Below are 69,724 nucleotides of genomic sequence, written 5' to 3' on the forward strand. Positions count from 1 at the left end.
CAAGGAGTTCTTGGCTTGGCTCAGCATGCAGCCCGCCTCCAGCGCTCCCTACGAGAGACAACTTCACCTATACACACTAGCTATGAGCACAGAAAGGGAGGTCAGATCCCAGCCTCGCCTTTATGGCTCACTTGGCAGCAACAGTAACGAGTGTTTCACAACTTCCCTCTCTGCCACTAGCTCCATTGTAGGCGGACAAAAGGCTTTCTCTTGGCATGTGATGCTGGGAGACAGACGGCACCTCTTTTGCCAGAGTCTGTGAAACGGTGGTCTCAGCAGCAGGGAAAAAATAGCTTTTCGGGCGGCTGAGTTTGCTGCCATCAGCAAATGTCGCCTTACAGAACGACAGCTCCAGAACGCTGCGGGCTGATGGCAGCTATTTCTGCATCACTAAATCGGGTGCAGGGGTCCCACCTGGTACACAGAACATTTCACTCCCGTGTTGTGTCCAGAGTGAATATTTTCCTTCCTAATTTTAAAACTGCTGCTTAAGCATGTATGTGACTTGAGTGCCTTTCCTTCTAAATAATTTTGCATAGGAACCCCCACCAAGCCATGGGACGGTGGAAATTTTTTGAGCTCTGCTGAGTTCATTTATTTGACTCACGGCAACTGCAATTCTGTCCTTCCATGCACACCTGGCTCCATGGTCACTCCACAGGCAAATAAGTCAAGGCTGAGCAGACAACAGGTCTTGAACTAGGATCAAGATATCTGGTACTTCGCAACATTTAGGGAACACAATTTAATCCATTTATTGAAATGCTGTGGCAATGAAATACAAATGTGTGTATTTTGTACATAGTTTTACACCTCACTGCAAAATGCTATGGTAGTTTTGGATAGGAAATGCAGAATTTCACATTGTCCTGCATGACATCCTTGTCTCTAAACTGGAGAAATGTGGATTTGACAGATGGACCAGTTGGTGGATAAGGAATTGTCTGTATGGCCACACACAAAGAGTTGTAGTCAGTGGCTCAACGTCCAAGTGGGACCGATGACGAGTGGTGTTCCTCAGGGGTCGGTATTGGGACCAACCCTGTTCAACATCTTTGTCGGCGACATGGACAGTGGGATAGAGTGCACCCTCAGCAAGTTCGCCGACGACATCAAGTTGTGTGGTGCCGTCGACACGCTGAAAGGGAGGGATACCATCCAGAGGGACCTTGACAGGCTGGAGAGGTGGGCCCGTGCAAACCTCATGAAGTTCAACCAGGCCAAGTGCAAGGTCCTGCACATGGGTCGAGGCAATCCTAGGCACAAATACAGGCTGGGTGGAGAATGGACGGAGCCCAGCCCTGAGGAGAAGGACTTGGGGGTACTGGTGGAAGAGAAGCTCAACATGAGCCAGCAGTGTGCATTTGCAGCCCAGAAAGCCAACCGCATCCTGGGCTGCATCAAAAGAAGTGTGGCCAGCAGGTTGAGGGAGGTGATTCTCCCTCTCTGCTCTGGTGAGATCATGTCTGCAGTACTGTGTCCAGTTCTGGGGCCCCCAGCATAAGAAGATCATGAACCTGTTGGAGTGAACCCAGAGGAGGCCACGAAGATGATCAGAGGGTTGGAGCAGCTCTCCTCTGAGGACAGGCTGAGAGAGTTGGAGTTGTTTAGCCTGGAGAAGAGAAGGTTCTGGAGAGACCTGATAGAGGCTTTCCAGTACCTAAAGGGGGCTTATAAGAAAGATGGGGAGAGACTCTTTAGCAGGGCCTGTTGTGATAGGATGAGGGGTAATGGTTTTAAAACAGGAGGTAGATTCAGATTAGATATAAGGAAAAAATTTTTTACAATGGGGGTGGTAGAACACTGGAATAGGTTGCCCAGAGCGGTGGTGGATGCCCCATCCCTGGAAACATTCAAGGCCAGGTTGGACGGGGCTCTGAGCAACCTGACCTGGTTGGAGATGTCCCTGCTTCTTGCAGGGAAGTTGGACTAGATGACCTTTAAAGGTCCCTTCCAATCCAAACAGTTCTATGATTCTAATATCTTACCCAGATGTACCTGGGAGGAAAATGGAGGTAGACAGGAAGGTTTCAAGTAAGGCGTTTGGCCACATCCCCAGAGTTTACACTCTGCTCTTTTATAAAGTGCTGGAAAATCTTAACGAGGTGGAAGGGATGAGGAACATGGACTTAACTTCTGCAACAGAACACATCAGAAAAACAAGTAACATTAACACTAAAACAGGACTTTGGTTCATTACTGATGCAGAAGGAACAATTCCTCTCCCAAGTTGTCTTTACCAGCATGAAGACTGAATTACAGGGTTTGGATGACAATGAATTTCTACCCCACCCCCTCCAAAACATGGCTATTAGAAGTATTGCCATGGGGTTATGCTGCCATTTTCACGGAGGAGGTGAGCAGCAGAGTGGTCATGTAGTAATTGGCTGAGCACCATCTCAGGGCATTCTTTGGCACACCTCCTCCAGAGCTGCCCTGGCCACCAGTATATGGCCTGCTCTGAAACTGACATCTCAGCTCTGAGCCCCAGGCACTGCATCTGAAGGTGGAGGAAGATCTCGTCAGGAAGATGGCTGAATCAATAACTGATAATCAGTGAATAAAGAGAAGAAACCTGGTGCCTATTGGTGGTTCTAGCTAGTTATGTTGAAACTACCTAGAAATGAAAGTTTTGTGTTACATGAAAGATTGCTTACATAATTCCTTTCTCAGAGAGGAGAAAACTGCATTTTTAAGTTATTTTCAGTTCAATACCATTGCGATCTTTTTTAGGCCCAGGTTAGCTTGGGAGATCTGAACAGACTAGAAGACAGCAGAAGACCCCTAACTGAAAGAACTGAACTTAAAACTTAAAGTTTTAAGGAGACTTCAATTGCTAGGCTACAAGTGAATTCAATGGAACCAACAGACAGATGTGTTGCTGCTGAAGTCAACAGCATTACATCAACAGAGACTATAATTTCTGGAGTGTGGATTTTCTGATGACCTGTGATAATATAACTTGTGACATCCATGAACTTCCTCTCCCATCTGCCAGACCAGAGTGTTGTCCCTAAGAATGCAACACTTTTTTCCCTTATACAAGAACTGCACTGGTGGGCAGATGGATTCAACATGTCCGATGAGCACAGGATAAACTAACAGGTTTGTAGTAAAAATATAGTGCATTAGTGTAAAATCTATTGAGAGTCTTTACCTGGTCATCAGAGCATTTCAACCACATTTGACAGACTAATTTTCACATAGTTCTCCACTTCCTTTTTTAAAGCAGATGTACTCAAATAACTTACAAATATATATATAGTTATCCATCTGCCTATAGTTACCCTGTCTACCTTTGTTTGTGACAGGAAGTACTGAGAATTCACTGCAAAACCAAACAAGACAGGCTCCATTCAGTGACCTCAACACAGGTACCCAGAGCCATTTCAAACTCTCTTGGCTGAGACACCCAGCGTGGGCAGATATGACACAGGACCTCCAGGAGATGCACATCCTTCCAGCCCAGCTGGAAGTCACACAGGGCATCCTAGGCCATCCCAAATGGCACTAGAGGTGTATCCTCAGTCAAGTGATTCAAGTCCAGGTTTTCCAGACAAGACAAAGCTGCCAAGGTTCAGATGTGAACTTTTAGGCATTTGACTTGTAACATATTAGAAGTTTGCTTTTTTACTGTTTTTACCATTGCATTTAACCAACTCTGATCCCAGTCCTTTTTCTACTGGTGTTTGATGTGGTGCAGAAATAACAGCACATTTCAGGGGCTTCCAATGCATGAACTAGCTTCTTTCCCAAGTACTGCATCTTGGTTTATTTTGCTCCTCCAGCTACTACAAAGCTGGATCTCACTTTTTCTAGGATGGGTCAAGTTACCAGAGGAAGGTTTCTTCCTACCATTAGGGGATCTGCTGCCACCAGGGCTGAAACTGTTCACTCAGAACTCCGTATGTTCTAACTTGTCCTGCTGCCACTCACATCTTTCACAGTATGAGGGTGCCTGGGCAGCGCAACACAGGATGGGAGGTGGCACGTTCCTTTCTGGTGGGATTGGAAGGAATTCTGCTTACTCCCACAGGGAGACAGGGGCTTTTTGAGGTAGAAACACAATGAACAAGCCTTCTTCTTTCCTTTAATGAGTTGTACCATGGCCTTCTGCTGATCTTCCTGTGCCTTCATTTTCTGTACTTAAAATTAAGCTCAGAGGCTCTACCTGTGTATATGTCAAATAATTCCTTTAAACAAGCAGAATGTCCTGGAGGAGTGGGATTTTCTGGTTGTGTTGCCATGTATTATATAAATCCCTGATTGCAAGGGATTTGAAGAAGGTCAAAAGAAGAATAAGACAGTTGAGAGCTCAAATTATATTGAAATCCTCTGAAAACTTCAGTTTGGCAGAGTAAAATGAGGTGGCAAAGCCCTTGGATATCTATAGATTCTTTTCAAGGTAAAATACACCAAGGTGGGAAGAGATGTATTTAGAGTCGGTCTAAAGAGCTTAAGTTTTTATTTATAATAGCTTCAAGTGCACGAGACTGTGTATTCATGGCAAAATGCTACAAAAAGACAAACAAAAGAAAATGTAGGCTTATTCAAGAATTATTCCCAAACAGCAAAGATCTATGGATTATGGAAAAATCCCCACAAGGGAACATGTATGTACATTTACGCCATACTGACTCTCCCATCCATTATAAGATCACAGGGGCAAGGTGAAACACTTCAATTTTGTCCTTTGTGCCCTACTTTCAGATTTTTGAAAAATACTCTCTCAGAATGTTTTTTCCAGGACTCTGCCTTATTCAGTAGCGTGTAACGGACAGGGTTATCCACAGGAACGCTGCCTCCTTCCTTCACTGCTAAGATGAAAGGCAAGAATCCTCCAGGAAAGCCAAGATGGATTTGTGGCCAGGGAGCTGCCTATAGAAGTTGCAGCTGGTGCCAAATACCTCTGTAGGAGATTATAAGGTGATGTGATTTCTGACTGCTGTGGATAAGTATCAGCAGCTGGTGCTTAGGCTATGACTTCTGCTGCTCAGTGCTCTCCTTGTCCTGCCTGGACCAAGATTATGGCACTCCCGTACTGCTGATGGCACTGCAGGCAGAGCCCCGCCCTGATCCTGATAGCATAATGACATGCTTTAAATAAACTCACCTGAAAACACATCAAAATAAAGAAAAAAAAACCCCATGATTTTTGCTAAACTTCCATTTTCTGATAGAACCGCATTGGAAAGAAGTCACATATCATGTTTTGTCAGGAGACCTCATGTGTCAGCCACCATCACCAGACTGGGAATGCATCATTGGAAAATCCCTCCAAATCCCAGCCTAAATCTTAGCACCGCTCGGATGCAGCTCATGCACCATGGCCAGAGAGATTTAAAGCTGCCTCACATCAATATATCTTGTGCTTGTAAATTACAAACTCTACTGGTGTCAGGCACGATTAAAATCAATGGGGAACCTGATCTCCGCTCCAGTTGGGTATTGATTTAAGTACATTGACTTCAATTCAAATACAGTAAATGAATAGAGCTCCCTAGCATTGACGTAAAAACGCAGGTTAAAGGTACTTCTATGAGTGCAGCTTGTCCTAAGAAAAATAATTTTAGCAGGATTCATATTTTTTTTTTGCCCAAGTTTCCCTCTGGATATGGTTGGACAGTCACGAGCAGGCAGGTTAGTTCCTTAAGACACATGAGGGGCAACGGCGTTGCTGAAAGCAAGAAACCTCCGGGAGGGGCTGGAAAACCGGAAGGCAGTACACGCTGCTGTGTCCTGCAAAGCCCAGCTGGCCCTGTTTGCATATGCCCATGCGCATAAATGTGAATTCTGCCAGTTTTCTGCCAGACTAGAATGAAGTAACCGAAGGCATTTGCACCCATAGTCTAAGGTTAAATTAAACTGTCATGGGACCTGGAGAGGACTGGATTCCATGCTTGTAGTGGAAATTCCTTACTGGGTCTGAGGCAAAGAATATTAACAAGAAAATCAGAAGAGTGGATGCATACAAATGGCAGTAATGCATAGTAAGAGGCAGATTGTTTCCTAGCAACACAGGCTTTCACTGGTTAGTTTTGGTTAGCGTTTTCTGACTAATAGCTGCAATTTTTATCTGCACTGCTGCTCATTTGCCTACCTGTGATGAAAGACAGTGAAAAAGCAACAGAGAACATCAGATAGGATCCATCTGTGCTAGATGACATGTCTGAAAGTGAGATCTCTGTGTGCGAGGGACTTGCCAATGCCCTGAAAAACGATGGGCTGAAAGCGCCTCTAGGGATGCCCATTTCTGGCATGTGTGAACTAGCTCAGACCTGGACCTTCTGCTTCAGGTAGCTAAGCCAGAGCACATGAGTTTCACCTCCAGTGTGTTTTGGCACTTCCCACATTCCCTGTCTCCGTCCCACAGCACAGCTCCAGGAATACCCCATGGCTAATGCTGCTCTCAGTATCATCTGCAAGAGACCCTTGATTTCATTGCTAACTTACATTTTATTTATTTATGGATTTCTTCTGTGGCTTTGTTTATACCATGTCCTTTGAGAATAATACAGGAAACCAGCTTCTCTGTGTGTGTGTGTGTCCGTCCACGTGTACGTACAGGTCTTGGCATATTGGGACTCTGCTCACCTATGGGAAGGTAAATAATTAATAATTGCATGTCTGCTAGAATCCTTTACTGAAGGTGTTTGAAAAATGCCTTGCACTGCTAAAGTGCTACAAAAGCAATTCCTGATAAAGCCCCCAACCATCCCTTTGGACAGCATCTGTGACCAATATGGGCTTGATACTGGTGTCACCTAAAGGTCTGGTCTGGGTTTTGCGCATGTACACTTCAGGACCAGCTCCTTGATCAGGCTCACAAGTTCTGCTTCCTCCATACAGACCCTGCTCACTTCTCCCCAGCCTGTCAGTACTCCCAGAGCTCAGCCTCTCTCATCCTCCTGGAGAGCTCCACGGATTTTAAGTCCAGTTTCCTTTCTGCAAGAGGAAAGAATGTGAGAGATGCTTTAGAGAGCACGTAAGTTTTCATGTTGTCCTTAACTCCTCTGTTCTGCCAGAGAGGAAAAAATCACTCAGTTCATGCAAATGCTGCAGAGCCACTGCTGTAATGCAGGGGGTGGCAGAGTCGGGGAGAGCAGCTGCTGCACCCCAGATGACACAGGCTTGCAGTCCCGTGCCCTCCAATGATCTAAGTATTTAAAGCCAAGGATCAGAGCTTTGCCAGGCCATGACATTTCTAGAAGTGGTGGCAGCAAGTCCTCTACCTCGCTTCTTTCCCCATAGTTCAGGATCCCCACAGCCTTCCCTTCCCCAAGAGAAACACAAGACTGCAGAATAAATCTTACTAGTGCCTAGCTGTGAGAAAAGCTTATGCCAACCCTTCTGCTTTACTAGGATAAAAGCAGCAGATCCATAAGACACAAAGCCACTAGAAACTGAGGCTTCATTCAGTCCATGGGACTGGCTGTTTATGTCCTACATTCAGTTTTTATCTGTCATGAAAAACTGTCTGGCTAAGAGGAGAGCAAGCAGGTTTTTGACATACAAAGAAAGTAAGGCCTGATTAACCGAAGAGGGAGAAGAGATTTCATTTATTCGAGTTATTTAAAACTCTGCAGCCTTTGTTAACAGCTGCTCAACTTGAACAAGCAACCTCTCTGAAGGAGTCGGCACTGCTCCTCCTTCACAGCAGAGCTGGGAAAGTGCCCATCCGCATGCGTGAGTCATCTGGACAGGCCTCCAACTAAGACTGCTCCAGCTAGGATGAAAGCATAAGCCCCAAACTCTTTACTTTTCCTAGTCTAAGCTGTAAGTAGATGAGAAGAGGGAGGGAGAGAGTACAGAATTTTTTATTTCCCTTTCTGCTTATGTTTAGAAAGGCTAAAGAATGGAAAGAGTCTGCAGGCAGGGAGCGAGAGGGACAAATGAATGCGACTCGACAATGAGACCCCAAAGCCCAGCAATTTGCTCTAAAACCTCAGCCTACCTTATCTGAGCTCACCAAGATGAATATCTGCCATCATAAACTCCACAGATTTTTGGCAGGGGAACCACTGTGCAACTGACTTCAGTAATGATTTTTGTGGGTGTGTTACTGGTGGCTCCACAGTAACAGCACTGAAAAACAGAGGACAAGGAGTTAATGCCAAGACAAAACAGAGAGAGGATGCTGCAAAGTGGGGAATGCTTTTGCACCCCTGGAAGCCTGTGGCACCAGAAGGCACCCAAAAAGTCAGGGGTGTTGACTGTCACAAGCCACTTGCTAAGATCATGGGACTCCCTCTTCCATGGGGTGAAACACATGGCAAAGCGGAGGGCGCAGCAGTGCCAGACCTGCTCGTAAAGGGTGCTGATAACGCGCAAGTAATGGATTTTCAAGGTGATATTGAATGATGTTATTACTTTGGCAACATTTTGTTTAATTTTGTACCTATAATAAATCCTGAAGGTAAGCCTTGGATTGTGTCCTTCTGTCACATGAGTAAACATAATGACCGTGCAATTAAATGAATTAATGAGCAAGGTAATACACCAATGAAGCACTCCTCTCTCATGGTCGAATGCATCCCATTAAAGCAGCGGGGTTTTCCTGCCAGCTTTTACAGCCAGTAAGAGATGGCAAACAGACCACCTGGGGTTTTAAATCAGGGAGGAGAGTCTTCTGCCTCTAACCGTGTTGGATAAGCACTCTTCAGCACAAGAGGAGGATCACGGATCTGCTGAAAACTCTGTACATCTTCTGGTCAGACTGATTCACTGCTTCTCCTCGCCCCAGCGAAGTCCTGTCGGTTTGACTCATTTCTTCACTTTTCACTTTTATTATGGCTGTGAGTTCTTTGAGCAGATCTTGTCTTTTTGCTCTGTGGTTGAACAGCAGTCAGAGGAATAACCTCTGGGCATGAGAACAGGCCAGGAAAATCCCCAAATGATAACCTGGGAAAATCCAGAGCTGAAAAGGCAGCATATGCCTTTCTTCAAAGGGTAGGCCCACAGAAGAGAGTGGTGCTGCAGATGTGTCTGCTGAAGTTGGCCTAAAACTGCTTCTCGGTGGAGCAGGACTTGTCCCTTGCGAGCTATCAGAAAGCAGTGTATCTTCTGCAGCAGCTCTTCTGTGAAGACCTCAGGGATTCCCCTCCCACTTCCAAAGTGAGGAGTCCACGCAGCACGACTGTCTAACATCAGAGCGTGGAGAGACTTCAGAGCAAAAACCACCTGATTGCACAAACGTCCCGTGGTAGCATCAGTCGATATAACGTGTGCCAACTGCCTGGACTCCAGGCCTGCCCTGAAAAAGAAATCTTTCAGTCTCTATAAACACGTGTAGTTTTCCACAGAAGTAATAGCTATTCTTTCAGAGGCACCTACCTGGACCGAGGTCATTAAAACCAGAACACCACACAGTAAAAAATGTCAGGTGCCTGAAATACTTCTGAAGCCCTGAAGTTGTCACTAATGAAGAACAGTGCAGTCATTTGTTCATCAGGAGCGCAGCCTCCCCCCTCTGCACCCCTGGCCTTTCCCAGTGTCTGTTCTGGAAAGGTGGAAGGTGATTTCAGTGTATCTATTCAGTCATCAGCTGACGAGCTGCCAACAACGATGCTAATTTTCCCCAGTTGTAATAGGCCGTTTAGGGGCCCAGCCAATGACCAGGGAAGCTGCTGGAAAGAGTCCCACTGATTTCAATGGCTGTCCAACCACATGCAGTCATATACGCCGAAAATTAAACACAGATCCTGCAAATTCGCTTCTCACAGGCCGCAGGACTGTCCGTTGTTACTCGTAATTATCATTATTATTGTCATTACCGGATTTGAATTATTGCCTGTGAGCGCAGATGGACAGAGATTTTTATCAAACAGAAATTCTGTCATTTAACTAGGACTTTCTGAGAACTTAAAATAAAGGAGAATGGTTCCAGACACTGCTCTTTTCCTTTTGCATCCTCACAGCTGCTGACCAGCTATGGTGTCCACAGCAAAATCTGAATTTCTTTTAAGTGAATTGTAAGATCCGTCCAAAAATTCTTTACAGACTGCAACAAGAAAATAAAAACCTTAAGCTGAACAGCAGAAACTGGTAAAAGCTGCCAAAGGAATGTTAAGAAGTTAGCTAAAGACAGGGATCATTAACACTTAAAAAAAAAAAAAAAAAGATGACTGCTCTGTAGTTTACAAAAAAAGAACTCTAATTTCATCTTTTAGCTTTATAGATAACAGTGGGTTTGTGGGAAAGGAAATCAGCTCTGCATGGATCCCATTAACACTTTTTTAATAAAAGGAGACCAGAATCTATCACCACTTTGATCTCAGATCAATAAAGCTAATCTTAGTGTTGGTTTTAACACAGACATTTAATTGTGTTTAATCACCTTCTGCAAAAATCAATTTAGCTGACATGATACTGCCCAGGAGTGGCCAGCAGAGATAAGGAAGAGCTATGTTCTAGCTACTCCACCCTATCACACTCACCTCTAAGCAGGCAACTAATTAATGTGGCTATCCTCGTAACACCCTCGTGAGGAAGGGAAAATGCTACTCTTGGTTGGTGGGGGGTTTTTTTAAGATTAAGAACTCAAGAAACAGAAAAATTATGTTACTTCCTCAGGGTCACATAGTAAATCTCTGACAGTCATAGAATGAACTTCTTGTTTCAAGCTGGCACCCTCACTCCTAAATCAGTTCTTTGCTTAAAATTATGGTATCTGCCAGTAACTGACCCGATGCTCATCACGACCTATTTTGGTAGTCAGCTCTTCTTAAACTGCTGGTTTAAACACCGCTTGGTTTTGTATTGAACTTGTCTTACGGAGTATAAACTTCATGGCAACGCTCAACGAACACAAGGTTTCCACTCAGAGCACAAAAGTTAATTTCAGGCATATTTTACCACGCAGCTTGCTTGGAAAGCTCTGGGATTGCCTTATGGCACTCTTTGTAATTCATGTCATAACTTAGATCTGCATTATTAACCATAACATTTTATATTTACAGAGCATCCTCCAGCCAAGGATCTCAGTACACTTCCTATCTATTATTGAAACCTTTCAACATTCCTGGAAAGTGAATTTGACATCGTTTAGGAGATGGAAAAACTGGGACATGGAGAGGAAAAAGGCCAAAAATTTTAAAAGAAGTTATTTGAAGATTTTTCTATTATTTTCCTTGGGGAAAAAAAAATAATTTGTATATATGTTTAAAACTTCTCAGACTTGACAAAAGTAATAAAGTTGTTTAGCCAACCATGACCATCACAGATGTGCCTAGAAATGATAATGCCGGATACAGTCTACAGCAATTCTCAAAACAGCAATGAGAATGTTACATATTTCTTCTTTTATTAACATAGCCTGTACATGAAAATATCTGTGGCACATGCTTATTCTTACTATAAAGAAAATCATACGTGTTTGATTTTCATAATAGCCAACAAAGCCTTGTCAAAGGTGACTTGTGCTAGTTCTCAGCTCTAGTGATGAAGTATGTTTGCTGTGTTTAACGAGCCTTTAGTGCCCCTTACCCCTGTCAAGAATAATCCACAACTGGCTGAATGGCAGCAGAGAAGAAGTGTACCAGAGGAACCTGGAAGAGGTTTGCATCTTCAGGACAATGTTGGTTTCAGACAAACTGTGTCAGCTGGCCAATTCCCTCAGGATACTTCAGTGTGGGTCAGCAGCTCACCCAGTGAACGCCAATCAGTGTCCCAGGTACAGGTTGCTGGTTTGGTTGTTTCAGGTTGTAAGAAAATTGGATTTTTCCTACTTTGTGACTCAAGATTGTGATGTGGACTGCAATAAAGGATGGTTTACTTTGCAGGCACTCAAAGATTTTGTAAGAAAAAGAAAGATAACTAACACTTCTTGACTGACAAGCAAAACCAAATAGACGTGAAATATGCTTTATGTCGTCTAAAACATAAAAAAAAAATCTTGGGATACTCTCTAATGAGTACTCTGGTGTAAGTTTAAAAAAAAATCTGGCTTCAACTTTACTGCAAACCTACTGAGCTGCCAAACAGACCAAAGGTTGCAGCTGAGCTGTAGCATTGCAATTACATGCTGCATTTATGCCACCTACAGGCATTATCACCAGCCTTTCAACAGGTTTGCCTGCCAAGTCTTCTTTGTACTTTTTTGGGCTGTTGTGGGAAGACTCCATAGCAGTCAGCCCTGACCTTCGACCCACAAAAACATTCTGTTCAGCTTATTAAAAATTAACACAGGTATTTAATCAATCTGATCCACTAACTTAACTTGCCTCTTCCCTACCACTTAAGTGCTGTGGCTAGCATACTGAAATCAACTTTATCAAGTGTCTTTTGTAATGGGTAGCAAGTGTTACAGCAAACCAGAAACAGCCTACAGCCTCCACTGAAACCCAGCAACTTTGGGACTTACATGCCCCCCAAAGCATGTATTCCTGTGCCCAAAATAAACAATGCAATTACTTAGGAGGATTTAGGTAATGAGTTTGAGGAGCCCCTTTTTATGCAAAAAAAAAAAAAAAAACCAAACCAACTCATCTCATGGACGCTTTTATGAAGAAAAGCGACGGGGATGGAAGTTTTCCATCAGTAGATCATCGACATCTCCTGTAGGACTGTACAGTCTCACCCTGTCTTGGGGAAGAGGCTGTTCTCAAAGCCAGGGGGGAAGTTTCACCTGAAGGACCGCTGTCCAGATCCCCCCGCAGCTGGGCTGTCCCACAGCTCTCCTGAGAACCCACTCCACTGGCCCTGTTCATATCCCCAGTCTGGAGACGATCACAGGCCATGGTCTTGCAGTTGCCATCTCTTGGAGCTTAATTTCCTGAGAATTAAATCAGAACACGCACAAGATAATTAAAAGTTCTCTCATCCTTCTTCCTTTACATCCCAAGGAACATTTTAGAGTATATACTATTTACCAGCCGCAAAACAGTCTGTTGTTCAATAGAGACACTTGCTTCCACTTTAAATAACTCAACAGATGTTCCTGCCTTTTTGCTGTATTCTCTGTGATTTTCCTGCAGTCCGTCTGCTACGGACAGTGCCAGGGGGATCCATTTCTGCATTCAAGTCTCTCAGGCTGCCTGCGAGCTCTCGGTACAGAAAGAGATTGGGCAAGGTCATGTCATACTGTGCTAACAGCTGGTTTGATGGTGGTAGGTCTGGTTTTCGGATGGCCAAGAGAAGTGCCACAGACTGGGAGAGAAGGGGTAGCTCTGACACTGTGAAAGAGTGGGCTACTGGTTTGTCAGCTGGGAAATAATACTAAGAGGTTTCAGCAGAGTACGTGGCTAAATCAGAGGTGTTTATTGCAGGGGGAGCACGGTGGGCTTGTTTGTTTGATGTAGGTACCTGGAGATGTGCAGGACTCCAGTCAGACTGGGGCTGGATTTCTCTCCTCCTTCTGACTAAGAGGGATACCTCATATCTCCCAGAGGCATGAAAGATTAAATTCTCTTGCATCCTGAATCCATGTTGCTGCTTGGATCTGTGTTCACCTCCCCAACCCCACCTTTAATGAACAACAACCATATTAAGGCTTTCACTTATTTACAGAACTGCCATAGCAAGCAGGGCAGCCTCTTCCACTCTAAATAAAAGTGGGTTGTTCAGTCCATCTCTCAGCTCAGTCAAGCTCCGTGCAACCTCAGAGCTTCCCATTAGCTAAGGACGCCACCCAAAAAGATAGGAAGGGCACAGAGAGGTCTTTTCACTCCTCAACAAACACTACCGGCCACCACGAACCCCTGCCAAGGCATTTCTTGCCTGCTTCCACACAGATTTGCTTACCTGGAAGGAACATGAATTGCTCTAGTTAAGATAAGCAGAACTTCTGTGTGTCCATCCTGACACGTCCATGGCATAACAGCAACTGGAAAATAACCGTGGATGTGCTTTGTTGCACAGGAGATGTTCACAGTGTGGCCAGAAGCACTTTTTGAGTCACACATTACACGTACTGGTCTACTGTTGTAAGTTGTGTACCCAGTATTAGGTTGGGGGAAAGGACAGGAAAATAATTCTTGGATGGTTTTTGTACTACGGGCTTCTGTTCTCCTTTACCCTCCTATCTTCAGTGTCTCTTCTCAGACTCCCTACATTTTTACCTTTGACAAAGCACCTTTCTCCAGTCCCCACAGGTCTCTCCTGCTCACCTCTACCCTTCTTCTCTTTTAATTCCTCCATTTGCAAGAGGAGGCAGAAAGGAACTACAATTTGGACACACTTCAACAGTATTGTTTTCAGTTGTAAGAGTTTTGCGTTTATCAACACTGCCATCATCTCCCGAGCACGGGTTGCTGGCAATCTGAGCTCCAGCCTTTGGTCAGACTTCAGCAAGCGCGGTTACTGAAAGGAAGATAGTCCAGTGCCTTAGGAAGCCCAGGATTAGTTTTGGGACACAAAATCCCTTTGACTCCAGGTAACTCCTTTCAGCTCTATGTGACCTCCATTCATTCCTTTAACCCTTCAGCGTATCATATGTAAAGCAAGGATAAGGACAATCGTTACTTCAGAATGGTGCAGCGAGATGGTACTGCACGGCATTTCGACTCCCTACAGAAATGAGAGGCAAATGAGCACCCAAACGTACAGAAGCGCTGTCGTCTTGAAGGCGAGAGGACTCAAAGCCGTGTCCGTGAGCGGGCCTGCTCCCCGCCAAGGCACGCAGGAACTTTGCTGGGCTGGTGACAGGGCCACAGGAGATCTGAGGAGCTTTCAGCATGGCGATGGCTGTGCCCGGGGAGAACTCAGTTGTGTGTGAACGATGTTAAATTCCCCCAGGATTGATTAGAAATAATTTACTTTTTTTTTTTTCCCCTGTAGTAATGCCAAGATGGATTTCTCCAACAGAAGTGCAACATAACGAGACACTGAGCTTCGCGTTCAGACATCGCTCATGTCTGGTTAGATTATGCAAAATCAGGGCTTCAGCTTGGCTGCTTCGCTAATTACTGCGCTCGGATAAAAAAAATATTTACGCCGTCTCCGCGTGGTTCATTGCCTGCAATTAAGCCATGAGAGACGCCACTGGCGTAACCCAGCGCATGCCCGGAACAGCTTCGTTCGCCTTTCTCCATTTTAATCTCTATTTTCTCAGCGGCTGGGCCCTACGGGGTTAAACAAACCAGTGCCCGCCCAGGCCCAGGCCCAGGCCCAGGCCCAGGCCCCGGCCCCGGCCCCGGCCCCGCCTGACGCGCTCCCCGCAGCGGCCGCTTGCCGCCAAACCGCCCGGGCCGCGCGCGCACACCCTGCCCCGTTGCCATGCGCGGTGACGTCCCCCCCGCAATTTTTTTTTTTTTTTTTTTTTTTTTCATTGGCTGCTCCACCGATGACGGCGCGTCCAAGTGAGCCTCTCCACGATTGGTTCGCGAAAGAAAGAGTGAGCGGCGCGGGCTTTGATTGGCGGCGGGGGAGAAGAGAGGAGCGGGATTGGTTGGGAGCGGGAGGAGGGGGTGCGGTGCGGTGCATTGTGGGGCGGCGGGCGCGCGTGGAGCGGCAGGGGATGATGGCGGCCATCGGTGTTCACCTGGGGGCGAGCTCTGCCTGCGCCGCCGTCTACAAGGTGAGGGGCGGCGGCCCGGAGGCGCCGTGGCCGCTCGGGGGTCCTTGCCGGGAAGGGAGGGGGGGGGGGGGGGGTGTGGGTGTGGGTGTGCCGCGGTCATTTCTGTTCCCTCGCGGCGCTGCGGGGTCGCGGAGCCGGTGGAGCCCGGACGGGGCTCGGCTCACGGGTGGTGCCTCTGCCCGCAGGATGGCCGAGCCGACGTGGTGGCCAACGACGCTGGGGACAGGGTCACTCCTGCGGTCGTTGCTTTCTCGGAGAGCGAGGAGGTGAGGCTTACCTGGTGTGGTGGGGGGCTGGAGCGGAGGGGAGCTCTGCCACTCGCTCAGTTCTTTTTTTTTTTTTTTTTTTTCCCCTGCGTTTTTCATTCAGGTTGTTGGCTTAGCTGCAAAGCAAAGTAGAGTAAGAAATATTTCAAGCACTGTGGTGAAAGTAAAGCAGATCCTTGGGCGAAGGTAAGAGAACAGGTGTGAAAGGGAAGTTTAGCTTTCCACGTTAAAGCTGCTCCGTGAAACAAAGTCTCAGCGCTGATCTTAAAGGTATTTTAATCTTGTGTGATAGTGGTGCGGTTAACCTGACATTGACAGGAGGATCTATCAGGTCTTAAAAACTTGTTGTATTATGAACTTCTTATTCTACGTTTCATTCCAGGAGTAACGAGATGTGTCGTGTTTTATGTCTGAATTTGTGAGATCAAATTGTGAAATTCTTTAGCAAGTTGCATGTGTGCTTTTGCTATATACTTAAATTTCTTAAGTACAATTTCTTGTTGTTACCTGAATATTTTGCTGTGGCTAAAATGCAGTGTGGTTTTAGTTGCATGAAACTTTGTGTTGTCTTTTATTACAGTTCTAAAAATACATTGGTATAATGCTTGCTGTCATTCTTCACTTAGTGGAGCTGAGACAGATGGCGCTGGCAGTTACAGTCATACCAGAACTAAACTTGTTGGCTTAGGTCTAACGTCAGAGATGCGACAAAGGTTTTTACTGATAACCTGGCTGTGTGTTGCAGCCCTTTCATTGAAGGGAGGTGGTGAGCTGATGTCTGTTCTGATGTATTTTCAGATGCATAACTTTTCACGGTTAGTAAAGGATTAAGGATAGCTTATTGGTGTGACATTACTTCAGTCAATGCAGGGGAGTTGAACTAGATTACTTTTAAAGGTCCCCTACAACCCAAACTATTCTATGATGCTATGAATGCACCAGAAGTGCCACTGAAATCTTTTATGGTGATTATTGGAGATAGCAGGTTAAACCAATCTGTTGGCTTTTGTTTTCTCTTTTCACTAACTTAGGTGTTTTTCCAATCTTTAGTTTGGGGAAAGTCAGAACTGTTGGGTTTTCTTCTGCTGTATAAATGTATCCACAGACTGGAAACAGGAATTCCGGTTGAAGTGTAGCTTCATATGCTGTAGGCATAAAGAATATCAGCAAGAAGAATTTGTGCAGTTACTCTTGAAGATGTGATTTAATTGGTGTTTTGAATTTGTCTGAACAGCTCTGGTGACCCACAGGCAGAGAAATACATTGCCGAAAGCAAATGTTCGGTGAGTGTGATCTAGGATTTTTGTTGTTCCCAAAGTAACCTGTATCAGTTTGTACTGTTCTTCTTGGCATTGTCTGTACCACACCATGTTTGTGTTCTCTAGTGATCAGCTCTCATCCATTTGCTGCTGTATAAAATGTTTCTCTTTTTATGAAGTAGACAACTTAACTTTGTTCTGAGATCTACCATCAAAATGTAGTCCAACAGAAAAAAATCATATTTATCTCTCGACCATTCTCAAAAGGGATGATTCTTAATATATTTGAGCAATAGCCTGGTGGTTTTTCTTCGCACTGGTAGAAGATGCTCAGGTTACAGCATCTTCTGATAAAAATGCTTAACCACTTCATTTAATCCCAGTATTTAATTTGGAGAATACTGTGCTTGTTACTAGAAACCTTTTTGCAAATCAAGAGAAAAATTATCCTGGAAAATACATTCCTGAAGAAGGAAGAGTTTTTCTCTGGTTTCTGTGTTCATATTGACATGCTTATATAAATAGTTGTTATTTTTTCTTATGGAATATAAGCAGTCAAGTACTTTTGTTCTAAATGTTGCTTTTGTACTAAGGAAAGCTTCTTAATAGAAAAAGTCTGGAGTCGAAGTCCATATGAATGTCACTGTCGTGTCTGTTGGATAATACAGGGTTTTTTTGTGGTCTTTGATAAGCATCTTGGAAGCATTTATTCTCTTGTAGTGGAGAACTAACACAGAAGGTATTTACGCAGTCCAGTGCTTTTTACTGTGGGTGGAAACTAAACGAAACATTATTTTTTTGTTGATAACCAAACTACGTAGCTAACAAAGGTATGTTGTTTTTGCTTACAGATGATTGAGAAGAATGGGAAGCTTCAATATGAAATAGATAATAAACTTATTAGCCCAGAAGATGTGGCAAAACTAATCTTCAGTAAAATGAAAGGTATATAATAAGTAAAATCATAACATGTTTTTGTTTTCTTAAGCTGTCCTCATATTTTTAAGATGTAGTATTTTTTTTTTTTTTTTTGCTTTTAATCAACATGTTCTGCCTATGTTTGTAAACAGAAACTGCTCAGTCTGCATTGGGTTCAGATGTAAATGACGTTGTTATCACTGTACCATTTGATTTTGGAGAGAATCAGAAAAATGCCCTTGGGTAAGAGGATTAAGATTTTTCTGTTATTTAACGTACCTAAAGCAGACTAGCTGGCAGATCAGCAATGGGAATTCTCCTGGACTTCAGCTTGTGACTACCAGTCAAGACCTTGGGATGTTATTTGTATTGGGAAGATATGAAAGTAGGAGATTAAATCCTGACTTTAGAAACTTTTCATGGAATGTCATTTCGGGTGTGGATCTTTAGTGTCCCCATTGAAGTGTGAATAATTTCTCAGCCCTCCTCCATAATTTCCCATCCCTTCATACAACAATACTCACCAAACCAAGTGATGTTACGTGCCTTTCTTGAGGACTTTTGTCAGAGAGCAGATATTGAATACACAACAGTATTCCACTTGGAAGTTCTGTTTGCAAAAAGTTCTACTGAAAAAGTTTCTCCATATGAAAACATCTGGACTTAAAGCTGTGCATAATTGGCAGCATCTGTTTCTGCTTTCTGATATGCAGAAGCCCTGATGTTTAACTGTCCTGGAATACTTAAAGCACACTTCAAGTTGGTCGTAAGACTTTAGTGAGCTGGAAGTATGTATAGTGAAACACTCTATTGCTTTGGCGTGCAAGTTTCAAAATGGCTTCAAAGCTGAGGAAACAACTTGCAGGGCAGTCCCAGGGTTACTGAAGTTTAAAGAAAATATGTAAAGAAAATGTTAGAAGTGAGGTGCGGTAACTTGATTTGGAAGTAAAAGCAATTTTGTTAGCATGGTATCTGTTGAAATAACATACCAAGGACTTTTAATACCATGCATTAAGATAAGTTATGAAGTTTAATTGAGGGTGGAGTTTTTCATTTTGTATCTGAAGGGAGTTTTACTGTTTTTTATGGGGCGTGTAGACTGATACATCAGTGTTTTCTTTGATAATAATCACACAGCAGACCCAACTACCTGAAGAGCACAGTAGCAAGTGAACTGCTTGATACCTTTGTTTTCCAGTCACTTTGGTTTGTTAATATAATGCTGTAACCAAGTTCTGAGTTGGTGGCATACATAGTTCAGATGAAACCTTAATAGTGTGCATGACTATAATGAAATCGTTGTAATAAAATGAAATGCTGTTATGCCTTATCACAGGGAAGCAGCTGCAGCTGCTGGATTTAATGTTATGAGATTAATTCATGAACCATCTGCAGCTCTCCTAGCTTATGGAATTGGCCAAGATTCACCCACTGGGAAAAGGTAAAATCCTAATGTTTTACTTCTTAAATGTAAGCTGCTGTACTTAAACCCTGAGAAATCTTAAATGAGGGAGTGCTGTGTTGCCTTAGCAGTCAATACAAAATTAATTATTTGAGGCTTGTTCTTTTTTCTTTTAATAAAGCCAACAACAATTTAGAAGTTGTAAATCCATAGTGGTTTAAACCCCTTTGTTCTGGGATTGTTTGTTTGGGTTTTTTTTTTTTTTTTAAATTGTCTTTAAAGATTTGTCCCCAGATTCTGTCTTGTTCTTTAATGAGTTGATTGGCTTGAAGAATACATCCCTTAAACAGATTCTGGCGTAGCTCTTTTTCAGTTGTGGGAGATGAGGTCATTTTACATACAGTAGAAGAGCTAAAGCCAAGTTCCTGGGTTCAGTAGGTGCCTTGAGTTTCCCTTACAAATATGGAAATGCTTCACAAGATCTTCAAAATAGCGAAGACTGCTGTCAGTGCAAACAGATGTCTTGTTTTTTTTTTCCTTCTTGGTTGATATTTTTTACCTTTCTCATATAATTCTTACCTGTAATCTTGAATGTAATATTCAATTCTCATTTATGTTGTAGGAGAAACGTTCGCTGTTCTCACTGAATGAAATAGGCTGCTTTTGTTCTTTAGATAACATTGGCAAGTAGTCAGTGGTACCAAGATGCATTAAATACAAACACCCCAAATCAAATTCACTTCACAAAACTGATTAAAACCTGCAATACATCATGTGGTGGTCATCTTTTTAGAAAGTGTGTCAAAATACACATCATTTTAGATGGCTTATTAATATTACTTTCTTTTTTTAACCATGGCAGCAATGTGTTGGTTTATAAACTTGGTGGAATATCGCTTTCTATCACAGTCATAGAAGTAAACAGTGGAATATATCGTGTGCTTGCTACAAACACAGATGATAGCATTGGTGGAGTTTGCTTCACAGAAGCTCTAGCACAGCACTTGGCTTCTGAATTTCAGAGGTGGGTTTTGAATTCCATGCATGTTGTTGTTAGGACAAGAACTTTGTTCTCTGATGCTTGCTTGCACCGGGGAGTGGGGAAACATTCATATTAGGTTGTCAGATCTAGCTGACCCTCTGCGAGTGAAATGGCTCAAATAAAGATATGAAAGTTATTAAAGATAATAAAGATATATCAAGTCAGTTGTTTGGGGGGAGGAGGAAGACTGGGAAATGCTTGGTTTTGGGTAAATGTTGCCTGAAGTTGGTGTTGAACTGTTTTGTGTTTTCAGTGATGTATGTGAGTACAGGTTGCTGACACCCCTTCAGTCAGAAGCTTTTGGAGTGGCAGGGAATTCACCTGTGTGGGTCTTGTTATTTTTCTTGTTGGGGTGAAGGACTGTGGAGGGGCTTGGGTGATCAAAAGGAAGTCTGTCTGGTGTGTCATCCTATAGTGAGCAAGAATTAACAAATGCATTAATTACCATTAGCTTGAGATGGTCAGTTGGGTACTGTCACAGGAGGAGCATTTTTGGATGAAACAGACTGTTTTGTTGACGTGTCTAATGTTTGGTGTTCAATTCCTCCTTAATCTGCAGTTAAAATTGGTTAACTTGCAGGCCTTTTCTTGCTGTTCTTGCAGTCTCTTACAGGATTTGTTCAGCTGAGAAACTGTTCAGAAAGACTTATATCTGTATGATAAGCACTAGTGCCTGAGTTCAGGGTGCCTCTACACAGTGTTCTTTACTTGAAATTGAAACACTTTTGTTCTTTGTGTGCTTTCATTAGTGGCGTTGTAGATAATGCTAAAACATCTACAGAAAAAAAAAAGTTTAATGACTTCACCCTGTTTTTTCTGTCAGAAAGTTAGTGTTATCACTCAAATGCCTGCCTTTCTAAACTGATATCTCTTCTTTTTTTTTAAAATGTAGGTCTTGTAAACATGATATTAGAGGAAATCCCAGAGCTATGATGAAGTTAATGAACAGCGCTGATGTTGCAAAGCACTCGTTATCAACCCTGGGAAGTGCAAATTGTTTTGTAGATTCATTGTATGATGGATTAGACTTTGATTGTAATGTGTCCAGGTAAAGCAAATCTTGAAGCTACAGCTTCTATATAAAACTATGCTTGAAATTTTTCCAGTTGGTGCTTAGGATGTTCAAAAAGCTTTAATTTTTGGTGGTGTTAATTTTAGAAATGGAAGTAAGATGGAAGACCAGCTGGCTTTGTTTCATGTTGACAGTTCTGTTACGATGCAGTCTCTGGTAGATGGAGTAGCAGCACTAACAATGTTGCCCTGATGGTTAGAAAATAAAGCGCACAAAGGCACATGTAGACCAGATCTTTGGAACCTAGTTGTTGATGAAAGGAAAATAGATACTGTAATCAGCGAGGTGGAGTTTTGCTCCCCTCCTTATTGTTTCTTGTTGTTCATTTTGCCTTAAAGAAAGTAAGACTTTTGGACTCTTTCATCTAAATACGCTCCAGGCTGATAGGAGTCATGGAAATCTTGATGTTGCCTCTTTTTGACAGCTGGAGTAGAAAGATGTTTTCTGTCTTTTTGTTCATGCTGCTGTGTTCTGCTCTAAGTCTTTTCCCTTGGGATGATCTCCTACTGAGATGTTTTTGATTGCTTTTCCAGTCAGCAGCAGCTTTAGCAAAATGAAATAGACTTTTCGATTCCAGAACTGTGCATCTACTCCTGCAGCAATTTGATGTGATAAAATAAGAGGCAATATGTTTGCAAGTGTGAGAAGCAACACTGTGTAACTTGTTTTGGCTCAATTTTGGATAAGGTTGCTAGTCCTGTGGACTAGTGTTGCAGAATTTGACTTGTATTCATACAGAGTAAAATTTGCTCTTCAGGCTTGAAAGAGCCCAAAGCAAGCATAAGTTTGGTTTTCAGTTTGCTTAAGTGCCTACTCCCTGCATGCAAATCAGGACAGGGCTTGATTTGCCGCTGAAAATTCAGGAGGCACGTTTGAGTCTTTGTGCCTCCAGTTCAAAGATGATGAAGCAGTTCAAGGATTTTTCCTTCTTCTTTTCACATACGAGTCAAGACAATACTCACACTGAAGAAGAATTAATGTTCACTTTATGTAAGTGTTAATGATGGAATCAATGGCACAGATATTTTCACAAAAAAAAAAACCCAACTGTTTATTTGGGATTAATAATTGTTAAATAAGATTAAAAAAAAAAAAATCCCTAGTACCAGATATAGCTAGACAACCACAGAATATTCTAGAAATTATTGTTCTTCCATTTCAGGAACTTGTCTCTAATGGGTAAGATTACACTTCTTGAAGTTTTTTGTGTTTTTTTTTTTTTTTCTTTTTCTCTTCTAGGGCCAGATTTGAACTTATCTGTTCCTCACTCTTTAGTAAATGTGTAGAAGCAATTAAAAAGCTTTTGCAGCAAGTTGGATTTACAGCAGATGATATTAATAAGGTAATAATAGAAGTCACTTGTCTGTAGTATGCTTTAGAACTCCACAAGAACAATATTTATGGGGGCTATTTTCCTTGCAGCCTGAGATTATTTCGTGATGTGTTTAAGCATTTTTTGGCTCACATATGACAAAGTATGTAGGCTCAAGATCTTTAGAACTCCTACCTTTGCTTTGATTTTTGGTTACTTGAAGTTAAGTATCATGTAGAGTCAGAGTTAACGATGTATTTTTACTGCTGTGTATTGAGTTAATGGTAGAGGATTTGTCTCCATTTGGTGTGTTGGTGTAACTCTTGGTAGAGCTGAGGAATACCGTCTTCAAGTTTAGTATATAAACTTTCTTCAGCCCTCACTGAGCTTTGGATGAGGTTTGCTGACATTTCTGAAGAAAGCCTCAGTTTTAACTTTTCTTTGTCTTATGAGATGCATAGATCACTTAGTGTCTACTTGGTGCCTATGCTCCTCCTTGTTAGTTTAAAAAACTTAGGAACACATCAGATGCCAGACCATGGAGTGCTTTAATACCAAAGGTGGTGACTACAGTAGCAAACATTACTAATTTTATTCAAATGCCTTTTTTACTTTGGTACAAGAGAGTAACTTCATCTTGACTCCTGTGCACGAGTGTGTGGCAAATAGTGCTGCATTTATTGCTGGTGGAATCGGCACATAAATTCTGCAGCAGAAGTTAGCTGGTGCTTTTAATGATAGTTAATGCTATTTTCAGACTCAACACAAGTTGCAACGTATGCAAATTTAAGATACCAAGAAAAGAATTTGTAGTGTGAGAGTAATCAGACTCAAGGCCAGGCTGGATGAGGCTCTGAGCAACCTGCTCTAGTTGGGGATGTCCCTGTTCCTTGCAGGGGGGTTGGACAAGATGACCTTTGAAGGTCCCTTCCAACCCTAACCATTCTATGATTCTATGAAACACTGAAAGGGCCTGTGCAATGTATATCTGTGGAGATACGGATAGGGGGACTCTGGAGGTCCCTTCTAACTTGACATTATTTTGTGATGAATTCCTCTGTTTTGAAAATGTTACTTCATCTAGCTGATGCTTAGTCTAAGAAACACTTTTCAAGATACCATTTCAGACTTGTAAGCTATTTCCTTTAATTTTGAATACAAAACAGAAGTCAAGCAAAGATGGCATTAATTTTTCTTTTAACAACTGCAGATGATAAAATATCCCAGAGCAGTTTGCATTTCTGTATTGCGAGTTGTGACCTGTCTGTTTTATCTGTCAGAAGAAAGATTTGAAATCATTAAGGCATGTTTTCCAGGTAGTTCTCTGTGGTGGGTCTGCTCGAATCCCGAAGCTACAGCAGCTGATCAAAGACATTTTCCCAACTGTGGAATTACTGAATTCAATTCCTCCAGACGAAGTTATTCCCATTGGTGCAGCCATAGAGGCAGGAATTCTGCTAGGGAAAGAGAATCCTTTGTTAGAAGAAGAGGCACTCTTCATTGAGTGTTCTGCCAAAGATATTCTTCTTAAGGTAAGGCTAAAATTACTTAACTTTGAAAATTTTACTGCTGCAACAAATATACAGCACGACTTATGCGTGATTGATGTTAGAGAAACAATATTGTTTTATTATTCTGCAGGTTGGCTATAGATCAGCACTAAGTGGTAACTTAGATTTATTGACAAATAATTGACAGGAGAAACTGCTTGATTTTTAAGGGGAGATAGGTTGTGTCTTTGCTGTGTTGTAGTAGCTGTACTTCTTTTACTTTTTCATTTATTTATAGGAATGGATTTTTGGTTTGTGGGTTTGTTTTGGGTTTTTTTGGGGGGGTGGTTTTTTTGTTGTTTGGTTTTTTTTTTTACTTGTGATGATAAGTATAGCAGAGATAATGAATCTTGGATTTCTTTTCTCGTGGAGCACCATCTTAACACTTCCAGCTCACTAAAGTACTTGGAGAAAGGCGTGAACTTTTTCTTTCTTTTCAAAGGGAGTAGACGAGTCAGGGGCTGACAAATTCACAGTGCTATTTCCATCAGGGACACCATTACCAGCTCGAAGGCAGCACACCCTGCATGCTCCTGGAAACACTTCTTCTGTATGCCTTGAACTCTACGAGTCATTGGGGAAAAGTCCCATGAGTGAAGAAGGTAAATTTGCACAGGTGAGTGTACACACATTCATATGCACTTTTAATATCAACCGCTTGGAAATGAAGTGGATCTGGGGGCAGGGGAAGAACTGACACCACCCCTGCCAAAACTTCTTGTTACAAATTTAAAATGACATGTGTCTCTGGAAATAGTCTTTAAGCATTCTTCTGTAAATGTGTTGTGGAGTATTGAAGCACTTTTTAAAGAAATTGAAGTTTTCCATTTGAACTTCTAAATGGCTGGCAAGGTTTGACATTTGGCACTACTGTGGTAAGCTCACCTGGGATGAGAGATCATAACCAGTCATTCCAGTAGAATCATAGAATGGTTTGGGTTGGAAGGGACCTTTAAAGGCCACCCAGTCCAACCCCCCTGCAAGGAGCCGGGACATCTCCAGCCAGATCAGGTTGCTCACAGCCCCATCCTACCTGGCCTTGGATATTTCCGTCTTGGCATTAAATACTAGATTTTATTTTTCACAGTGGTAAGATGATATGATCAATCCTCACCCGATAAAAAGATATAACCAGGAGGCAACCTATTGAGAGAACGTAGCTTGTTTGAAACACTGATGATGTGCTTACCTTGGCTTCTGTGCACTTAAAGCACCAGGGAGGGGGCAGATGTGGCTGAAATGGATGGAATACTTCAGAAAATTGTTGTTCCACCTTAGTCCTGCCCAAAGGTCTTTAAGGGGACAGGGAAGGGAAGAGACCTAATAATTACAGAACTGATCTGAAGGAAGGGAACATGGTACTTTTACTGTAGTCTATGGGAGTTGTAGGTACTCCAACTATCTTGGTGATAGACCCTGAAACAAAATCACTGCAACAGTAGTGCAAATAGATAAAATTACATAGATTTGCACTACGGATGAATGAACTCCACTAGAGAATGCTTTGATGTTGAATTATTAGTATGAGATGCTAAACAGAATTAATTGCATACTTTAGGTATTGTGTCACTTCATTAAACTGCTGTGCAAGGATGTAGATAACTTTGATTATAATGTAACTTTTTTTTAATAGATTATACTCCAGGATTTAGATAAAAAGGAGGATGGCCTACATGATATACTAACTGTACTCACTATGAAAAGGTACCCGAAATATTTATTGTTCTGCTGTTAACTTGCTATGTCCTGCTTCTGACAAGCTGTCTTTTCGCCTCTTACAGAATGTTTAATTCTCTGTTGGGAAATTTCAGCATTTCATTGCTTGCAGGGCTGCGTCCTAGCAGGGGTAAATTCTGTAGGAGTGTGGTTTTTATGCAGTACTTTCTGTGCTTTCATTGTTTGATTCCTAAAGAAATAAAACTTAACACAGTTATACAGATGATTTTTAGCAACTTTTGAACTGTTAATCAGTTTAACTATGCTTGGGAGTGGCCAGAATCTCAAATTTCCTGTGGAAGGGGTCGGAGAGTTCTGCTGAATGCCCATACTCTTAGATTCTACCTGACTTTTTTCTATCTTTATTAGTTGCTAAGGAATCCATGAAGGGCTTCTCATACGCAGCATTTGTGATTAAAACCTGTGGCTCTGTGCTTTCAGAGACAGAGTTGTTAAGCATGAGAAACAATGCCACAGGAAATTAGGTTTCATAAATCTACTTATTACTTATCTTACGGCAGGGTGGGGAATGGGGATGACATGATATTAAAGAAATTTCTCTAACTTAAACCTTAATAGGAGTGCTTTGGCTCATTTGAAATACTCTAAATAGTTTATAAAGATATCAGAAAGTGGAATTCTAAGTAGTCAAAGTATGTTTGTCTTCTGAGGACTGTCCCGAAGTTCATGCTGCTTTTCTAAATAATATAAAAGTTGTCTAGATGTTGCTGAAAAACTAAATCCCTACTTGCTATTTGATTTCAAAATACTTCATTTTCTTATGTTAACTATCAGATGTATTAATGCTCTGTTAACAGACTTCACCTAAAATACCTTGTTAGTTGTACAGAGACTTGCACTGAGCATTGATAAGAAAAATATCTTGGGGATTATATATGCAACTGTGTAGTGCAGAAAACCTGCATTATTTTAAAGACGTTTTCAGTAATATTTAGGTGAAAAATATTATAGAAAGTTCACTAGAGCACATCTGTTTCTTTCTAAATATTACATGTGACTGTTGTATGTCTAGATGAAGTAGGATTCAATTCTTGGATTTTGAAAAGTAAGGTTTTCCTCCTTGAAAGAGAGCCATAGTATTTAAAGATTACTTCTGCTTTTTGAAAGTCACATTCTCATGCTTTGAGAAGACGTGCTTATCTGTTGGTTGCTGTTACTCAGAGTTTTCAAGATGAATAATATTACTGGTTACTCTATTTATAGACCTGTACTAAATAAACTTAGTTACAGTGTTCAAACATGTTCCTGAATCTGTTCCACCATATGTAGAGAAGGTGCATGCTTTAATGGAGAGAAAGAAGCGCATATCAAAATACTCAATAAACTAAACTTAACTTCATAAATCAATTTAATCTGTGCTGCATCGTGTTCTCCCCTGGATATTTTGATGCTACTCTTTCTTCCTTTCGACTGCGTGAAGACTATTATTTATCCTTTCTGGAACATGTGGTAACATACTAAGGGTTGTGTTGAGATAGTCCTAAGCATACCTTTCTCTTTTATCTAGGGATGGGTCCTTGCATGTTACCTGCACGGATCAAGATACTGGAAAGTGTGAAATCATCACTGTTGAAGTGGCGTCATAGTCTCTTGAAAGCAACATTTTTCTAAGTTGATTTTCGTCTCTTATTGGCTTTTCTGCCAAAGTGGTGACTCTCTGAGATATCTTTAATGATTCTTAGAGGACTGTAATTGAAGTAAAACTTTATGCCACCAAGTCTGTTTGAAGAGGAAAGCGTGGTACAAAATGTTAATCAAGAGATGCAGACAGCAGAGCATTGAATTATCAGCGCCTGTTTCAAAAATGAAGAGGGCAAATCATCACGCCTGTGGTTCAGCAACAAGCATATCGCACAGTCTAAGGATTTTTCCTTGGACTTATCAGGTCCTGTACCTGCTCACCCAGTGTATCAGTGGCTTCAACAGCACAGCATTGAACCAGCAAGAGCTAGACTGGTGAAAATCCGCTCCAAATTGTGCTGAAATCCTGTGTGGTCTTGATGTTGCCTGAAACCATGGAGGTGATGCCCATGTGCACTGGCCTCTTCAGCAGGATTTTTTTTTTTTTTTTTCCATGGACTTAGCGTAAGATGGTTTTGTGGTGTTACCTGAAAAATATGTGTAAGGGTTGTATGTGCTTATTTATGTGTTATTAATAAAGTAAGTTTTTTATGCAGCTCCTGTCATCCTCCATTCTCTGTGGCACTGTTCTAATCTATATGTTATATATTTGTTTGGATATAAGCTGGCACCTCTTTTCCCTCTAGGTAGGGGACTAACAAGGAGGGGGGAGATTGTTAAGGGTCAGATGTTGCCTTGTAAAACACTCTAAGTGACACAGTAGAGCCTCAAGATCAGAGACAGAAACTACAGCAAGGAATGCCTGTCTGGATTGGAAGAGTCCTTTGTTCAATTATCTGGTTTTTTTACAGGCTTCCCAAATTGTCTTGTGTTTGCAGAACATGTGTTTCAATATTCTTCCTACTTCACAACAGCAGTAGTGCAATAGCATAGATATAAATGGTACTGCCTTCCAAACAACTGTCTGTTTTCTACCTCACTTATGCCTGGGCCTTTGATCTCTGGAAAATAAGTAAATAGGACCTCGTGAACTATGTGAAAAGCCTCTATGAGGGGTCTTGGAAAATCCAAAATCTGGAGTGGAGCCCTACATCTTCTGTAAATAGATGTAAGAGACAGTTGAGGGAGCTGCCAGACATTTTTAAGGGGAGTTCTGTTGCGTGTGATAGTACCAGCCAGTGGGGTTTAAGGTTTTATCAATAGGAAAGTGTCCTGTGACGAGAGGTAACTTGTTTCTAGGAAGTGACCTTGCTCTGGGGTTCTTTCTCGGGCTGGCAGCGCTGTAAGAGAACAAAGAGAGACCGCTTTCCGTTTTTCCTCCGCTTTAACCTCTCTCACGGCTGCTACCGCCGCAGCTCCCTTCCCGCCGCAGCTCCCTTCCCGCCGCAGCTCCCTTCCCGCCGCAGCTCCCTTCCCGCCGCAGCTCCCTTCCCGCCGCAGCTCCCTTCCCGCCGCAGCTCCCTTCCCGCCGCAGCTCCCTTCCCGCCGCAGCTCCCTTCCCGCCGGCCCCTCCCGGAGGAGCGCAGCCCCCCCGCCCCTTCCCGCAGCGGCCCGGCCATTGCCGCCACAGCCCTGCGCGTGCCGGTACCGCCCCCTCCTCTCCGCCCCCTTCCGGAGCGGGGCGGAGCTGCGCGGGCGTCGGACGAGGGGCTGGTGCTTCCTGCCCCGAGGGCGGCCCAGACCCCACTGCCCCCGCCCCAAGATGGAGGGCTGGCGAGGAGGTGAGGTATCGGCGGCGGATCCGGACGGGACAGGGGCTGGGGCCGTCCGGAGCGCCTTGCGCGGGCTTTTCCTCCCCTTCTCCTTGCGCTGGGTGGGCCGAGACGGAGGGCGCGGGGAAGCCTCCCGTCCGCGGTGAGCGGGGAGCAGCTGCCGGTCCCCCCTCGCCCAGCTCCGCTCGGGCTGCCGCTGCACCCCGCTCTCGACCTCGGCGGGGCGGGGAGGGCTGGGGACTCTGCCTGCTGCCCGGGGCGGGAGGAGGGCGGGGAGGCGTCTGAGGGAAATAAGGGGGGGGGGGGGGTTAGAGAGAGGCGGTGGCGGGGCCCGGGGTGGCGGTGGGAAAGCCGTCAGCCGCCCCCTCCCCGCCTTCCCGCGGTGCGGCCCGGCAGTGAGCTCCGCCGGGGGCGGCCCCTTCCCGTTAGGAACTGGGGGGGGCTGGGGCAGGAGAGCCCCGGCCGAGGGGAGCGGGGCACGGCCCTCGCCGTATGCCAACCCGCGGCTCCTGCGCCGGGCTCCGTCCCGCGCCCCCCTCGCCACCCCGGCGGCGCTTCCCGGGCTCCGGCTTCCCTTTAAACCCGGCCGGCCGGCCCGGCACCCGCGATCCTTCTGGAAGAGCGCGGTGGATCTTTCTTTTTTTCGGCCGGTCACCATGGTTGCATCGCAAGTGCTCGATTCCACTTGACTAACTACAAATATTTGGCGGTCACATTAGAGAATGGAGGTTTCCTTGTCGCCGTTGTTCAGTTATGGGATGCTTTAATTGTAGGAAAATTATTTGGTTCTTAGTGCAGCATTCACCTGTGGAAGTCTCTGCCCTCCAAAATATTTTGTTATAAACGTACCTGCTGTACAGAATGAAGGTACAGGAAGGGAATCATCGATGTGCTTCACTTTACCCCTTAGAGGAGGGTTGAGTCTGACTCTGTGAGACTCTGTAGTTGTTCGAGAGACTCCTGGACTGCTGTAACAAATGATAATGTGGGGACTCTGGGATAAGGCATAATAATTTCATTTAGCTGAGACATTAAATAGGATTCTTTACCAATTTTCTTATTGTAGCTTGGTATGTGCCATGTCTAGCTTCACTTGAGACCCTCCAAGAATTATGTAGGAAGGAAAATCTCAGATGTAAATCCATTGGAATCACCAACAGGAATCTAAAGAGTTATGAGGTGGAATATTTGTGTGACTACAAGGTAGAAGAGGTAAGAGAAACACAGACCAATTTGATCGCTCTTTCAGCTGAAATTTGGAAGTGAGCTGAAGGTAGTTTTGCTCGTAATATAAAGTAGCAGGCTGTGAGGACTTCGTTGCTGACGTCGAATGAAGTGTCTTTTAAACTTTGAACTGTAAACAGAAAGCGGTATAACCACGGCTTTCAGTATGTTGAAGGAAGGTCTTTTTCTGAAATTATGGAGATGTTAGAATGTGAAATATTTCGCCTTTGCCTATCTACAAGTAAAGCAAAATGCTGATGCTTTTAGGTTGTAGCGTGGTATGTATTACGATGCTTCTTTATTTGCAGGTAACAGTCTGTATTTCTCTCTTGACTGTTGTAGTGTGTTTGATGAAGAGTTAGGGCCATGTGCTGCAACTGGATTCCTACGGCTTGATCGTGCCAGTGAAATTCAGTCTCAGGATTTGGCCTTGTTACAGTTATTTGGCCTTTTTAAAATAAGTGCAAAGTGTGTGCTTCTTAATTATAAATTCAATATTAGATGTTTTGAATGGATTACTCTTTTGGGAGGATGGTTGATGTAACAAATAGTGGGTTTTGGAGGTTTTTTTTTTTCAGTAAATTTAGAATTATTTTTTGTTCTGTGTGTGATACAGCTGTATTCTGCTTGTGCATACAAGTCATACAACTAGTTAGGATAACAGCCTTAACAAACTAGCCTCCTCCAGGTATAACATTAGAGATCAGAATTCATCCCAGCTGTTTATTTCTTTGCCCCTAAAGATTATATGTAAAGTATCCCAAGTTGTCCTGTAAGCTAATTTGCAAACAGAAAAGTTGATTTTTCTCTTTCTCCTCGATTCTGATTGTTAAGGGGACATCGAGGCCTTCTGCTCTGTATGCCGTTTCCTAACTCCAGAGCTCCGTTGTGTTTGTCTGTGTACTCTGATGCTGGATTTCACCAAAATGAAATGTGGCTAAATCTATATCTGTTTCTGTATTTCAAGGGCACAGAATACTATCTTGTGAAATGGAAAGGATGGCCAGAATCTTCAAATACTTGGGAACCTCAGGAAAATCTGAAATGCCCATTGCTGCTTCAAAACTTTCTTCATGACAAGGATGAGTACTTGTCTCGAGCAAGAGACGGCAAAGCTCTGGAAGTGAAAAACCACGTTAAAGCTTTGAAACCTGCGGTTTCAGATTACATTGTAAAGAAGGCTAAGCAAAGAATAGCTCTGCAGAGATGGAAGGAAGAACTCAACAGGAAAAAGAATCATAAAGCAATGATTCTGGTAGAAAACACTGTGGATCTTGAAGGCCCTCCTTTAGACTTTTACTACATTAATGAGTATAAACCTGCTCCGGGAATAAACGTAATAAATGGCATAACGACTGGCTGTGAATGCACTGACTGCCCTGCTGAGAAGTGCTGTCCAAAGGAGGCTGGATTTATTTTGGCTTACAATAAAAAAAAAAAGTTGAAAATCCAGCCCGGCTTGCCCATCTATGAATGCAATTCGTTTTGTAGGTGTGGGCCTGACTGCCCTAATAGGATAGTACAGAAAGGTACACCGTATTCTCTTTGCATCTTCAGAACTAACAATGGCCGTGGTTGGGGAGTAAAAACCCTCCAGAAAATTAAAACCAACAGTTTTGTGATGGAGTACGTTGGAGAGGTATGTATTTATCTCATATAGATGAATTACTTACAATTAAGGAAATGTTGCAGAAAATCTCGATGGGCTTTTCCTCGGTTTTAACACTTCCTGACTTCTCTATATAATACGTAAGTCTACTTTTGAGTAGAGGAATACGATAAATAGGCATTCTAGATGACAGAAAAAGTATATTGTCTAGAACATCCTCTATTCCAGACCAATTGTAAAAAGTTGAATGTAAAGAGACTACTTAACCTATGTGTTGCTAAAGAATTATTCTAGATACGTGCCCTAATAATATTTCTGAGGGTGACTCCTGCTTATTTTTCATGGCAGTTGTATTCTTCATTCTTCCCTGGTCATCTTTATTACTGTAGTTTTTTGCTATTCCCCAGGCACAGTTGTTAGCAAACTCCCCACCCAGTCTGTCAGTCCCTTTTCGGTTTTGTCTGAACTTTTAAGGCAATATTTCCAAACGTATTTGTTACTTTTGGTTAACATCAAGACTAATCAAGTTATCTGTTTCCTCGATCTCATACTATTTCAAACAGAATTTTTGTGTTATAAAATACACCTGGAGTGACTCTGGAGATTTTTGTATTGCGCTGTGTTTATCTGGTGTTTATCTGGGGCAAGCTCTGCTGTGCTTCAGGGCTCTTTAAGGCAGTAGCTCCTGACAGCCGCTCTGATCCATTCTGTTGTATTTCTGCCCAGGTCTGCCTCGCTGCTAAGTTGACCTGGAATAATTCCTTCTGTCCCTTCGTACAAATGTTTGTGGTCTTTATTGTACTTCCTCCATCCTTCCTGCCCCAAATCTTCTAACTTCTCGTGTTCACACCTTTCCTATAAACATAAAAGAGATCAGTCTTTCAAAATAGCTCTCTTGAGTGGCTAATGCAGAAAGATGATTATGTGATTTTGTTGCTTAAAGGAGAGCGTGCGTTTACCTTTTCAGCTGAATCTACCTGTTCCCTGCTGCTGAATAAGTTCTCAGATCTGATGTCAGAAAGTTTTTTAGAAGGTTTTTTTGTTCAATTTCACCACATTTTGTATCTGTCTTGCAGTCAAATTGAGATTGCTGAGTCAGCACAGCAGAATGCGTTCAATGTAATGGGCTGCAGATGAAGTTGTTTAAGCTGTTGCTTCTGTCAAAAGTTACTGTAGTACTTCTCTTCCTTTGGGGAGTTTCTGGATTTCCTCCTTGTGCTGGTCCACACTAGCCTAATTGCATTGACTCAGCTTTGTGCAGTGGTGTATCTAAGTCATCGTGAGTAGGATCTCTCATTGCAGTCAAAAGTAGCAGGAAGAGATGCTTGTAGGGAGGGAGGAGATGAATACTGGACTGTAAATGTGAGTGAGTTGTAAAGACTGATCCTTGCTGATCTTCGTCTGCGCAAAGGGAGAAAGTTAAAACTTTATTTTATGTGAAGTAAACAAAGCTTTCTGGGTCTGATGAAAAAAACTATGTGCAGAGAAACTTCAAGTAAATTGTATCTGTCATCATCAAAACTTCTAACAGAAGGTGTTGATATTTTTTTTCCTGAGACAAGGTAGTGCTGTGCATCAGCTGTAGACAAATTACATCCAGAGAAGCTTCAGTCGCTAACTAATTAGTTTAGCTGTATGTGTGTTTTCTTTATTCATTAGAGATGCTGTCTCAACTTCAAAAAGTGAATGTGGTGTATTTTTTACTAAGTAAAGATTTTTTTCTAACTTGATTGTGATTTTTGTTTTAATTTAGTAATAGTTAATAATATGATGCAGGTTTCTCTTTTCTCTTTTTTTAGGTGATTACAAGTGAGGAAGCAGAGAGACGAGGCCAGCTCTATGACAATCAGGGAAACACGTACTTGTTTGATTTGGACTATGACTCAGATGAATTTACAGTAGATGCAGCTCGATATGGAAATGTGTCCCACTTTGTGAATCACAGCGTAAGACCTTGTTTTGTTTACTAAGAATTTGGAGAGTCTCCTGGTGTAAATATTTCCTTACCGTATTTACAGTTTTTCTGGAGTAGTGTTGTGGTTTAACCTGGCAGGTGGCTGTTTGCTCACTCCCCTCCTCAGTGGGATGGAGGAGGGAATCAGAAAAAAAGGTAAAACTTGTAGGTTTGAGATAAGAACAGTTTAATAGGACAGAAAAGAAAGGGAAATTAATTATAGTAATAATGATAAAAATATCCAAAACACGTGATGCACAATGCAATTCCTCACCACCTGCTGACTGATGCCCAGCCAGTCCTTGAGCAGTGGCCACCAGCCCCTGGCTGACTCCTTTAGATACCTTTTTCCCTCCTCATATCAAGTTTAAACTTGCCAGAGAACTCAGAAGTAAATTTTAAACAGGAAATTTTTGTAGTGTTTTATTTCCTGTTCAACTGAAGTACCTACAGCGAGAAGGCTGAACTGGGTGCGTGGAGGAATGATACATCATTCCTGAACTAAAAATTATTATTTCTTACTAATGTAATCTGCAGTCAGTGTTCTACAAATGCAGTAAGTTCATATCTTCAGAGCTGTGAGCTGATGACGTTTGTATTTCGTGCAGGCTTGCCAGGGAGGAGGATGAAGAGTTTTAGATACAGCCAATTGCTCTTCACTTTTGGAAATGGAAGTGAAGTATTCTCGCTCTTCAGTGTCTAACTTCACTTCTGCTTCTTTAACATGGGATGTATTTTACTGTTGAAGAGAAAAAAAAAAAAAAACCGTGCAGAGTTTAACAGACTGTCTCAGTGACTGCTGACTTCTGACACTTAATCCAGAAAAACCAACAAAATGGTTTCTAGTTCCTGCTTAGTGTCCTTGACCCTCCCCCTGCCACCCAGCCCATAGCAGATAATTCAGAGGCCAAGCAGGTTAGCAGTTGAAAATAGAAATTTATTTCGTAGTATGAAAACATTATTTCTGGCTTGGAATCAATGCTTTAACCTTAGAACAGAATAGCGAGTGTGCGTGGCTTGAAACGCTAGGTTGTTTTTTCTTTTATTTCAACTTTAATTCTTTTTGTGCATTTTGTAGGGAAATACTAACTTCCGAATGTAGCTTTAATTGCTTGCTTTGTAATTTTTTTTTGTTGTCATTTTTTGAAGGTACCTTATTTTTAATAGGCTGTTGCGTATTAGTGTAGTCTGTGTACTGTGTAAAGGTTGCCTTCTTGAAAGGACTCAACTCTAAGCTATGAATGTTCTCCTTTAATGCTGTTTCAAGAGTGTAATTTGTGATCTTCTGAAATTGATTTCAGATTTCTGTCACTGAGAGAATAACCAGTTCTTCCTTTCCTGTGACCTTGGTTTACTTAAAGACTTCAGTGAAACCTACCGTGCAGTTTTCTTAATAGAAACTATGTTAATTTTTGCCTTACAGTGTGATCCAAATCTTCAAGTCTTCAATGTGTTTATTGATAACCTCGACTTGCGTCTTCCTCGAATAGCGCTGTTTTCTACGCGAACCATCAAGGCTGGAGAAGAGCTAACCTTTGACTATCAGATGAAAGGTCTGCAGATTTTAACACTGTTCTTGCAGGAGATTTGGGGTGCTGGCAGATCTGTTGCAGCCTGAGTGATGTTAGCGTTTCAGGTCAGGCACCGCATCTCCCTAATGCGGCTCTGTGGATTCTAGAACAGATGTCGCTCATCGAGGTGTAGCGCAGGCAGAGTGCACCCAGAAGCTTTTCCGTGCACCTCTAGTTCGTTACTTCCTTCAGCGCTCCCAGCTGACAGCAAGGGGTTGTGGTTGGAACATCTGGCCAGGCAAATTATTTTGAAGAGTTTTGTAACAAGAATGGTCAGGATACCGTTAAAAAAAAGCTTTCCTTTATCCAAAGGTATTTACATGGCATTTCAGGTAAACTACTTTCTAAGTAATCTGCTAGTGATAGACAGTTGTAACAGCTGAGTGGGCTAAGGCACCATAGGTTTATCTTCGGATTCTGGTGTCTGTAGGTCCTGTGGTGCAGATATTTATGAAGGAAGAAAGATGGACCAAAGTTTACTGTTGTTTTGCTGGGTTGGATACATTGATCGTTATGCAGAGACTTCACGAAATAAATTGTGTGAGACAACATGTGACGAACATAGATGCTGTGAGCTCTTTGGTAAATAAGAAAGATATTTTTTACAGTGAGAACCGTCATTCACTGGAACAGCCTCTCCAGGAATGTGGTGGAGTCCCCATCACTGGAGATTTTCAAGATACAACTGGACAGGGTGCTAGATAATCTCATCTAGGCTCCAGTTCCCACAAAAGGTTGAACCAGATGGTCTTTTAAAGTCCCTTCCAACTTGGGCTGTTCAGTGATTCTTTGATAATTAATCTTCAATTCAGTGTTCAGGGCCAGGTTGGACAGGGCCTTGAAGAACCTGATCTAGCTGAAAGATGTCCCTGCCCACTGCAGAGGTTGGACAGGGTGGTCTTTAAAGGTCCCTTCCAAGCCAAACCATTCTATGGCACTTTTTTTTTTCATTTTTTTTTTCCAATACAATAAAAATTTCTTGAGGTTTGCTGGCAGAGGTGTTCTGTGTGTCAAACTTTGCATTTATCCACAAAAGTGATGTATTCTTGGCCCTGCTATTTGGTTTTGAAAGAAGCATCTCTGTGCTCCAGAGCTGTACCTCATTCTTGTAGAAGCTCTCTTTAAGTGCTGACAAACTGATCTTATTTAAATCCTTAAAACTCGTCTTTTTTTTGTCGTGTTGGTGACGGGAATGGTTGGGGCAGGCTGCACTCTCTGCTGACAGGTGTGGATACAGACCTGAGGGTACAAGGCGCGGGTTTGTTGAGCTTTGGATTCAGATCTGTATGTCAGGTGTTGTGTAAGCAGTTGTCACGTGGGTGTCGGTACGATTTGAGTGTAGCTGCGCACACAATCCTTTTAAGAACTAGGGAGGTGGAAGGCTTTGGAAGCCATTTGAATACCTAGCACAGTTTCATTCTGTCTTTTAAAACTTCCTTGTTTGTGTTTCTGTGTCACAGGTTCAATAGATCTGACTTCAGACTCTGCTGATGGTCTTAGCCCATCCAGAAAGAGGATCAGAACTGTCTGTAAATGCGGAGCTGTGTGTTGCAGAGGTTATCTCAACTGAGTTCGGGTACCCAAAGTCACAAATACTTTGTTCTCTTTTAAATGTATTTTAAGAAGACTCTTCTTTCACAGATATATTCAAGTATTCTTACATCTAATGTAAATAAGTACAATGAAAACACGGCATTGCATTTGTATTGAAATGGCATTGGCCAAAGAGATGTAGTGTTTCAGGCAAATGCAAAACTGATAATGGGGATTAAAATTGTTTTTTCTAGAACTGTTATTTAGGGAGCAGTAAAATGTATGCTAAGAAAACTCTTTAAAATGTACCTTGATTTGAATATTTGAGTATGAGCTTACAGTCGTAGGCCTTTTAGGAACTGATTTCAGTCAGAGGAAGGGAAGTTACGTATTTTCTATACCTTGAAAAGTCTGGAGACATTTTATTTGAATCCTAAGTTGTAGGTGACAGTTCTTCTGCTTTTTTTTTTGTTGCATAAAGAAAAACATCACAAAATTAGCAATAACATTTATAGCACTGGGGTGAAGGATTCAGGACAGCCATCAGACTGTGTCTAAGTGAAGGTTCACAGGAAGGCAAACTGGAAAATGTCCATTGAACTCCACGCAAGTAGAGCAGTTGGCTTTAGCAGGTCCCAGATGTAAGATCAAGGTCTGGAGCGGTTTTAGCTGATGTTACATTATTTAGAAGTTTTACATACAGAAGTTCTTTCATTGTTATGTTCTGATTTCTAGTTAGGATGCTATAGGAGGTCTACAGTTCTACAAAGAATTTGTAAATACCGGATTATCAGTAGTAACGTACACTGTTTTCATTGCAGAAATTTGGCAGTCATTTCATTGCTGAAACATTACTGGCTACAGTTTAGAAACAGGTAACAAAAGAACAGAGAGAGCAGCCCACTGTCTAACAAAGCTGTTGCATTACAGACATATGCTCAGTTATCTGTTAGGGGCAAAAATATCCTGGGAATTCATTTGTATTCACAGCTGGTTTTGATCAAGTTTTTACATACTGTGACGTTTTTAACTAGTGACAGACTTTTAAGATACTAGGCCTGTTTTTTCTTGTTGCAAAAATGTTAACTTCAGTGAAGTTAGACTAGGGGGGAGTTTACCCATTTGCTGTAGACATTTGTAAGATGTTCTTGAAAGTAAAGGCTGATAAATGTACTGGTCTTCAGCTGCTAGTCTTTTTTTTTTTTTTTCTTTTTTTTTTTTTTCTGATCATCTTAAAGTTGTCTTGATCTATTTGTAATGTATGCAAAGTTTTGCTTGGCTTCAGAAACACCGAGGAGCAGTTGAGGTAGGTTATGAGTGGAGTCACAGCCAAGGTCTGTGCTCCAAGTATGATCTAAGTGCTTTATGCTCATGGATTAAAAGCTTGTAAAACTTGCGTATTGCTTACAAATCATGTAAACGTGGATAAGGTCAGGCAGAATACTGTTGCTCCATAAATGGATGCTCCATAAATGGATGCTAGCTATGTATCATAGGTCAGCTCGTTACCTTTATAAGGTGCACAGCTGTTGGCTCAGGTGAACGAAGTCGAGTACCCAGCATAAACTGTTTACTTCATTTGTTAGAAAATGCCTTAAATTTCATGTTAATTACTAGCACTCCAAGAGGAGCGTTTCAAAGGATAATACAGGTTTTTTGTTCATTAAAAAGCAAAGTTGCATTTGCACTGAAGATCTGGCTCTTTGGCAGAAAGTGAAATTTTATATGCTGCTAGCCAAAATTGGTTTCATGGTTGGGGTGAGGCATGTGAGCCATTGAAAGTGCTGTGTGAGTTTTGTAATCTGCAATACAAAGAGATACACATTGAAATAGATACTTAATATTGTTTAATGAATAGGAGAAAGTTTGCTTAGATTTAAAAAGTATTTGACATTACACCTGTATCCACACACTTGGATAAATGCTGAATCTAGCCAATTTTTATCATGCCATATCACTAATGGATTTATTTTTCTTTTAATATATAAAGTTGAAGTGGAATGTGGAGCTTTAATATTAGCAAACTCTAGATGATCTTACATCATTTGGAGTCATTAGTGCTTTCTCTTGCATGTAGCTCGATTCAGCGATGCATTCCACGTGGATGGAATCTGCAGTCTCCAGCTCCTTAATCCGCCGCAGTCTGCAGCCTTCCCTGTTGGTACAGGATGGCGAGAGTGGCTGTGGCAAGAAATGGATTCCTTACCAAATCGGTTTCTCTGGCCTCTCCTGTACAAGGTGACTCAGGGCTGGTTTGATGCTCTTTTTGTCTATCTGTGTCCATGCCCAGTTTGTTTTAAAAATTGCAAGTAAATGCATTTTAAAAGATAGAAGTCTTAGAAGTTGTACTTGAGTTCAGTGTCTACCTTTTTCCCAAGGCAGTGTATGTTACCACCAGCACTGGAATAACACTGCTGTTCTTTAAGGATAGAGGTGTTACCTCGTGTGTGGTAAATAAAGGATTGCTAATTTATGTTCTGGGAGGTAACAGTATTTTGCATTTAGTTAAAGTAAACCCATGTATCCAGTTTCCAATTTAGAGCCTTGAACAGTATTTTATATTTACATATTCACAGTGCATTCGGATTGCAGTCAGTGAATTAGCTTAACGGGACACTATGTCACTTTTAAAACTCCTTTTGCTTTTTTTTTGAGTTTGGGGGAAAATTGCCAAATTGGAAAAGAAGAAAAAGCTATTTTCAGTTTCTTAGGGAGCCTAAACCGGCCTAGCTTCTGCCTTTGTTTTGCGTTGTGGTCTGTTAGCATCATCACAGCCACCAGTTCAGTTGTGTATATGCACTTCTTCAAGACTGGTAACCTGTGATCTGTCCTCTAGCTGTTCTTTGTTGAGTTTAACTTTTTTTTTTTTTTTTTGGTAGCAAAACTAAAGCTGCAGGATCACCTGTAAGAAAAGCTATTGTCTATTTATTTAATCTCAAAGTTAAGTCGATCTTTTTGGTTATTTCTAATGTATGGTTTAGGACTGTGTACATTAGAATATGCAGTTTGTAAGCTCAGGAACATTTTCCTTTCATAATGTGTGATCTCTAGTATTGTTATCTTCCTATAGCTTTTGATAAAATAAATTAAATTTAGTTTTTCTCTTGTTGTTGTCATTCTTAAAAAAAATTATAATAATCTTTATCTGTAAAAATCAGCTGTAGCAGTAGAATTTGCTTTAAGACTGCAACGTCTTAATTCCTGTCCTGTACGCAGATTTTCTAGCACTATACAGAGTGTGGTAGAGCAATCACGCGGAAGCCACGTGTTTCCTCTTCAGTTTATGGCTGATAAGAAGTGGTGTAAATTTACATTGTCATCTTGTCTAAAGCAGACCAAGTTCCTATATATTTAAGCCTATTGTAAACACACCCTGAACTTGCACGTATAGTTCAGTGAAGGAAACCAGCCAACAGAAGAAATTCTGCTCTGTATGACTTTATTCACAGAGGTAGTTACAACAGCAGTTTCACTCACTCAAGCCTGCTTAAAAAAAGTTGATAGATCATGACTGGAAGTTGTCTTAACAACTCCTAGGAATGGAGTGGGCAAGGTGACAGCGGATAAATCCATGAACTTGAATATCCTTAAAACCGTACATAGATGAGAGCAATTTTTCTTCCCTCTCCCCCCTGCTCCTGCCACTGTTCCCTGTAGCAGAATGCTGGCTGGTTTAACATTCACACATCACTAAAAAATGGCAGAAAGGCTGAAGACATACACAGAGGAGAAGAGCTGTCATACTGAAAGTCTTTAATTCTTTAGACTTAAGGCCACATGGATGGGAAATTTCGTGGATTTTTAGATTACTTCTGCTGTTTAGGCATTTTTGTAGGCACTGAAGTTAAAAAAAAAAAAAAGGAATTATTTTCCATTTTAGAAACTAAGAATTTTGGCAAATAGTTTTGATGGCACTGCAGTGAAAACTCAGGATTAAAGTCAAACTATTGCATTGTTTGCATGGCTGGTCCTGGAAGATGTGTTCCTCTCCACAGTTAAAAATGTGGTATTTTATTAAAACCTGAGATATAATATATATTAAAGGCAAACTCTTAGAGCTCATGATAAAGAGAAACACTAAATTTCATTTAGTGTTCTACCCTCAGTTTTGTCTGGTCCATTTTTGGTCTACTTACAGTCCTGGAGAACTGAACCTCAGGAGGTAGATGGCTTTTACAGTCTCACCTGTATTTCCTGGAAGGACCAAGAAAGTTACACAGGCGGCAGATTTCTAGTTCTCACAGATATGTCTGAAAAAATTGCATGAATTAGCATATGTGCAGATAGTAATCAGCACTAAAGAGAAAAATAATTTGGGGTTTAAAAAACAAATTTCAGTACTTATTTTCATGTCATCAGTTATACTGGTCTTTGGGAGACTTTCTTCTCACCGAGTATGCTTTCACCTGCTGCTAGCTTCTTGTATAAACAGTGCAGTTTGTCTGGCTGAGGCACTTCAGCACCAGGAGTCAAGGGAATCTCAAAGTCAGAGGAGCTCTGAGAGTCCCTCCTCAGTTCCAGATCAGGAGTCCTGGAGTTGTCACTCATTTCCGCCTGCACATCGTGAACCTGAGCAGTGCCAGCTTCTGCTTCTTTCTCACAGTCTTTGTTTTTCAAGTCACAGGCAACATCATAGGCACAAGATCTGTTTTGACCCAGTGGCTTCCACCGACTGTTATCAGACTGACTGTCCTTGACAGCCTCCTGCAATCCAGACACAGCTGTTCTGCTCCCACCTTTGCCAAAGCAGCTGAAGTCCAAGGCGTTTCTCTCCTGGGAGGTAATAAGCACTGTGTCTGTTTGGCTGTCCCAGCCCTGGCTCCCCTGCTCTGATATGTGTGTTGACTGAGAAGAATTTTGGGAGGAGATGTGTGTTGAATCGCTTACTCCATCTGAATCACTGAAGAATGACTGGGACCCACCAGCATCTGCTGAAGATGGGAAGTTGTCCTCATTTTCAGAGCTTTCTTCTAGTTTGTTACACTTGAAAAATGCATCCCAGCGAGGGGCGTCAGCACTAGATTCCTGTGGGTCACTAGTTACTCCATTGAAGTTTGATGTGGAAGTGGCATGTGGCTCAGGGGAAAGAACTTGAACTTCATTGTTTTCAGGTTCTTCGTCGTCGTCATCATCATCATCATTTGATTCCTCACAGTCCATGAAATCCACTACTGGGGAGGTGTAAGTTGTGGTTGCTTTGTAACTTCCTGTGCTCTCATTAATGTTTCCTTCAGCATTTTCAGATTCTCCTGTGCTGGAGGGTCTGCTCTCTTCTCTCTGCTGTTTTGGAATTTTAGGCCTTGCAGAGGTTAATTCTGAATCAAAGAGATCATCGTCATCTGTCAAGAAAATAACAGGAAAAAAAAAAACCCGCTAAGAAAACTTCACATCTCTGCTAAAAATTTGTTGAGAGCAAAGTTTTAATAAAAATCCATTTAGTATAAAGAGAGGAAAAAGTTCTTTAACCCAGATGGAGACTTGGCAGGATGTTCCTGACAGTGTTTGCCTTGCCGTACAAGGAAGCTGCTATTTGCCATCCTCCATATAAGCTGCAGCAGATCAGATGAAGCCCTGGAAGACACATTTATTCAGGCCTCTGACATGTTCTGCCAGGACTGCATGACCCTTGCATACTTGGCATTTCAGAAACAGCTGAAGAGAATGCAGCAGGCCCAGAGTTGTCTTTTAGTTCCCAAGTGGCTTGGGAACACAGCATCCATTTACCATCGTAAAGTAAAAAACCTACCAGGTGCTAAAAAGCCAGCAGTGTGAGAGAATGAAGAGAAGCAATTCCACTGATGTACCACTCTGTCCTCCCAACACAGGAGGTGAAAAAAGTAAGGTTTGGAAAAGCTTTACTAGGGATGGTCTAGGAGTGTGGAATGGAACTCTTCCAGAAACATAAAGGGCGCACAAACAAGTGCGCTGTTACAGAGTTAGTGCTCCCTCACCCTCCTAAAAACTTAACTTCATTTAATTTATATTTCTCCTTTCTAACTTTGCTTTGAACACAGACAGACTATGGTGAACACCATGGCTTTTGGCACCTCTGCTTATTCTCAGACTTTCATATAAAGCACTGTGGCACCAGCAGAAGCTTTACCTGTATCAGATAAGTCTCTCTTGTGGACTCTCTTCAGGGTTCCTAAGGGCTTGTACTTGGGTTCCATGTTTCTCCTGTAGGACCTGCATAATGGCTTTAATCTGAGGTGAATGAGAAAAGCGATTAACATTTAGAACTCAGCAGATAGTTTCAGAAGCAAAAGTAAATCTTTTAACTTGATCTAAGTACACTGCTTCATGCCTTTCACAGGCACTACAGCAAAAGCATTAAAGCAAAGGCAGCAACAGCTAGGGAAAGGTTCTTAATTCGATGGTGCGTTTAGGCAGCTCAAAGGTAGAAATCTGTCACTTCTCTATATTTACCTTGAAACATATACACCATTTGGAAACTATCTTCTAGTGCCTTGCTTAGAGAAGACAAGATGACAGGGTTCAAAGTCTGACTGCAGTTTTATTCAGTAATTGTATCTTCTTTCTTATTAAGGAGGAAAAGAAAAAGGAACAAAGATGCGAGTCCTCATTTTGTTCAGATAGAGTGATACCACTGCTCTCCTGCTCCCTAAGAGCGCCTTCTAAGCTGCCACCATCTCTAGCAGCACAAAAGCACAGGCCTCTGTGATGGTGAATAGAGGCTAGGAGTTCAAATCCCCAGAGAAACTCTCTTTAAAAGAAACTTCCAAGAAGTAGCAATGACAAATAGAAATAGATCACAGAATAAAGAATGTGAGATGAATGTGTATTTGGATTCCACCTAAACAGAGTTTAACAGCAGAAAAGCCTCTATGCATAGATATAAGTAGTGTGTGGAAAACAAAAACTCTCAGACTTAGCACAACATACAAGTGTTCTTCAGAAAGCTGAAGTTTGCAGGACTGAATATAGAAAAAAAAAGAATCTCAGTTATCAGCCAAGTAAAACAAAAGGCAGTGGCCTGCTTGGGAGGTTGGGATTCAGGGGAAAAGTTGTCCTTCCAAGAACAGAGACCAGATCATCTCCATTCAGCAGCCACTTGTCACTTACATCTCCATCACTTTGTCTTCTGACCCACCCACTGGCAGTACGTTGGGGTACACATTCACAGGACGGATGTAGCTCAGGAAATCCTTAATCTAAATTGAAAAGAAGCAGCAGTTTAACAACTTACCTCAAAAGCTAATAATTATACTTAATGGCAGCACTGATTAAAGCACACCCACAACGAGTACTACCACCTGTCTCATGTAAAGACCAATATAAGCCATGAGCCAAACTCTGGCAAAGTGGATAGCTCCCTAACAAGAAAACAGGTCTGAAAAGATGCTGAGAACTCAGCCTCACCTGAACACCTCACAGCAACTACCAACTGCTACGCAGACTGTCACTATTGCAGGCTGGACATACTGTTCCTAGGGAATGTGATCCAGCACTTTGCTGTCCTTACTGCTGGAGATCTTCTCAGACTTGCATTTTTCTTGCTGGACTTCCAAGTCCCTAGTTGTGCAGATCAGGTATTCCCTTCCTCCATGACTTTTCCTAAAGTCTCCCTTCAGTCCACTATAAAAAGTACGACAAAACACATCACTTTTCCAAGCCTTACCCCGTTGTCTTCTAGATGCTCTCCAGACAATAAATTTCTCAAATAATTGTGTCCAGTCTGGGGCAACTCCACTCCAGCTGAGGCTTTATCAGTTCTAAGCACTGAAAACACTTGCAAGTTTGCAGATTCCACTCCTAGCTGTACAGACCAGTAGGACCCATCTAGTGCTGCACGGGGCGGTATGAGTCCGTTGTTACAATACACTGCCCCCCATACTCTGCCAGCAAAGCTGCCATGTTGTACGTACTATGCTAGCACCTCCGTTTAAAATCCTGCATGGCAGAGCAAATTAAAACTTAACCAGGATCTTAAAAACAGGACTGTCTTGCTAGGGCTCTGAATAAGCTCAGTTTTGTACGTGCAAGGCTTTGTGACAGGTTAATGTTTTTTTAATCAATGTACACTCGGTACTCAAGTATACAAACCTCACTGTACGAAGAGTGGAAAGAGAAACAAGCTCTGTATGTACTCTCTCCAGTCCTAAAAAAAAAAAACAACAGAGGAGGCACAAAAATTAGGTAGCTGCTCTTCATCCTCAGTCAACAGGCAAGCATAATGCACTCTTAAAAAGTCCTTTTTGAGATTCAGTTACACAAGCCTCAGGCAAGACATGCACTTGAAACACCAGGTTTCTGCACGGCCCAGATGCTGACCTCACTATTACATTGGTTTTCTTGATCCTTTCTCCAAACCACATAGTGGAGGGTTTGATGCTGATTATGTGCAAGGGAGTTCCATTTCGGCAAGTCATCCCACAGGGCAGTCTGTTCCCGCGAAAGCAGTCATCATCCTGTCAAACGCAATATAAAATTAAGTGTAAACCTGACCTTTTTTCCCCTAGAAATGGAGCAACATAGTATCTAGCCAGAGCAAGTTTTCATCTCGCTCCCAACTCCTCTGAAACACTCTTTGCTGTTGCACCTTGCTTCCACTGTGCAGCTGACAAAGTAGATCAATCACAGAGACCACTGCGCCAGCTTCAGTTCTACCTGCACTGCTCCAAGCTGGAGCCTTCAGCTTGATAGACATCCTGGAAAGGGAAGGCCATACCCTACAAGCACACAGCACGTGGCTGCAGGGAGCATCACAGAACGGTTGGGGTTGGAAGGGGCCTTAAAGATCATCTTGTTCCAACCCCCCTGGCTTGGGCAGGGACACCTTTCACCAGACCAGGTTGCTCAAAGCAACCTCAAAGCAATATGAGCTGCTTTTGATATATTTAAACGGATAACACCTGACTGATCTGATCTGCTGCTTGTCTTACTTCATTTAAAAATACAATTTTCCAATACAATTAAACGATTTATTTCTAGCATCAGCTAATATATTTTTTTTTATTTTTCCCTTTATTTTCTTTTTTTAAACTCCAACCCACTAACTGAAGTTCTCACTCTTCTTTACACCAAGCCACACCATTTGGCCAAGTCTTCATTAGCACAATAGGACCAAAACCTATAACCCGTCTTTCACAGCAAAGTTAGTAGAGGCTTTGCAAAACAATACGCACCCGAGGATGTCGACAGGCATGAATCTGAGTGTGGCGATCTGTAGTAACGTGGTAGAGGATTTCTGGCATGTTTCTGAACATATCAAGTTTGTTCACATGCACCTAGAGAAAGGCAGAGTTTACTCTTAATTAGCTCAATGTGTTTGCCAAACTGCAGCTGGAGCAACTACACAGATGTGCTCTCAACAAATGCTAGTAGGCTTTTAAACAATTACTACCCACTACTAATGTCCAAGCGGAGAAGTGTTAGCCAAGAGTAACCTGGATGTCTACAACAAGTGGAACATGCCCCATGTGCTGAAGAGGCATGAATATTCATCAAAGAAAGGATATATCTGCCAACTATGTCATATGTAAATGAGAAGGCTTTTATCATTCACGAGATAAAAGACAGAGTGGTAAACACTGAGTTTGAAAAATGGGGATTAACTTCTCCCTGGAGAGCCCAGATGTTCCAGACTGAAATCAACTAGTTAATTCATTCTGAGCACAACTGTAGCTTTTTAAGTGAAAGGAAAGCATGCACATCTTTCACATACAGCAGTCCTCTGAACAGCCATTTCCAGCTCGATGACTGGCCACAGTCATCACTGAGGATCTGTTATAAAGCAGCAATTACAGAAACGTTACCTTGATTCCAAGTTCCTCACTGAGGTTTATGAATAAATATTCATATCCGTAAGCAGCTTTGCAGTTCAGCCACACAACATGATAGCGAGTCAGTGAGGTCCAGCTTCGCACTAACTCCAAGATCCCATTTAAACATTCCTCCTGAAAAGTTTCGAAAACGTCGTTGAGTTGTCTTTGAAGATACTTCCAAAGTGCTGTGATCTGGTAATGCAACATGGCATTGCCTTGCAGAGGGGTGGTTAATTAATCAGCGGCTTTAGGACCTTTCCTCTCACAGCTTATTTAGACTTACCCGGCTTGGTATATGATAAAATTTGGGATCACAGAAAGTGGTGTCCAAATACACGCTCTGGATGTCTTTTACTCTGAAAGAGAAATGGGATATTAGAGTGAGCAATGCCTCACAGTACTAAGCCAAACCACTTCTCTCTTCAAAAGGAGGCAATTTTTCCTCCTCATTACAAAGAGCAAGTCAAAAGGGGCTTGTCACTGCAGTATTGCCTGACTACAAATATATTTAATCCAGAATAAGAAAAAATGAGGAAAAAGAGCACATTATTCCTGAATTGCCCATGCCTATGTGATCTTTTATTCTTTTTAAATCCCACGAATAGCTGAAGCCTTACCTGGTCCCTGAATGTAAAAACTCCATTCTGGCTGCTTCTCCTTTTGCAAGCCTGAAATCCCCTGTATACAGCACAGTGCCATTTTCTCCTTCGAACAAAAACCTGCAAACAGAAACACTTTGGTCAAACTCAACAGTATAAAGCATGAAATGCCAGATGTCAATTTGTTACCTTGTTTGGAGCAGTCTACACGACTAATGTATGGTGTAATAGAAATACTGGGCTAACTTTGGCCCTAGAGTAATTTCAGATAAACCAAATAATTCAGACTCAGTATGTCTGGAAAATAGCCTGTGCCTAGGCTGGTCAGAGTTGAAGACAAAAGCCTGACAGATTCTGTGAGGGCAGCTCAGACATCTGTTGCAGCCAAAGGAATCTATTAGGCATGTGTACCGTGAACCTGGGCACCTTCTTTTTAATGTCATACTAAAAAAAAAGGAGGATTTCTTTTTAATCGCAGTTTTGTATGTCATTTTTCAGTACGGTTGAAAACAAGAAAGTTGTTATTCATAAGCACGGGGAAAAGTAACCTGCCCCACCAAGGCAACAACTTCCGTCTGGACAGATCCCAGATAGCAGAATGGTTTTCCAACCTTGACCAAAGCTGGTGGGCCCTGCCACAACAGTGTTATCTCCAAGTAAGAATTTTAAATTCACTAGCTTTTTCTAGTTAAAAAAAAAAAAAAACCTAGTCCTCAGTGAGAACTCTATAGGACAAATTTCTCAGCAGAGACATTTAGAGTATTAAAAGGACGTACATGACTGATCCTGGACAGTGACCAGCTGGTAGAAGTGTCACCTCTATATCTTCTTTCTGGAAGAGACAATTAGCATTATTTTCTCACTGTAATAAGTACTATCAGTACTTTCACTGACGCAGCGAAAGCAACGCATTGCTCCCCACAGCCTCTTGCAGCATTTAGCATTGCTTTTGAACAAAGAGAAAGTCTCTTCCCATTCCAACAAGCCCCGAAGAGCAATGGCCACCCTGTCATGCCAGAAGAGATGACTGAATACTGTGTGGTACTCATGAAAGCCACTCAGGCAGAAGACAGTCCTACTTCCTTGGTTCCTCATGAACAAGCATCATGGAAATATCTTGGAATACACTTTGCCTGGAGAAGCTCTACCAGACCTTTAAGTCTTGCACTTAAAGCTTGTTAAAATGAGCCAGGAAATACAAATTGAAAAAAAAAAAATCACAAAAGCAATAGGTAAGTTGGAGATCAGTAATACGCTGGAAAGACATGACCAGAAAAAGGCTACGACAAGAACAAAGCAGGGAAGAAGCATGCATGTGGCCGCACATCTTGGAGAGAAGAGAAACATACATTTTAAAAACAGTTTGTCCACTTGGGATATTACAGGTAAGATCTATTTCCCATGCTCATTTAAACATTATTACTGCCCATTACAAGTATATGAATCTTTTTTTTTTTTTTTTGTAACTTACCTCACCAGATGTTTCATCTATTAAAGAAATCTGAGTTGGAGTTTCAACTTCCAAGGCAACCTGTAACAAAATTAAAAAACACGTTACAGGATTTACTGTACATTTTGTTTCACTCTTATGGCTAAGTATTCATTAAGTAGACATCTTTAACACCCACTGCAGCTAATGCTAATCCTGTAAAATTGAGCTCATTTTCCCATAGTAAGTCATGAATTTCCACTTCCAGTGGGGAAAAAAAAAAAAAGTTTTCTAAAGTTCTAAAAGTTTCTAAAAATGAAACAGAGATACCTCAATCAAGGTGTGCATACCTAAAAAAAGTCAGAACAGGGTGGACTTCTAACAGCCACAGCTCTGGTTTCTCTGGTTGGATCATATGCCTTATTTTTTGATGACTGCAAAGCCCAAGATGTCCCAGTTCCAGAACACACAAGGGGATCCTGACAGGACAGATCTCTGTGCTGCAGCAGTTCTCCTCACTGTTCCCTATTACCAGAAGCAGAGCCCACAAATCAGGTGCAGCATGTATTTCTGTGTTTGTGTGGTGGTGATTAATCTCTAGACCACAATTAATCCCGTTTTGCCATACCCTCTACTAAAAGAGTCCTGCAACATACATGCTCTGTGGCCATCTCCTCTCCCATCCTCCTGAGTTTTTTTTTTCTCCTTTGTTTCAGACAATATTTGTATATAATTCTCCTGCCTCCCAAAAAAAGCCAAAGTGAAAGTCTCCTCTCATTACCCTCCTTAGGTATAACCTCCAGCTTCTCAGCTAAGCAGTCTCCTCAGCACCTTGGGTTTCACTGCAGCAGACGGATTCACAAGACACTGCATCACAAATTTCTGCGCAGCTCCACGAGATCCATTCAGCTGGTGCTCAGGCACGCAAAGGTGGTAACTGCTCCACCAGCAATGATACCACCAATCAAACTCAGAGCTTGCTCCAAAACACAGATACGTGAGTCAAAAAGTATTTTACACTAAGAATTCAAGCCACTAGCAAGAGTTGATTTTTAAAACAGCAATACTAATTTTATTACCTACAATTGCTGAAGCTGAATAAATTCAACAGGCTGACCTAAATTCTGCATGCTTAGTATTTCTCAGTGATTCTCAAATTTCCTACTGCAGGGAAACAGTTGTCAAGTTTTAGATCTAAACTGCCTGAGGAATTCTTTGCTGACAGGCACAGTTTAGCTTCATAACCACAAATTCTAATATCTCCAGCGGAGTTCTCCCCTCATCTTTGATAACTCAAAAGTTAAAGCTGGCGGCAGATTCAAAGAACCTCTTATGCTGCATGTACAAATAAAAGTCAGACTGGAAATCATAAAAACATTTGTCTGGAAGCTGACATTGTGATTGCTTCTTTCAGTCTGGTGAATACCAAATCAGCTGTTAATTCATTTCCCAGCCACACTACAAGTAGAAGGCTTATTTATGGTAAGACAAAGCTTGCGAACAAGACATCCAACAGCTACAATCTGAGTTAGGGCCTGTGCAACTCATGCCATTGCCAGCAGTCACTCCTGGGAGCAGCAGCTGCAAACATCTATGTATTTTTTTAATTGCGTTAATTGTGCTTCATCTTAGACTGTACCACGGGTACCTCTGGTGTCTCTTCCCAGATTAAGATTTTCTCAGACAGGGATGTCAGGACCAGCACTGCCTGACTGCTCATACAAACTCCTAATAGCTTACGGGTACCTTCCCTGCAAGGGACCTCTTCTTCCAGGTGAAACTCAAGAGATACTGGAAGCAATCTCACATAGCAAGCAGCAAGGAAAGGCATTCTGATGGAAGTACTTAAGCCCTCAAACACTGTATTAACACCAACATTTAGACATTTCTAAGGAGGGGAATCTTCTTCTTCTTCCCTAGGATCACTGTTTGGAAAGTGATAATTTAAACATAAACTCACAATGTGATTCTCCCAAAACTTGTACTTCCAGCTAGTCAACAGCAATTCCTTAGTTACTGGCGAGCAGTATAATTTAACTTTCAAGCTGTGAGGAGACAAAAAATATAGACAAGTGGTTTTTTAAAGTTGATGCAAGGAACAATCTAACAATGCATCAGCACCTGGCAGCACCTAGTACATCAAAACATGCGCTCAGACTCCTCTCTCATCTGAAGAGACCTCCAGAGCAGGAGCCTGCAGAAGCTGTTTTGCCCCAGCCTGAAGCGGGATCAAGGTGAATTACTCCACCTCGTTGAGTAGGATTTTCCTCAACACAGCAGATCTAAAGCCTTACCTATGTGTGCCTGTGCATGCGTATTTTTGTGCAGAAATAAATAAATTGTGTGGTACGTGGTCAGATGTACACCTATCTTTGCTTGTTTCTATACCCACCAAGGTCTGTTTCAGGTGTGCACGCTTTCCCTGGAACTGGCATTTGGGACAGTTTGCATTCAGCAGAACACAGAACACTTCCTATAAAGCTCCAGCTTTTGCACAGTGCACAAAGAGACCTGACGAGCAAAGAGAAGTTCTCTGCTCACATTTGAGGGGATGTAACATCTACCCTGATAAACAGTGCCAAGGAACGGGCCCACAACCTCTTTGGGCCCTCTCTTCTCTTTGATCATCCTCATGGTGAAAAAGAAAAGGTGTCCCTTGCCCTTTCGTTACGCACCTCCAAGGAGAGCCTGGCTCCACCTTCTCTACCCCTGCCTGCAAACAGTGATACACCCTCATCTTCTCTTCAGGCTACAGACATCCAGCTCGCAGCCTCTCCTCATACATCACATGCTCCAGCTCCAGACCAGCTTGACAGTCCTGCTCCAAAACACTGATCTTGGTTTCTGGCCAGGGGAGCTCAGGACTGGAGTCAGTACTCCAGAAAAAGTCTCACAAGTGCTGAGAAGAAGGGAATAACCATCTCCTGCCAACTGCTGGCTACCTGCTTGCTCATACGCCTCTGAGCGCAGCTGGCCTGTGGCAGGCACAGCACTGTCTCCATGCACCGACACACTCTCAGAGAATAATAGCAGCGAGGGTTCTCATGAAATTCATAAACCTCATGAAGTTCAACAAGGCCAAGTGTACCCGAGTCGGAGGAATCCTCAGTGTCAACAAATGTGGGATGAGTGGAGAGCAGCCCTGCAGAGAAGGACTTGAGGGTACTAGTTGATAAAAAGCTGGACATGAGCCATCAGTGTGCAATTGCAGCCCAGAAGGCCAATCGTATCTTGGGCTGCATCAAAAGAAGAGTGGCCAGCAGGTCGATTCTGCTCCTCTACTCCACTCTCCTGAGACCCCACCTGCAGTACTAGGTCCAGCTCTGGAGCCCCCAACATAAGAAGGACATGGACCAGTTGCAGCGAGTCCAGAGGAGGCCACGAAGATGATCAGAGGGCTGGAGCACCTCTTCTGTGGGATGGGCTGAGAGAGATGGGGCTGTTCAGCCTGGAGAAGAGAAGGCTCCAGGGAGACCTTACAGCAGCTTTCCAGTAACTAAAGGGGGCCTACAGAAAGGTTGGAGAGGGACTTTTGACAAGGGCCTGTAGCAACAGGACAAGGGGTAATGGCTTTAAACTGAAAGAGGACAGATTTATACTAGACAGAAGGAAGAAATCTTTACTGTGAGGGTGGTGAGGCACTGGCACAGGTTGCCCAGAGAAGCCGTGGATGCCTCATCCCTGGCAGCGCTCAGGGCCAGGCTGGATGGGGCTCTGAGAGACCCGGTCTGGTGGAAGGTCCCTGCCCTGGGCAGGGGGTTGGAATGAGATGATCTCCACGGTCCCTTCCCACCCAGACCACTCCGATCCCGTGCCTCTACGACGCAGGGCACTTTCCTTTCCCTATCTTGCTCACGCTTTGCTTCGAGCCAGCCGCCCCCTCCTCAGGCCCCCCGGCCCTGCACGCTGCCCCGCCCGCCCGTACCTGCCCTCCAGCCTCCTCTTCAGGGCGGGGGCCCGCAGCCCCTTCATGTGATCTGGGGAGAGAGGGCACGGCCGTCACTCGGGGGTGGGGACACGGGGGGCGGGGGGGCACACGCGGTTGCCATGGGGACGGGCGAAGGGCGGGGCTCACCCTTGTGGCAGTGCGACAGGAAGTAGGCCCGCGCGCGCAGGTTGTCGCGGTCGAAGCGGTCGATGGACACGGCCGGGTACTCGCGCACGCGACCCCCGAACCGGCTCATGGCGGCGAACAGCGCAGCGCGGCCCCACACTTCCGCCACGCTGCCCCGCCTCCCCGGCCTTCAGCCAATGGCGAGGCGGTCCCCGCCCTCCTGCCGGCCTATCAGACGGAGAGGCGGGAACGGCGTCTTAAAGAGGCAGTGGCAGGCGGTTGCCTAGCAACGAAGAGCGCGGTGAGGGCCGCCGCCATCGCGCTTCGGCGTTCGCTCCGCGCCGCCCGCCTTGGAAGAGACCCCTCGCTTTGTGGCCCTCACCCCGAGGTGGGTCGCCTGAGGGCTGGGTGGCCGGTGGGAGCAGGGTGGGGTTACAGCGGTGGCTCAGGCCGGGGCGGAGGCATCTGCCTGAACACCCAGGCCAGTACAAGAAGCTCGCACATAGATCTGTGGAAAGCATTGGAAATCTCTTATTGACTCTTCACACGCGCATACATTTATAGAATCATAGAATGGTTTGGGTTGGAAGGGACCTTTAAAGGCCATCCAGTCCAACCCCCCTGCAAGGAGCAGGGACATCTCCAACCAGATCAGGTTGCTCAGAGCCCCGTCCAACCTGGCCTTGAATGTTTCCAGGGACGGAGCATCCACGACGTCTCTGAGCAACCTGTTCACCACCCTCGTTGTAAAGAACTTTTTCCTGATATGGAGTCTAAATCTGCTGCCTCCTATTTTAAAACCATTGCCTCTTATTCTATCACAACAGGCCCTTCTAAAAAGTTTCTCCCCATCTTTCTTATAAGCCTTCTTTAAGTATTCAAAGGAAATTTCAATTTGTAGATCCCTTGAATCTACAAGGCATGGCCCCTCTGTCTGCCCAACACCCCTGCACAGATCCCAGGCCCTCTGACCTGCTTCACAGATCCCCTGCTTGCCCACTAGTCCAGCTTGATGCTCGCTAGCAAACATGCGCTCAGACGCTCGTCCCTCATGCACTACATGTTCACAAGTGCCCTTGGACGTACCAGCCCCATGGGCCCTCTGCCTCCTTGATACTCTGGCCTGGACCCAAGGTCCCCCTACTCATCAGCTAGTCCCATAGCTGACACTACAGGCCAGGGGTGCCCACCTCAGTAGCACCAAATCCACTCACGCCAGTCCTCCCAGTAGCTGACACTTCGGGCACAAAGTTTGTAGGACCCTCCCTAGATTCAGAGAGCTACAACCTCTCCAGCCACCGAGGCTTGGACCCCTACTCCTCCAGAAGCTGACCACACAGAGGGCAGGGCACGCATATCCTCTGGTCTGACTCCGGGAGCTGGCACCAGTTTTCTCTTACAGACACAGGTCTCACCAGTAGCTGGCATTTAGTCCGTGTGACACGCAATACACACAGGGTAGAAAGTGAGATTACACAGAGAGATGGTTAAGATTTACTAAGTAGATATAAGAAGGTAGGACAGACTGTGATGATCAGGGGCAGGGCTCAGCCAGGCAAGTGTACCGACTAGCCCTGTTTTACACACAACCGGCCTCTTTTATACTCCTTTCTGTTTATTCCTCTCTGTTCCTCCCCGCTCCCCTTCTTCTGCACATCCCTCATGGGTTTGTACAGCTCCCGCACCCCTCGGAGCCTGGGGTCCCCCTGGTTTATAATCTTACCAGTTGTGAATCCAGGTTGATCTCCCTGAAAGCGGTGCCTGTGGTTTCTTGATAGCCCATCAATTAGCGTGAGTGGCGAGCTTTGTTTCTTGTCAAGGTCTCTACGTTTGTTTTGTCAGGTCTGTGCCTCTATTTTGTTTCTGGTTTCCCCTTTTCCCCTTAGTTTCCTAACTGAGAAGGTCACTGATCAGATAACCTTGCTGGAATAAACATTCTCGCACTCCCACATGCCCTCATTACTTCGTGTGACTGTCCGGGTTTGATTCTCATCAACGCCTCCCTTATCATTTGCTGGTCAGGTTTGCGCCCCCATATGCTCTTGTTTTATGGCTTCCTCCCTTTCTTATTATCCCTTGTTGCACTGAAAATGGTCCTTGACCAGGTGCCCTTAAAGGAGCGGACACACTCCTTCCACATATCTTTACAGCTTGTATAAGCATTAAGGAAACTACCAAACTATCCCAGGCTAGTTAGGATTCCGTAGAAATTGTGCTGTGATTGACATTAAAAGCTGTTTTCCCAAAGCCAAAACAGAGGTATAGGAAATCTCACAATTTCCCCTAAATTAAGAGTAGGCAAACATTGTCGTCTTAGCAAAGTCCACTTCACTGTTCAACAATTCCCTTTAAATAAAAAGTATTACTATTATGCTGAATATTTTCTTACCATTCTCTCGCGTTCTTTCTTTTGCCTGTATCTGTCTGCTGTCCCTTGTCTCTTCCCTGAATTGCAGACTGGCTGGAGCACAGCTCTGCTCTTGTACAATGAAAGCAGCTCTCTGCCTGGAACTCAGAGGCACTACAATAGACAAAGAGAGCAATTTTAAAAGGACTTAAATAGCAGCCTAAAAATATCAGGATGGCGCTTTTATTGTTTGAAGTCACCGAGCTGGCACTTTAAATAGGTGACCTTTATACGTATTTTTTTACATCTGAATTAATGGTGACTCAGGAAGTGCCATGCATATCTAGGTGCCTTGAAGAAGCACATTCATTAGATGAATTCAGTACTTCCTATTAAAAAGTACTTAACATTAGTAACATGTAATTGTAAGAAGACACTTAAATTCATTATAGTTTAGCATTTATTAAGATCTAATGTTATTACTAGTAACAGTGACTGTCTAAAGTCCCAGACTGACAACAGTTCTCGTCAAACGTAGATGAGCATGCAGTGTATGAAAAATTCTGTAAAGGCTGTAAAAGGGCCCTTTACAGAAAAGGAGAAAAAATTATGTTGAGATAAGTATCCCAAAGACTACACAAAAGATTTATAATAAGGATGTATGCTCAGCATGTTAATTTGTATGTGACACCTCGCATCTGGATGGGAAAATCACCTTTTTTTTTTTTTTTTTAGCAAATGGCTGCCTTCAATTACAAAATGCTGCAGTGCCTGACAAAAGAATGTTTGGAGTGCTGAACTGTGCCAGCAGAGAGCCCTTGTGCATATTTTTATTGATGTATAATAAAGTGAGTGGAGTAAGAGATGAAAGGCCCTTTCTTTGTGTGCTAATGGCTTTCGTACCATTAGACAACAGAAATCGAGACTTCTGCTGTTTCCATATTATGATAACAATAATTCTTGATATCATTGTCCCAAAGATTTGTATGCTGTAGTGCATTTTTTTGTCTCCTCTTCTGCCTAACAGACTTAAGGGTGTTTGTGCATTTGATAAGACATCTGCATTCAACTTTTCAAGCTCCCAGTTGATACAGGAACTTGCTAAGCGAGGAAATTTGACTCTGTGAGCAGGATTTGGAGGCAGCATGCTATCCACACATGGACTGAGACTGTGTTCATTCTGTCACTGCAAAATCCAAAGCTTTTTTCTCCTTTGAAGATACCTTCCTAATTATGAAGCTGAAGCTTGGTGACATTACAAAGCTAGGAAGGGACTCAGTTCTGATCACATCGGCTAGACATGATAGTGTTCTGTGTGTTTTGCTTGCAGAAGCAGCATAAAGTTCTATTTTAGCAGCAGAATAAGACACACCCAAGAAAGAAAATGCAGTGAAATTCAGATATAAGGTAGAAGTCAAGTGGTTTGTATTTTTTTTAAATATAATTAAAATCTGTCCCTGGTGAGTTTCTACTGACTTTCTATTGATTCCACCTTTTTTTATTTTTCCCCCTCAGTTTGAGTTTCATTTTATCTCAGTTCTGCTTTGTTCAGGTTTCACAGTTGATTAACTTATTTACTATTTATCAGCAGATTGAAAAAATGAGGTTTATGTGAGGGAGAAGTCAGTGGCAATCAGTGCAAATTTTGATAGGGCAGTGGTAGAACAGGACGGATTTTGGTAGGTTATGTGCCTCACCTCTTTATCCAATTTATTTCTTAAGACCTCTTCTCTGTCGTCTCCACTGTGGCCATGTGACCGGCAGCGCAGTTCTCCTTTCCTCTCCTCACCCATCCCAAGTATTTGCTGATCTTCAGTAACAGCCCAGTTATTCATTTTATGGTTGCCAATTTGGTGTCCCTTCAGTAGGAAGAAAGAAAAACCTGAAAAACGGCCTGCCCCAAAGGTTTAGCAACTGTGAAGATGTGAAATTAAAAAAAAATACTGTGGGTTGGGGTTTTTTTTGATGCATCAATATACACAAATAAATTTTAGGTAGGTTAAGTGGTGGTGTGTGTAGAAGTATAGATGAGTTGGGTTTGTTTGAGATCGAGTATTGCATTTCATTTGATTCCAACTGCTCATAACATTTTTCATTTTTACCCTCAGACTTTGAGGGGAAGATAATATTGCATTGTCTGTATTTTTAAATTTTATTCTATCCATTTCTCTATGTCCCTAGCAAAATCACTCGCTTCCATCTTCTCTATTAAATCTTTAAAAATCTAATTTCAGGAAAAAGTCTGAAGTTTCGGGAGCCATGGCTAAAGTTGACATCAAACCCAAGTCTGTACATCATGCCAAAAAATGGTCAGATGATGTCGAGAACTTATACAGATTTCAGCAAGCTGGATACAGAGATGAGGTTGAATATAAACAAGTAAAACAAGTTGATATGGTAAGATTTAGAACTCTGCAAGGGTTGTTACTTTAAACTTCTGTGTCGTGTTAAATGGTTAAAACTGGAGGTGCTGCTTATTTCCTTTCACACTTTCTGATACAGTTTTTTTTTTCTCCCAGGTCTGACTTGAATTCTTGGGCTATTATTAACTCTGCAGAACAACTTATTTCAGAGAAGTGAAACAGGAACACTACCCAGCCTGTGTTTTTGTTCTCTCTCTCTTAGGCATTTAGAAGCATTATAGATTTTGAATACCTGTAGCTGCTATCTGAAAGAATAATTCGGTTTTGAGGAAAGAAATTTATCCAAGCTAGTTCTCTGTGAAGTTTCCCCATTACTCTGCCAATAGGCCTCATGGGAAACTCGTTTATTGTCCAGGGAGCCAGTCCTGTGTCATTGCTACCAACATCAATTTTACAGTTGAGTTGCATGGTAACATAATCAGACTTTGTGCACACTCAAAACTTGGCTTCTGTTGAAGCTGCCCACAATAGAAATGTTCAGTGCCAACTGTGGTAAAGGGAGTTGTGACACAGGCAGTTATCAACTGAGAATATCAAGGACCTTGATGGTCCTCTGCTCCCTGTAGTTGATGGCAATGCTCCCCAGCACATCAAATGAGCTGATGAATAATGGCTGGATAGTCAGTGTCTACTTCAGATTCAAAATAGCAACCAAGAGGTTAGTAGAGCAAACAACACATTATCTTTATTAGAGCTCTGTAATTTATTTTCCAAAGCAGCAAATACAGTACAAAAAATACACTTTTATCAGATTTTACCCTCCTGTGCACATCAGTGCAGAATGTTCCTAAGAAAGTCACCCCTTATCCAGTTAACTCAAAATATAACAAAAAGTTGATGTGCTCAGTGAGATGCAGTGTATCCGTGGGCTCAAATAACGCTATAAAGGCTGTGGTGTAAATTCCTTTAACTGTGCAAAAGGAAATCCTGTAATTAGTGTGGTAGAATCAGTCTAAGATTTATGGCAGGCCATAACCATAGACAATTAAACCCTGATAAAAGTTAAAGAACACCGTGCTTACTCCATGTAAAATGAGCATGCATTCGGTTTAAACTTGCCAGGATCTGGCAGTGGTTCTCTTTCAATGTACACATTTTGAAATGTCTTCTTTACTCCATATTGTGTTTCCATAATGCAGTTGTTACTAATTATGCCATTATAATACAGCTGGAATGAATATTAAGGCTCTGTTTAGACAGAGAATGCAAGTAACCCAGCTGTATGTCTAAAGCAATAAGGTAAGTGATGAAACTTCCAGGACTCTCCAATTAAAGAGTGCTGTAGTTTGGCATCCTATTGTCAATCCTTCCTGGAAGAGAAATAAGATTCTTATTGCCTGATTTTTAAGGTTCAGTTTGACCAGAAGTAGTCATAGGTGTTCAAGCTGCAGATAGCTGTAAAGCCACAAAGCTGTCGCACGTACAGCTCAAGCCTTTCGCTTAAAGCTTCACATTGTGGAACACTGAAGAGCGCCAGGATGGTGCTCGTTTCCTGCAGGACTGATCCTGGTGTATTTAAGACTATGATACACGTAGCTTACTTTTTTTTTTTAATTGAATTACTAATAAAAAGCACAATGTACGCATTTTTCATGGTCAGAAGGATCCCAAAGAACGTGTGTGTCAGCCTTACAGAAGTGGAAGCTTTTAGCCTCTCAGAGTACTGCATAGCATCGGTGTTTTTTTCCTAAACAACATATTTTAAAAACTTTGACTAGTCCACTTTTTAAATTACTCTAGTCTATCAAATATTCTTAGATCCTTATTTCTAGACTTTTGTGGTCACAAAATTCTTTATACTAGACCAGGAAACTGGTTTCTGAGATGTTGCTCTTGATCTTTTTTTGAAAGCTAAGCAAATTTATAGCAAAGTAGTGTTCAGATGCAAATAAGATGGAAGTATACCCTGTATGCTTTCCAGTCTAATGCACAAAGATCATTCGATGTCAGCATGTTCAGGTGAATGAATATTCTTTTTATTCTACCCATAGGTGGAGTGTTGGCCAGAAACCGGATTTGTTAAGAAACTTCAGAGGAGGGATAATACATTCTATTATTACGATAAACAAAGAGAATGCGAAGACAAAGAAGTCCATAAAGTGAAAGTTTATGTATATTAGTTTTGTTATTCTGTTTGTATTTTTTTTTTTTGTAAATCTGATTGTTTGCTACAATCTGTAAGTAAATGAGATTTGTGTCATCTGACTTACCTTAAATATGAATGTCATTCTTGGATAGAAGAAGGAATCCAGGAAATGTGGAGAAGCCTGGAATTACAGACATAAGTTTTTCAGTTTTTTCCTGCCATAACCAAAAATCTTTTTATTCCTCATTTTCCAAATAACAAATGTTTTGACATCGAAAAGATAAAAAGCTGGCAAATGGCCACCATGTATTTGGTTTCACTGTGTGCAAAGTCCATTATAAGTAGAGTCATCGATCTTCATTCAGAACATTATAATCTTGTTAACACTGGCAAATGTCAACCAGAGTCTCTTGGTACAGCTAAAGGTTATGAGACTACAAAAGGGCAAAGTAAGGCCGAAAGGCTTCAAGTTCCCTTGGAGAACAGCAAGAACAACGAGCAGAGAATTTAGTGAAGGACACCGAACAATCAAGTAGCAAGGACCAGTGCTAAGCTGCAGATTGAAAAACTGGTTATTGTGATAGAAATAGTCACAACAACAACAAAAAAAATGTCTTTCTGAGCAATAGGTAAGGTATCCCCAAGATATTTTTGACAGGTGCAAGTATTAATTCCTTGAAGAGGAACTATTAATTGACTTGGTGGCATATGCCTTCATATGGAGGGGGGAAAAAAAGATTGTGAATTTACATATGGTGGGATCATGGACTACAAAACTGCACAGAGGACTTGAAATCCGTACCATGTAATATTTAAGGCTGGGTAACTTACGCAGATGTTACGTGGGATTTCTGGGCAGAATTCATCTCATTTAACTTCAAATGTCACATGGTCAACATCTACACCTGACCCTGTCCTTTGGACACCCTTTGTTCTGAACGGAGAGAAGTTGGCTCTTCTGGGCACAATTAATTTCTTCTCAATGGAAATATGTAACATTTGCTTTGAACACGTTGCTGTGACATCAGCTCTGCAGAAGCTGTCCATACGTGCTCTACTCTGAGACACACGGTACATGCAGGGTACCACACTTACCTTCACACATTAGGGAATTTCAGTAAAATACTTTAAGATGCCAAAACTCTAGAAAATTGACCAGTAGAACAGATTATTGTTACGTAAACCAGTAGGTGTGTTCATAGTAGTTACAGAAATAAATTTTATTAATATCTCCTGTCTGTAGACTGTAAACCAAGGGCTATCTAAACTAAGTTTTAGGCCTGGATTAGCAGTGTCCATTACCATCTATCTTATGGGTATTGTTCCTTCATTTGAATCTAAGATGGTGGCCAACTCAAGATGCAAAATAGAGGACTTACACCTCCAAGTCAAAATAAGTAGTCTAGATTAAATATTCAAAAGATCTCATTGACAATGGGTGATGATGATCTAGTCATCTTATTTAGAGTACTTGGAAATTTTTAGCTTAAATTTGTATGAGCACTGTTAGAGAAATGACTGAGAGGTACTCAGAAGCAACCATGAAGGTTTTTTATTCCAGGAAGGTTTTAATGGCGCATAAATAGAGAGTCACTGCAATGACAGAAATAAAGCATGGCTGCAGTAGATTTAACTTCAGATTTTCTTTATGGTTTTTTTATTTGGATTGCTCTGGATGTACTTTTTAAGAGAAGACTTTTTGCATACTTTACAATCAAATAGTGGGGACAGAACAATTCTCAGGATAATCCATCTGTTTTGTCACTTTAAGATAGTGGATCTCACTTTGTAAACTTCATAGATTCCGAAAAAAAGAAATTTTCCAGTGGACATAAAAAGAGCCTTTAAAAAATTCACTAAAAATAGATGTGTTGTTTAGCCAATGAAAATTTATTGGCAGAAATTATTGCTCTCAGCACAGCACAGAATAAGTGAGAATGTTTGGTACAGCCATTTTCTCAGTCTGTAAAAAAGACATAGTGGGGTACTGAAGAACAGGAACTAAAACTGCAGGTAACTTTTTAGAGCTGAACTTTTTTTAAAAAAAGAAAGACTTTTAAAAATTAAAACAAATATAAAAGATTATTCTGGGCTTCCCTTATTTTACCTGACTACACTTCAACGTTTGTGCCATACTGCTGGATGCTTTCTCTCTTGTCTTATATTTGAAAGCAGTGAGTGTGTGTTTCATACAGCCCATGGAGATTTCATTTCAAAGAAGCAGCATGGGAATACATGTTCCACTTCTGAAACGTTGATTTTGTATGAGTTCGCAGATTCTCCTCACTTTGAGACAGAGAATTACCTAGATTTTATTACTTACATTTTGCAGCATTGTTAGTGTGCTAAAAGGTTTTTTCTCACTGTAATATTTAAAAGATTAATGGGATAAAAAGGAAAGAAAAGCCTTGTAATTAGTGCTGCAGACCAGTTTACAGACGTAGCCTTCGTCAGCCCTAATGCTGTATTTGGGAGTTCACCAGCAAAACAGCAGGTTTTGTGTTGGCAGTGGCAGTTTCAGTTATAATTGTCCTTCGGCCTTCAGTTCATTTCCATACTTCACTCCAGTTCATGCCAAACTTAAAATTACTTAAAACTACTCTCTTTTTTTTTTTAAAAAGACCGTAGCTATGTAATGACCTTAGCAATGAGGCCAAAGACATTCCTCTCTTTTAAAAGCAACAGGTACAGGGGTTCTTGTCTGAGCTCAAATTTGTCTGTAATCACAAAATAACATTAATCTAGTACAAGGACATTTGCTTGAGTTAATTCTTAGAATCATAAAATGGTTTGGCTTGGAAGGGACCTTTGAAGATCATCCAGTCTATGTGAGCTGGCACAGGCAGGGCACAGGAACAACCACAAAATGATGGATGAAATGCGAAGAATAAATTTGTTTTCGTTACCTCGCCAACTGGGGGAACCCTGAAGCAGCACCTGGGCAGAGGCGCACAAGCGGGGACGCAGGCGCCGCAGGGCTTGGTCTGTGCTGGAGGATCCCCGTACCTGCTGTTTTCACCTGTACATCAGGGATTCACGCAGGCGCAGTTTACCACTGTGCTTTGGTCTTTCCCACAGCAGAGCAGGAATCTCAAGCATGTTCCACAGGGTGCCTCTGAGTCTACCACAGGCCTGTGTTATCTCAGCATGGATTATCTACTTGTCCAACGCACAAGGTCAAACAAAAACCAGTATGATACATGTGCTTTTCGACACTCCAGCTACAAATCACTTGAGCACATTTACAATTCTTCTTGACAGTCTCTCATTATTTGCCCACATAGTTCAACCCCCCTGCCATGGGCAGGGACATCTTGCATTAGGTCAGGTCGCTCAAAGCCCCGTCTAACCTGACCTTGAATGCTTCCAATCTTGGGGCATCCACAGCTTCTCTGGGCAACCTGTTCCAGTGCCTCACCACCCTCATCATAAAGAATTTATTCCCTATCTCAGATCTAAACCTACCCTCTTTCATTTTGAAACCACTGTCTTGTCACTACAGGTCCTGGTAAAAAGTCCCTCTCCATCTTTCTTGTAAGCCCCCTTTAAGTGCTGGAAGGCTGCTATAAGGTGTCCCCAGAGCCTTCTCTTCTCCAGGCTGAACAGCCACAACTTTCTCAGTCTGTCCTCACAAGAAAGGTGCTCCAGCCCTCTCATCATCTTTGTGGCCTCCTCTCGACTCACTCCCATAGGTCCACGTCCTTCTTATGTTGGGGGCTCCAGAGCTGGACACAGTACTGTAGGTGGGGTCTCACCAGAGCAGAATAGAGGGGCAGAATCACCCCCCTCAGCCTGCTGGCCACTCTTCTTGTGATGCAACCCAGGCTACAGTTGGCTTTCTGGGCTGCAAGTGTATAATTGCCAGATTATGTCAAATTTTTCACCCAGCAACACCCCCAAGTCCTTCTCTGCAGGGCTGCTCTCAATCCTTTCATCCCCCAGCCTGTATTGATACCAGAGGTTGGCCCGATCCAGGCGCAGGACCTTGCACTTGGCCTTGTTGAACCTCATGACGTTCACAGGGATGCACTCCTCCAGCCTGTCCAGGTTCTTCTTGAAGTGGTTTTGGTACCCAGCTGTGCTTGTTGAGCATGAAACTGATACTTGAGTACTAACAAGTTTTCCTCTGCTACCATTATGCTGGATGTATCTCTTTCTGTCAAAAAAAAACCCAAGCATTTTCTTTTATTTGATAAATCTGTAACTTAAATAAATGTTTTGTCTGTCACCAGTTTTAAGCACGTTGAGAACGGTTAGCCTACTTGTGTCTTCAGGTCGCTAAGTTGTGAAAAATTATCGGAAGCAAGCCGTCTGGGGAAGCTGTGCTTCATTTCAGGTGTGACACAACAGTTCATGTCAAGATAAAGAACTCATTTCTGAACGCCATTACAAAAACTTTTTTTACCAAACTTTAGTAACTTTGAAGAGATAAAATCACATCTCTCCATTTTATTGCCTAGAGATGAAGATACGTGCTATTTTGCTGATTTAAGTCTTAATAAAAAGTCATTTTGTGAAAATACTTTCTAAGGTACTTTTCTTATCTGTTAGTATTCCTCTTATCGGGGAATACTGTCGCACTTTCAATGACCTTTTGCAGCAGCTCGACGAACAGATGATGGCAAGGCTCCCTGTTAGCAAGCGCTTTCCAGCTGCCCAGCTCTGAGGTACTCATCTCATTCTAATTCACTTCATGGCTTTGTACAAGACAAGGATAAATGCTTTCTGTGCCTGCTGAAGCTTAAAAAAAAAGGAGGTAAACCAAATTTTTCCAGGACCTACTTTTCAGGCTTTGTGTTTGACAGCTACAAGTGAAATGGCAAGGGTGCAACCTCTCTGAATTCAGCCGGTTACACTGGGGAAATAAAGGCTGCATTTGTGTGTTCTAGCCTGGTTTTCTACGTTTTCAGCCTTTACTGGAATTCATTATGGAACTGTACTGTCTGAAAATGATACTATGGTTATTTGATTGCTCTACAGTCACAGCAGCTCAAAGCACCTCACCAAAAAAAATGGTTATAAATATTTTAATTTTCACTTTGGTACCTGAGTGGACAGTTGTCTTTCCAGCTCTGAAGACACCTGAACCTCAACTTCTTGGTTTTCAGACATGATTCCCTTGTTTCAATGTGTTGAAAACAATTGACTGGCTTCAAACTCTTTAAAGACAACTTTGTAACTCAACAGCTGTTGGTGCCGCTGTTCCTCACCTTGTCTGATACTTGTTCCACCCTGATCCTTCCCTTTCTGTGTCTTTGATCCTTCCTTATAACATCCCATAGTAAGCTTCATGCAGTGCCTCAAACCCCCTCAAATATCCCTTACTATTCACGCTAACCATGCTTCCTCCTTCTGATCAGTTACAAAATCAAGGCTGGCCCTCTCCAAGTCTGGAGTAGTTCTTGTAACGGCCCATCAGTCAGTGCCTGTCAGGCTCTGGCCTCCGTTATTATCCCTCTCATCACCTGCTCATTAATGTGGGTGTGTCTGTCTGTTTAATTGTACATTTTTCTCGTTATTTGTTATTTCTACAGAATAGTCCTTAACCAAATCGTTTACTGAACCAGATGCTCTCATATTTCACATGTCCTCATGCCAGCCTCCCCGAGGCAGGAGGCTTGGCTGCGATGTGAAGGATGATGCCGTGTAGGGACACCTACTCAGCAGGACCTGTCTTCTGCTGCTGCAGATGTCCAAGGGAGGTGGCAGCTCTAAGGACGTGGAGACAAAGGGAAGGGAATGCCTAAAAGCAGGAGGATGAGGGTAAGGATGAGGGAAGGACAGAAAAAGGGCACATGAGTTCAGGGAAGGACAAGCGTGTGTAGGAGTCAACCCTGCAGATGCATCATCGTTTTGCCAGTGATCTTGTACCCACAGAAGCCTCCTCCCTTGCTGGCAGTAGCTCAGTTCTTGTTGGCTGGGGAAGCAGGACACGATCCCAGCATCTCACTGCAGATGTTCGTCCTGCCTTGGCAGGAGCGCCCCAGTGCCTCAGCCAAGGGGAAGGTGCCCTGCTTGGGTAGATAAGCTGCTGGCAGCTGCTTGGTTTTGCAAGGATGATGGAGCAAAAAGCAGGAGAATTGGACACGTGGCAGTTTCTTCACTTTTGCCCAGGGTATCTAGAGGATGTCAGTCGTGCTGCACTGCCCTGGGGGACGTGCTTGTGCCAAATACAGAATGTTTTTGAGGAACAGCCAACGCTGGGATGCAAGCAGGGAAGAGTCAGCAGGTGGGCTGTGGGTGCTAGGAGACAGGTGCTAGGGTGGTGTGCACGGAGAGATGGGCAGGAGCCAGGCACGCTCCATGCACGGATGTGTTCCTGGAGGAAAGAGCATGGTGGCCCTGCAGATCTGCCTCTTTCCACGGCTCTGGTCTCCTAACACTACACAGGGGAGCTCTTGCTCTGCAGCCCTGTTCTGCAGCTGCAGCAGGTAGAGCCTGCTGACTCCTATCCTAACCACCCAACGGATCCATCTTAATCTTGTTCAGACATGTCACTGGGAATCTTAGTTCAGGAATAGCTTCTCTATTACTTACAATTTCAACATTTGAATCCTTCAGCTGGAAAAACCCTCACCAAATATTCGTAATTCCTGCTTTACTATATCAGAGCAAAGTAAGAGGATCCATCCACACCACATGGAGTAATTTCTCACCTGTAACCAAGGAGGATGTTAAGCATCACCTGCTGAATAGAAACTTTCAGCTGAGAAGTCCGGGGTCATGTACACTCCCAGTATTAAGACCAGAGGCTCAGGACTCTCTAATTTACTAATTTTTAGATCTTAACAAACTTTGGAAAATTGGAGAAGTGCCACAGGTTTGATGGAGGGTCAACATGTTCTACTACTGAAAAGGAAAAGGAATGAGACCAGACTGGATAAATGGACTCCAGGGATAAATTAACGAAGTGGTTACACTAGGATTTTATCAATAAAGAAAAGGGGTTAGAAGGCATTTTCCTCTGTGCTCAGCTGATCAGATGCATCTTGCCTGATTTGAAGTGTCAGCAATGAGCCACAGGAAAGATGAAGAAATAAGAGCTTCGGAGGTTTTATTTCCGGGAGGTTTTATTTCTGGAACATTTTATTTTACCACCTGAGGACTAACACAGCTTCTAACCGCTATCATCTATCTCCGCCCAGAGTTACCTAAATAAAAACAGTGAGTGGTGCTGTGCAAGATCCCGAGATGACAAGAGGTTCACATCTCTCACATGGGATGGAGACTCCGTGACATCCATGAGCTTTTGGTAAGATAACAGCTCCCGAGGGCAAACAGGGTTTAAATGACTTGCTTTTCAATTCAGAGGCTGTAGCTGCCGCGGGTGTTGACCTGCACAGCCCACGGAGAGCAAAAAGCCTGTGGCTGCTGGCTGTGCCAGCTGGAAATATTTCAGCACAGGAGGCAGCAGTCTGGAGGTGTTTTAGCCATCTCATGGCTAACCTTCGTTTAACGGAGCGTGTGCCTTGGGAACACCGAGTTTGGAGAAGGAAATCTCCTTCTCCAGGATGCTCTTGGCTGCCAGGCAGTCTTGAGGTGACTTGGGATGGTGCAGGAGTCATGCAGACCCTCGCTGCTGGTGGGATGACCTCTCCTGGCATGGCGAAGCATGCTGGCTGCGGGTGAGGAAGGTCTTTCATCTCACCTCTCTGCAGAGAGCATCACAAAATTCCGTATCTCAAGGATGTGGTGGTGCCAAGGGACCATATGCACTTAATGAGGAAGGACAAGGATGGGGAGATTTTTATTTCCTGTTCATCCCACTGTGGAAAGCTTAAATAACAAGAAAGAAAACCTGCAAAATCGGGGTGTGGTACTATTGCTCTATGTCCTTTTGTGTTTTAGTAAAATTAACATTTTTTTTCCTCTTGAAAATACACAAACAATCCAAATTGTCCCGTGATGTTACTGCCACCCTCCCTGGGCTGACAAGTGATGTCTAATTTTCAAACACAGCAGGGGAGAGGGCTGGTTTCACCATTCTGCGGGCGCACGGGCTGCAGACACGGAAACGGCCGGTGTCGGTTTGAGTATCCTTCCTCTGCTCTTCAAAGGGATGTTTTGAAGCAGGGCCACAGGTGCTGCCCCAGTTACAGTCTGTCACCAGCCTGAAAGAAGATCTGGGTGTTGCTAAATTGCTTATACACATATCAGAGGCTCCAAAGGGAAATTTTAATGATATATGTATACATTCATTTATTTTAATGAAACATTTCTCTTTTTTAATATATTTTTCTCGAAACAAAAAAAAATCTTGAAGATTTTTTTTTCTATATTTATCAAAAGCTGTGACTCTTTCAGTTGAAATTTTGAGGCACGAAGGAGCAGATGGGAAAGCTCCTGTGATACATTAAATAAGATAACGTAAAAGAGGGAGAATCCAGAGCCCTCATGGAACTCAAACCCAAAGGAGAATGAAGATCACAATTAATAATCCAGATGACACATTCCTGACTGTGAATGTTTCAGCTTCTTCATTTGTTCACTCTCTCATCTGATCTCCAGGCGCTAAACATAAATGTGGAAAAAGCAAAATGAAGTAGTTTTGCGGTACCGTTTCCAGCCCGCTGCCTGTATTTCCCAGCTCGGAGGGATGCCCTGGGCTGAGGCTCGCACCAAATCCGTGAGCTCATGCCTCCTTCTGCTGACTGCCTCCCTCAAACTTCTCCTTGATTGCAAAGGAGATTAAAAATAATAAAAAGCCATGATTGTTTTTCCCCCTCCTGTTGGGCTGGTGTTGCTCCCCACGTCCCAGGCTGTAAGTTGAGATAAGCAAGCAAGGCTTTGGCTAGATCACTAGCTTACAGCTAGAGTATGCTAGAAATATTTTTGCTGAATTTTGATTTTTTTTTTTTTTTCAGTTTGAATACGCCTGTAACACCACTTGGTACCAGTTTAAAAATCTCTCAGTCCTTACAGGCAGCTACTAAGTAAAACCGACCATGGGAACTGCAAAACACACAGGTTTTGGTTTCTCTTCTCTTTTCACATGCAACCTTCAGAAACCCCGTTTCCTTGCACACACATCCCCTTAGCAGGTGCAAAGGTAAAGAACGTACAATCTCATCACTGCAGAATTAACTGGAAAAAATCATGCCCCCTTGCTCTGGGTTGGAGGAGGAGTGCTGGAAGTCCTCAAGCTGTTTTTCCCCTTGATGATCTGCCAAGGTCTGGTGACCCTTTCCGTAGGAGACAAACACAACCCTTCTGGGACAACAGGGAGGGATCCCAGTGTCGGAAACATATTGTCCATTTTTTCCTCTTCCAGAGCATTTCCTTGGGTTGGGGGTTGGCAGACAGGAGTTTAAGGTCTATTGTAATGAAGCAAGTTTGTTAATTTGGTTCCCTTTTGTCTTCAGAGCACGTGAAAACAAACTCCTGAGTCCTCTAGGAATTTTGGGTTGCGGAAGCTTTGTTAGAAAGCTCCAAAGAAAATAGTACCCTTTCCAAATAAAGCATGACAAATTGGATAGCCGAAGGGCCAGCGCGCTGGGAGCTGAAGGCTGATTTAATGGTGCAAAACCCAATTACCAGGCTGTAATCACTAACGGCTGTGTTGGGAAGCTGAAATCGCTACGGGGAAGGAGACAGGAGAGCAGTGGCTGTTGTTGCTGGGGCTGCGACTGAGATAAATTGCAGCAGAAAGCCAGCGCTAACAGAGAGTTAGAGAATAAATTGACGCATTAGAAAACCCAGCGCCTCAGATCGCTTGACAGGACACGCAGAGCATCAGAGAGCCGGG

The 69,724-nt window shown here is 42.7% G+C and overlaps 4 protein-coding genes across 9 annotated transcripts; 3 read left to right on the forward strand and 1 right to left on the reverse strand.

The window, feature by feature from the left end:
- The first annotated feature begins 15,440 nt into the window (after positions 1 to 15,440).
- On the forward strand, positions 15,441 to 28,249 carry HSPA14 (heat shock protein family A (Hsp70) member 14). Of its 3 annotated transcripts, none has more exons than XR_015257549.1 (14): positions 15,441 to 15,514; positions 15,700 to 15,780; positions 15,884 to 15,966; positions 17,015 to 17,063; positions 17,891 to 17,984; positions 18,110 to 18,200; positions 19,294 to 19,398; positions 20,222 to 20,383; positions 21,294 to 21,449; positions 22,713 to 22,815; positions 24,102 to 24,317; positions 24,827 to 24,951; positions 25,969 to 26,039; positions 27,580 to 27,637. XR_015257549.1 is itself a non-coding variant. In XM_086739943.1 (14 exons), the coding sequence occupies exons 1-14, from the start codon at positions 15,455 to 15,457 to the stop codon at positions 27,656 to 27,658; spliced, it is 1,524 nt and encodes a 507-aa protein (XP_086596069.1). In that variant the 5' UTR covers positions 15,441 to 15,454; the 3' UTR covers positions 27,659 to 28,249. The 3 variants fall into 3 exon arrangements, 2 of the variants coding, with proteins under 2 accessions (XP_086596069.1, XP_086596070.1); XM_086739943.1 differs by having other exon boundaries at positions 24,778 to 24,951; positions 27,580 to 28,249; XM_086739944.1 differs by lacking the exon at positions 15,441 to 15,514 and having other exon boundaries at positions 15,732 to 15,780; positions 16,932 to 17,063; positions 24,778 to 24,951; positions 27,580 to 28,249.
- A 1,103-nt stretch (positions 28,250 to 29,352) lies between these two features.
- SUV39H2 (SUV39H2 histone lysine methyltransferase) lies at positions 29,353 to 50,067 on the forward strand. 4 transcript variants are annotated; one of them, XR_015258257.1, is made up of 7 exons: positions 29,353 to 29,374; positions 30,432 to 30,577; positions 31,557 to 32,228; positions 33,998 to 34,144; positions 35,576 to 35,705; positions 37,184 to 38,131; positions 39,334 to 40,356. XR_015258257.1 is itself a non-coding variant. In XM_086745552.1 (7 exons), exons 1-6 carry the CDS (start codon positions 29,356 to 29,358, stop codon positions 37,291 to 37,293), a joined length of 1,224 nt encoding a protein of 407 aa, XP_086601678.1. In that variant the 5' UTR covers positions 29,353 to 29,355; the 3' UTR covers positions 37,294 to 37,299; positions 49,860 to 50,067. The 4 variants fall into 4 exon arrangements, 3 of the variants coding, with proteins under 3 accessions (XP_086601678.1, XP_086601670.1, XP_086601656.1); XM_086745552.1 differs by lacking the exon at positions 39,334 to 40,356 and adding an exon at positions 49,860 to 50,067 and having other exon boundaries at positions 37,184 to 37,299; XM_086745544.1 differs by having other exon boundaries at positions 37,184 to 37,299.
- On the reverse strand, positions 40,679 to 53,253 carry DCLRE1C (DNA cross-link repair 1C). The gene is made up of 14 exons (XM_086745519.1): positions 53,145 to 53,253; positions 52,995 to 53,046; positions 51,030 to 51,114; positions 49,112 to 49,171; positions 48,417 to 48,472; positions 47,659 to 47,760; positions 47,325 to 47,397; positions 47,033 to 47,173; positions 46,403 to 46,504; positions 45,549 to 45,685; positions 45,321 to 45,375; positions 44,340 to 44,428; positions 43,360 to 43,460; positions 40,679 to 42,595 (listed from the first exon to the last, which is right to left on the reverse strand). Exons 1-14 carry the CDS (start codon positions 53,251 to 53,253, stop codon positions 41,616 to 41,618), a joined length of 2,142 nt encoding a protein of 713 aa, XP_086601645.1. The 3' UTR covers positions 40,679 to 41,615.
- Positions 53,254 to 53,447: 194 nt separating this feature from the next.
- Positions 53,448 to 60,098, forward strand: MEIG1 (meiosis/spermiogenesis associated 1). Its single transcript, XM_086739945.1, has 3 exons — positions 53,448 to 53,511; positions 57,705 to 57,867; positions 59,885 to 60,098. The coding sequence occupies exons 2-3, from the start codon at positions 57,730 to 57,732 to the stop codon at positions 60,011 to 60,013; spliced, it is 267 nt and encodes an 88-aa protein (XP_086596071.1). The 5' UTR covers positions 53,448 to 53,511; positions 57,705 to 57,729; the 3' UTR covers positions 60,014 to 60,098.
- Positions 60,099 to 69,724: the final 9,626 nt, after the last annotated feature.

Source organism: Chlamydotis macqueenii, chromosome 1 (assembly GCF_036417535.1).
Source record: "Chlamydotis macqueenii isolate bChlMac1 chromosome 1, bChlMac1.mat, whole genome shotgun sequence".
NCBI lineage: Eukaryota > Metazoa > Chordata > Aves > Otidiformes > Otididae > Chlamydotis > Chlamydotis macqueenii.

Coding starts and splice junctions, on each gene's coding strand:
- SUV39H2 (XM_086745552.1), top strand. Junction 32,229..33,997: donor TGATGGAGTACGTTGGAGAG/GTATGTATTTAT, acceptor CTCTTTTTTTAG/GTGATTACAAGTGAGGAAGC. Junction 35,706..37,183: donor CTTTGACTATCAGATGAAAG/GTCTGCAGATTT, acceptor TCTGTGTCACAG/GTTCAATAGATCTGACTTCA.
- DCLRE1C (XM_086745519.1), bottom strand. CDS start 53,253: ATGAGCCGGTTCGGGGGTCGCGTGCGCGAGTACCCGGCCGTGTCCATC. Junction 48,473..49,111: donor TAGATGAAACATCTGGTGAG/GTAAGTTACAAA, acceptor TGTCTCTTCCAG/AAAGAAGATATAGAGGTGAC. Junction 47,398..47,658: donor TTTTTACATTCAGGGACCAG/GTAAGGCTTCAG, acceptor TTTCTCTTTCAG/AGTAAAAGACATCCAGAGCG.
- MEIG1 (XM_086739945.1), top strand. CDS start 57,730: ATGGCTAAAGTTGACATCAAACCCAAGTCTGTACATCATGCCAAAAAA. Junction 57,868..59,884: donor AAGTAAAACAAGTTGATATG/GTAAGATTTAGA, acceptor TTCTACCCATAG/GTGGAGTGTTGGCCAGAAAC.
- HSPA14 (XM_086739943.1), top strand. CDS start 15,455: ATGATGGCGGCCATCGGTGTTCACCTGGGGGCGAGCTCTGCCTGCGCC. Junction 15,515..15,699: donor CCTGCGCCGCCGTCTACAAG/GTGAGGGGCGGC, acceptor CTCTGCCCGCAG/GATGGCCGAGCCGACGTGGT. Junction 21,450..22,712: donor TTTGATTGTAATGTGTCCAG/GTAAAGCAAATC, acceptor TTTCTCTTCTAG/GGCCAGATTTGAACTTATCT.